The sequence below is a fragment of the Prionailurus viverrinus genome, chromosome A1 (genome assembly GCF_022837055.1).
Source record: "Prionailurus viverrinus isolate Anna chromosome A1, UM_Priviv_1.0, whole genome shotgun sequence".
In the NCBI taxonomy this organism is placed as follows: domain Eukaryota; kingdom Metazoa; phylum Chordata; class Mammalia; order Carnivora; family Felidae; genus Prionailurus; species Prionailurus viverrinus.
This window is the reverse complement of record NC_062561.1, coordinates 236138938-236209945: the sequence shown is the minus strand read 5'-3', so window position 1 is coordinate 236209945 and position 71008 is coordinate 236138938. Positions and strand designations below refer to the sequence as shown.

General features: G+C 52.4%; 1 protein-coding gene across 1 annotated transcript; it reads left to right on the top strand.

The window, feature by feature from the left end:
• The first annotated feature begins 16570 nt into the window (after positions 1-16570).
• On the top strand, positions 16571-54101 carry UBE2QL1 (ubiquitin conjugating enzyme E2 Q family like 1). The gene is made up of 2 exons (XM_047865007.1): positions 16571-17494; positions 52779-54101. Exons 1-2 carry the CDS (start codon positions 16685-16687, stop codon positions 52908-52910), a joined length of 942 nt encoding a protein of 313 aa, XP_047720963.1. The 5' UTR covers positions 16571-16684; the 3' UTR covers positions 52911-54101.
• The last annotated feature ends 16907 nt before the right edge of the window (positions 54102-71008 follow it).

Genomic DNA, 71008 nt, shown 5'->3' with positions numbered 1-71008 from the left:
TGACATTTTAATATAGAAGTTTTTCCCCCGGGGGACATCTGGCAACATCCAGAGACCTTTCTCATTCTCACAACCAAGTCATGAGGATGCCACAAGCAGCTGGTGGGCAGAGGCCAGGGATGCCGCTCGACTCCCCAGAACGCACAGGATGGCCCCCTGACGAAGAGTGATTTGACCCAGAAAGTTAATTGTATCACAGTTGAAAAACCCTGGGTTGAATCAATGACGCCTGAGACACCCGAAATGAAAATAAAGCTAACGGGGAACATTACCAATGTCCTTCGGATCACTCTGGGAGGCCCACAGGTACTTACTGTGTGCCTGATACGTGCCAGCCGTTTGGGAAAATTTGTTACATCTAATACCCATGGCAGTCACTGGGGGGCAGGGAGCTGCCCTGATTCTATTGAAGAGGAAAGTTAAGTTTCACAGAAGTTAAATAATGTGCCCTAAATTATGATGGTGCCCATAGATCCAACCCAACAGATGACCCACCAAAACACTTCTGCTTATCAAACCAAAAGGCCTTCCCAAAGCATGAAAGATGCAAGTTTAAGGCCGAAAGGAGGGATGGCCTCACACGGTCAGAAGTAAATATACAGAATTCAATACTCACAAAATTTAGTACGAGCTAAGAGTAAATATAGCTCCAGAAGATGCTATACAAATGCATTCATAACAAACATTATTAATGGCATTCTTTTTGTTAATATAATTTATTGTCAAATAAGCTTATATAACACCCAGTGCTCACCCCAACAAGTGCCCTCATGGGAAAGCAGGCTGTTGGTGGTTTCTGAAACTGACATTAGAAAGGACAGTCCTGGGGCACCTGGGTGGCTTAGTCAGTTAAACTTCTGACTTTGGCCCAGGTCATGATCTCACAGTTTGTGGGTTCGAGCCCCGCGTCGGGCTCTGGGCTGACAGCTCAGAGCCTAGAGCCTGCTTCGGATTCTGTGTCTCCCTCTTTCTCTGCCCCTCTCCTGCTGTGCTCTGTCTCTTTCTCTCTCAAAGATAAATAAGCATTAAAAAAATTATTTTAAAAAGAAAGGAGAGTACTATCTTTCTAGAAACAACCTTAAGACTAGGCCTAATCCTGTGTCTCTTGCTCAATAATCGCTCAATAATCACTTGTCAAATTAATCTGAAATCCTTGTTGCTCTGGTCAAAGACAAAATTCAACCGAATGGGTCAAAATTACAATTTGTAAATTTAGACGTTCTTAGCTAAGAGAAAGAAAGAGAGGAAGGAGGGAGGAAGGGAGGCAAGAGAGGGTAGGGGCAAGGGGGGGAGATAGGAGGGGGTGGGGGAAGGAGGGGGGAAGGAAGGAAGGAGAGGGAGAAGGAGAGGGGGAGGGAGAAGGAGAGAGGGGGGAGGGGGATGGATTCAACCCATAGTAGATGAAGCCAGCTCAGGAAGGGACAGGACTTTGGGTGGTTACATTAAGAACACATCAACACACCTATTAAAAAAAAATGGGGCGCCTGAGTGGCTCAGTCGGTTGAGTGTCCGACTTCGGCTCAGGTCAGGATCTCAGTTTGTGAGTTCGAGCCCCACGTCGGGCTCTGTGCTTACAGCCTGGAGCCTGGAGCCTGTTTCGGATTCTGTGTCTCCTTCTCTCTCTGCCCGCCCCCCCCCCCACTTGTGCTCTGTCTCTCTCTACCAAAAATAAATAGAATATAAAAAAAAAAATTTAAGAACACATCAACACACCTCAACCACCAGTTCAGGGAAATCTCCTTGAAGATGGGATAATGTATTCAGGCATAGTTTCCAGATTTCTCCACTCCTGTATTTCTATTTTAACACAAATTTCAAATCTGGATATATTAATACTAGTTCCAAATCTGAATATTTTTAAATTTTGCTCTTTTACAAAATTCGGCAGATCTTCGACCTTTAAATAAGTAGCTTTCACGCGTCTTCCTGACCTCAGACTTTGTGACGTCCGCGTATCGTCAGGAGACGGGTCACATTTTCCGCTTTGCACGCGGACTAGTTCTATGTCACAGGCACAGCTTTTGTGTATTACTTTTAAAAATAGCCCCCTCTGGTCGCGTGCCAGCGCTGGCTCCTCGTTTCCTTCTGCATTGGCTTGGAGAGGTTCCCAGGCTGGAGGGTCTGCGGAGATGTGTGGAAGCCGGGGCGGGAACGGCCGGGCGGGGGGACGGCCGGGGGGGGGGGGGGCGCAGCTAACCAGAGGCCCACCGGATGGCTTTTGTTCCCACCTCCAAAGCCTTTCCAAGAGGCCTTGCCATTTAAGAGGCTGTCTCTGAAATCGGGGGTTGGACTAGATGTGTCTCCGGTGCTCATCCAGCAAGGAGCCCCATACATGCCAGCCTGTCCACCCAGACAGGTGCCCACGGGCTCAGCTGGGCCACGTCCTCCCCACTTCCTTCCCTGACAGAGCCCTCGGGGCCTGGCCCTTGCACCTCTCAACAGCAGTGTGAAGGGACAAGGGAGAAACAAAAATTCTTTTATCTCACTGGATGCACTGCCTGTATTCGGGAGAGAAGGGAGGGAGGGCAAAGGAGGGGCGTGGAGGGAAGGGCAGGGAAGGGAGGGGAAGGAAGGTCTCTGCCCCTCACACTTTCCACTAAGGACACAGCCTCTCCCAGCACAATCCCGAGGTCCTTCGTGAGCCGCTATGGTTCCGGGTGCTCTGCTAGGTGTTGAGGGCTATAGAAGAGGTGGGGTCCCCGCTCCCGGGCCGTTCTTAACCCAGTTGGAAAAAAGAATAAGCAAATCCACCTATTAAAATGATGTGCTTTCTTTTTTTAAAAAAATTTTTTTTTCAACGTTTATTTATTTTTGGGACAGAGACAGAGCATGAACGGGGGAGGGGCAGAGAGAGAGAGGGAGACACAGAATCGGAAACAGGCTCCAGGCTCTGAGCCATCAGCCCAGAGCCCGACGCGGGGCTCGAACTCCCGGACCGCGAGATCGTGACCTGGCTGAAGTCGGACGCTTCACCGACTGCGCCACCCAGGCGCCCCTAAAATGATGTGCTTTCAAACAGAGCGATGAAGGACTCGGCTCCCCTCTCCTGCCCCTTCTGTCCCAGGTCCCACCTGGGGTCTCACCCAGAACTCCAGCACCACGTCCTGGGTGGGACAAGCGAGGGGAAGTTACCCGTGGTACCAGCAGAACAAACAGCAAGCGAGCCCTCTGGGGGTCGAGGCTAAGGGCGTGCGTGCATGCGTGCGAGCGTGTGTCTGCCTGAGGGATCCTGAGATGAAGCGCAGAATGAGTGGCCAGGAAATCACTCCATATGCACACGTCTCAAAGGCCGCTGGGCACCTACTCGCTGTGCGTGATCGTGTTTTAAGGACAGCTCCAGTCTGTGCTCTAGCCGACTGAAAAGCAAGCCTTGACGACACAGCGCTTCCCAAACTGGCCGGAGACGAAGGTGGAAAGTTGAAGGCAGAGCCATGCAGACCAGACAAGGGACCCGTACGCAGCGATGCCTCCCCGTGCACCACACAGACGCGGGCTCATCCGGGTGGGCTCCTTCAGCAGGCCGTGCTGGTTCACTAGACCTGCCCTAACAAAGTGCCATCTTCTCACAGTTCCGGAGGATAGAAGTCCAAGATGGAGATGTCAGCAGGGTTGATTTCTTCTGAGGCTTCTCTCTTCGGCTTGTAGACGGCTGTCGTCTTCTCTTTTGTCTTCCCGGGGTCTTCCCTCAGTGGGTGGGGTCCGAGTCCTAATCTCCTCTTCTGGTAGGGGCACCGTTGTGCCGGATGAGGACCCACCCGAATGACCTCAGTTTACCTTAATTCCCTCTATAAAGGCCCCGGCTCCAAACACAGTCACCTTCTGAGGCCCTGGGGGTTCGTTAGCGCTTCAACCTGTGAATTTGGGAGGGGAGGACACGGTTTATTTATCCAAGTACAGGGGAGATCTGTGAACGTGTGTCTCGGGGTGAGGAGGGACATGGCCTTCGCTCTCCTCCGACCCACACTCACGTACACGTGGCTGAATAATTCAAATAACTAGCACTCCTGCGGGGCCACAGGTAACTGAGGAAGGGGAGCTAAGGGCATCTCAGGGAGGAGTGAGCCTCTCGGGGAGAAGGGGAGATCATTTTCCGGCATAGAGAACATAAGTGGGCGGTGGGGGGTGAGTTAGAGAGGAGCAGGGGGTGATGGGGAGACGGACAAAGGCGAGTACGTAGAGGAATTCTGCAGGAGGGCGGGGGCGCTGGGGGCCACAGGTGGACACCAGGGCTGGCCCCCGCCTGCCTCTCCGTTAGCCCAGGACCGGCCCCGTGGTCGTCGGACGAGGCAGGTAGTTCACTACGTACATCTGATGTGAATAAAATGATACCCGTGGAACAGGGTCCACACCTCAGCTTGAGCGCTTCCTCAGAAAATACAAGTCTATTCACAGAAATGCCCTGCCCTTCAAGACAACATTCTACATTCTTCTGTCCCCAAACCACAATGTTGTTTACATAATGAGTTTGAAAACAAAAGGGAAATATTAGACGGCGTCCTTCATGAATTCTGATAAGGGTATTATTCTGTTCAGAGGCATCCTAATTATAAAGCAACACAATAAGCCTCCATTCCAACAGAGTTATTCTTCTCTATCAGGCAGATGATAATTGCTTTTTAAAATAATACATATATATGTGTACAACTCGTGGCTTATCTGTTTAAGTTATCTGTTTGGGGGAAGTAATATCTATCTTCTTAAATTGCCTAATTTTTTATTCTGCAGAGGCTAACTCTGACTAAAATCTCTTTCCGAGAAACATATTAGCGCTTAATGAAAAAGCAGGGCTAGGAGAAAAGGATATAGTCTCAGAAATGATGAGATTGCAGAGCGATGGCTTCGGAGGGAGGGGGTATAGGTCTCTGCCCGCCGCCACCTGTGAACGCAGAGGGCAGCAGTGATTGTTTCGGCTCTTCTGCCCACAGGCACGCCAGGCAGGTTGGGAAGGAGGTGGCCTCCAGGCTCGGCCTCGTCCCAGGAGGAGGCAGGGAGGCAGGGGAGACTTCCAGCCATCTTCGGGATAGCCAAGTATTGGTTACGCCCAAGGACTTCCAGGGTCATTCCCTTTCTTTAAAAGATGGCTTCACATCGAGGGCCCCAGCCATAGCCCAGAATAATGCTTTCCTGCCAATGAAACGTTCCGTGGAGACAAATATTGTGGTGGAGAGTGGGGGTTGCCTTTCGTTAGCGGAGGATGATGTAGGGCAGAATTTTAACGCTGTAGGTCAAAGCTGATTAGATAGAAGTGAAGTCAATTTCGCATTTGCTGAAAAATGCAAAGGAGAGACTAGGTTAGACCAGATGCACGTAGGGCTTGCACCGGGGGCAAGCGCTGTTTGGTAAGCCTTTAACGCTTCCAGAGTTAAATGCCAATTCCATCTGGGTGTACCCTCACCGGTCACCCACCCTCTGGACAGCTAACCCTGTCCCGGAGCCATCCAGGCCCAAACCAAAGGCGTTGGAAAGCATGGAAGGCCACTTAGACGCGGCGCCCACACTCACGCGGAAAAGCCCGGCTACCTGGGCTTGCTCACTCGCCTGTCCCCAGAACACTGTGCGGGCTGGTCTTGCCTTGTCTGTTGACTCAGGAGCTGGTTTAGTCTGAGGCGAAGAGAACAGGGTCGTCCCAAGATCATCATGCGCTAAAATCCACCACCCTCCTTCCAAACACGAACATGGGACATTGTAGACATTTCTTAACAGGGTCCACTTGCTTCTAACGGATTCCTATAGATTTGTCTGTCAGTGTGCCCGGCTACGTTACAGCCCACCCACGTATCCCCTGTGTCCAAAACACATGCATTTCCTGCAGAAATGTTTATAATTAAAATTTCCATTTTTAACAAGATGAAGGACAAAAGGAAATCCAAACACGGGTTTAGCTGCGTAGAGGCAGCTCAGAGTCAGCAGCAGAAATCCAAAATTATCATTTGCTCCCGAAATAAATGTACGAAGTCTCGAACCACCAGCACCATCCCCCCGGATGTCTTGCTTTCATCCGGCTAAAAACACTCTTGCACTTTGGGATACTATGGGATCGTAGTGGGATCAGGATTCTAGAATCACGCTGGGACAGCATTCGCCATATGCCTTAGTCACAGCCTCTTGTCTTCCACCAAAGCCGCCCTGACGCTGGATGCTGGCTTTTCCCGTCTCTTTGTCCCTCCTTCACACTTGGTCTGAATTAAGTTAGAACCTAGTGTGTTACTCTCCACCCTCAGCCCTTTCCCCGAGGTGGAAAGACTTCCCTGCCAGGGCCGCCAGTCAGCTGATGTGTCTGTCACCGGCTCTTGTCACACACTACAGATACAACCATTCCCCTAAACCTGCCAGGGATTCCGGGAGCAGATCTGAGCCCGGTGATCCCGTGGTCTTGCCTTGGTCTTGGCTGTTCAACAGCAATCGCGACAATGCATTCCAGCAACAACGCGTTCCAGTGTGGTGGATCAGGTGACAGTTTGTGAAGTCACACCCCTCCAAGCAAGGTGAGGGCTCTCAGAAGCTGGCCGCCCATGGAACCCCATTGAGAATCAATCCCCTTGCTTTTAAAAAGCAAATACAACGGACAGTGGGGGGGGGGCATGTATCATTATGACAACAACCATTAAATGGCATCTCAAGGGGGACCCTCACCCCTCCCTGCCCCTAGGGCCTGGGTTTCTATACAAGGAAAGCTGCAAAAATACGTTTCCGGTGAGGCAGCATCACCTGTGGGGATTGCTGTGATCCGGACACAGGCTTTTCTCTTTAAATACTCATTCCTGGATTAATTTGCCCGCACACATACCAGTCATTGAGCAAGAGTGCATTCAGAAAGCCTACCCACTGAAAGAGAGCACACTAAATTTTATCTCACACTGCTTTTGAGGATATTCGTTGCATATATTAAAATCTCCGGGTTTGCTCTTTGAGCATTGTTTCAGATGTCCGTTCTTTGTTTAGGGTTGCTTTCTCTCAAACCTTTGGTGGTGTTCTATTCACTGTGAATCTGCGTCTGCTCAGGAATTCCTGCCCAAGTCCTGGGGGAGGCTGATCCTGCATTTCTTGTCTGCCATGACTGAGGGTGAGGAGTAACCTCCAGAAGGAGTGAACTGGTCCTGGTCGTCCAGGTGAGCAGTTTCCCACCAGTCGTGGGGTCTCTAGCTATGTCCACACTTTGTCCTACGTTTTGCACACATCTTCCAACGTCGCCTGCTGGTGACACAGCCAGGATCAGCTTGGTGACTACCAGAACCCGCTTCCTGTCCTGTGTCTCCGCTTACTCAGAAACAGCTCCGGCCTTGGTGGAAGGGTTTCTGTGCTGTGGATTCTCTGCTCTATTTTCTCCCACAATCTGCTCCAATCCGCTATCATCTTTCAAGGGCTCCCCCAAATGTCACGTCCACAGATGAGCCTCTTTCTTGTTTTCTGGCAGTTACACAGGCGGGAGTGTTAAGTGGTACAGTCATCTTGGGAAAACATTCAGAGGATTCTTGTGAAGTTAAACACATGCCTAGCCTTTGACGCGGCCATTCCATTCTTGTCATAGTCCGGGAAGAAGTGAAAATACGTGCCCCAAAAGACATGTACGTGAGTGTTCTTGGAAGCTATAGGCACCATACTCAAACCTGGAAACAACCGAAATGTCCTTCCGCAGGAAGACAGACAGACAGACTGTGGTATATTCACACAATGAGTATCTTTTTTTTTTTAACATTTTTTTTTTAATTTTAACGTTTTATTTATTTTTGAGACAGAGAGAGACAGAGCATGAACGGGGGAGGGGCAGAGAGAGAGGGAGACGCAGAATCGGAAGCAGGCTCCAGGCTCCGAGCCATCAGCCCAGAGCCCGACGCGGGGCTTGAACTCACAGACCGCGAGATCGTGACCTGAGCTGAAGTCGGATGCTTAACCGACTGAGCCACCCAGGCGCCCCTCACACAATGAGTATCAATAAAACAAACTATCACTACCCACCAATAAAAAGAGACTACCAACCCCAGCAATGGCACTACTAGGTATTTATCCAAGGGATACAAGTGTGCTGTTTCGAAGGGGCACATGCACCCCCATGTTTATAGCAGCACCATCAACAATACCAAATTATGGAAAGAGCCCAGATGTTCATCGATGGATGAATGGATAAAGAAGACATGGAATATATATACAATGGAGTATTACTCAGCAATCAAAAAGAATGAGATCTTGCCATTTGTAACCCCGTGGATGCAACCAGAGGGTATTATGCTAAGTGAAATTAGTCAGAGAAAGACAAATATCGTATGACTTCACTCACATGAGTTCTGTAAGACACAGAACAGATGAACACAAGGGAAGGGAAGCAGAAATAATATAAAAACAGGGAGGGGGACAGAACATAAGAGACTCTTCAATATGGAAAGCAAACAGAGGGTTCCTGGAGGGGTTGTGGGAGGGGGGATGGGCTAAAAGGGGAAGGGGCATTAAGGAATCTACTCCTGAAATCATTGTGGCACTAGATGCTACCTAACTTGGATGTAAATTAAAAAAAAAAAAAGAATCTGGGGAAAAAAAAAAACCAACAGACTACCAACACACACACACCACATGGATGAATCTCACCATGAGATCATATATTGATTTTACGTTGATTGACAGAAGCCAGATATAAAGGGTGCATACTGTATAATTCCATTTACGTGAAGTTCAAAAGCAAGTAAAACTGCTTTATGGTGATTAAAAAAAAAAAAAAACAAGCACAAGAGAGGGTGCCTCTGGTGGAGGGGTGGAGTGGACTTGACCAGAAAGGAACTTTCCGGAGGGACGGAATGATTCCATGTCTTCACTGGCGTGTAAGTTACACAGGTGCATACGTTTTTCAAAACCTGCCGAGTTGTGCGGTTAAGATCCGTGCCCTTCACTGTATGTAAATCAATCTTCCATTTAAAATAATTTTCAGGGGCGCCTGGGTGTCTCAGTTGGTTAATCGTCTGACTTTGGCTCAGGTCATGATCTCACGGTCCGTGAGTTCGAGCCCCGCATCAGGCTCTGTGCTGACAGCTCGGGGCCCGGAACCTCCTTCGGATTCTGTGTCTCCCTCTCTCTCTGTTCCTCCCCGGCTCATGCTCTGTCTCTCTCTCTCCTTCAAAAATAAATAAAAACATTTAGAAAAAATAAAAAATAAAATAAAATAATTTTCAAAATAAGAGGCTATTTTCGAGCCTGAAACATGCAAGGTTTATTTTTAATCGTATTTTTTAAAGCTGACAGGAGGCAAGAAGACATTTACTTGCTGTCTCACACCGCCGGTAAGATAAACAGTAAAGAGGTTCAAAAGATCCCATTACATCCTATTGCTTCGAAAACGCATAAGATAAATATAATACATGTTCTCCGTTTCAGCTAATTATAATATTTCACTCCCCACCCCTAAGCTGTGCCAGGAAACGGCACTGACTTTCCTTTCTGAGAATACTAGATTCGGACCTATATTTAGACCTAATATTTAAGGTAACATTGAATAGAGACGCCACCTTGACACGCAACACCAGCTGCCATCTCACGCGTGCACACAGCCAGAAAGTAACTGCCTTTGCCTCGAGCGAAGATGAAAAGGACGGGAGAAATGAGATTATTATCTCTGGAAATCTCTTCACCACGAAGCCGCGTCCTCTTCAGAAAAGAGTGCATGGCTCATGTCACCACTCAAGCATTCCTTCAAGGGCCAGGGAGAGGAATCTACATTTGGTAATTACAAACCCTCCCTCGGACCCTCCCTCCCCTGCCCAGGAAGCCGAGCACAGCCCAGGAGGAGCCCTGCAGAGATTGGATTGGCACGGTGATGGCACTGACGGGTGCTCCAGGGGATGCGCCCACTGACCGCCTTTGGGCCAGACCCCCTGATGTTGGGAGATCCCGAATTAACCCAGGGGTTGGGGTGTTGCGCTAGCCCCCCCACCCCTCTGCAGTGACAGCAGAGGCCAAGCAGCTGTGGACTGAGAGCCCTGATTGGGGGCAAGGTGGTGGGGGGAGCGCCTCTGCACCAGCAGAGGCTTCACTCGGGGCCCCTGCGTTCCTCCTCCAGGAGGCGAGTGGCTGACACCTTAGGGTAATCCCCCTGTCTCTTTTGGCTCCTTCGGCACCCCCTTTCTTCTTTTGTTTCCCAAACACTTCAGCACCCCTGTCACTGGTTGTCTAGATTGACCCTCTTGCATGGAAACACACAGTGTGGCTCTGTGTTCCTGATCAAAGCCCAATTAGTACACGGCTGAGGACCAGAAGCAGGTTCGAAGACTGGGCAGACCATCAGCGGCTTTGGGCTTGAGCACACGGACGGGCTCGACCCCGTGGAAATTGGCAAACTGGTCGCTATGCAGAGAGGCGGATCACAGTTCTGTAATCGCACCCGGCGTGGCCTGGGACGAAGGGCACACTGAGAAGGAAGCCAGCAAGCTGGTGTGCGCTTGGCCATCGGGGCAGGAACGCAGACGCGGTGGGGGCGCGGGACGGCTGTGCCTGACTGCCTGGGAAAGATCCTACAAGGAAAACAGCAAGCTCGGGGATCGGAACTCTGAGGTCGAGAAGAGTCAGAGCGGGCAGGACACTCCACGATGGCCCTCGAGGGCTACCGGAAGTCTCACGGCCGCAAGACTGGTACCAAAAACCAATCCCCAAATTTCTTCGGGGAGTTGCAGAATTACCTAGTACTTTGAACCCACAGCCTTGCCAGTCCTCTGATGTGAGAGTTAGGGCATCGACTGGGGGGTGATGAGCACCCCGAGCACTGAAATGTGCCCATTGGGTTGACTCGGAAAGCTTCGAGAAGCTCCAGGTCTTGAGGACGCCTTGCCAGTCGTGGTGTCTCCTCACCTGGTTGAGAACATCAGCTTCCCTTGGCCCAAAGACCCATTATAGTCTTGCCCCAGGAAGTTGCCTTATGAGAGAGTTTGTCCTCAACACTCACCCCCCACTTCCTGCTGCTACCAAACCGAGCCCGGCTCACGCCAAGGGGACAGATACCATGTCGGATCCAAGAGGGTTGCAGGCACGTGTGATCCGAAATCTCCATTCTAGTTTCACTCTCCAAAAACTGAGCTGTTAAAAATCCAACTAGGAAGGTGCCTGTGGTTCAAGACTTCGAAGTGGCTCCCAGAGTTCAGACCTCCCCGTCTCCTTCCAGTGGGTGGAAGTCAGGTGGAAGGTGGGCTACGCGTGAAGGCGGTGTATCTAACCTCCAGGACCTTTAATGACAGTCACTTCCAGAGCCAGGAAAAGGCAGCAACTGAAGCTACCAAGGAAGCCACTTCCCATTGCATGCAACAGAAATAAGCTTCTTATTTGAGCCTCTGGATTACTTTTTGTCACAGCAACTTCAACCAGTGTTCTAATGCAAGACATATTCCTTTAAAATATAAATACTCTTAGGGAACTATACGTGACTTAACATTTCACATGAATTCGTTTAACCAAGGTGTTTTCTTCCAGAGCCCTTGTAGTTGAGTCTGACAGCCTGGTACTTGGAATGCCGCCCGCCCAGCACTTAACGGCAGACGACCTTTATTGATGACCGTGCTCTCTGAGCCCAACTCGAGTCCTCACCACAGCACTGCTGGCAGCTTCTACCAACTGATCCAAGTTGGCAAGGACATAAAACCCACTTGCCGTCCTGACTTAGGTTTGGATGGGAAACAGCAGACTGGGTTGGTCATTGAAGAGAGGCCCCATGAGTCTAGGACAGCAAATCGTAAAGAATGCTCACGGAACATGTGCTCTGTGGGGACACACCCCCAAGTAAGGGCGGTCACCATCGGATACAAGCGCGCAAGTCAGAGTTCTTGCTTAGCAACAGGAGAGTTGATCAACCAGAAAGGAATGTGCAGATGTCACACGAAGAGTCTCCAGGATGGTCAGGAATTTGTTTTGGAGGCTACAGAGCCTGAGTGACCCCCAACTTAAATCACTGAACCATCCCAAGGGGGACCCTTCTGCTCCAGCCAACGTACAACCATGAAAATGGAGCCATCGATTCTGAGCTCCGAAGCCCCCCAGGAGTGGCTGCTGCCCTCTCTGAAGGTTGGACGGCTCCCCACCCCTCCCCGGGATGAACCCTCCTTGGTCTCCACCTTCTAACCCCCAGTTCTGCTGTTACGTCAGATGGGCTGACATCTTCATTCGTCTATGCCTCAGCTTACTCATCTATAGTGAAGATAATTGTAGCACCTACTTAGGAGGTACCAACTTAATGAAAATTAAGTGAATGTATATAGTGCTTGGGTGGCACCTGAGATGTGGCAAGTGCCATCAAAGTGTTAGCTTTGACGCTCAATAAATGAACGGCATAACTTGTCATGTGACGTGGTGACATCAGAGGTCCCCGCTATGCCGACTTAGAGTGAATTCGTCTGGCAGGAAATTGTTTTGAATTTTGATACTAATCTTAACAGCTTCACTCGAGAGAATGAATAACATGTATGAGTTGGGGGCAGGTACTTTGAGGTGGTCTGGTTGAAACCTTGGTGACTGCAAGATTGGAGCTCCTGAAGAAATTGGACCAACTAGAAAAACTGGGATGTAGTCATCTGAGGCAGAGGATAAATGAGCAAACCCCACTTCCGCATCTTTATAAAATCTGTGACTGGAGACCGCTGGCCTCTAGGACCGTTGATTCCAATGCTCATGGGAGAGTCGATGGCAGGTCGAGTGCAGTTCCCAGACAATCGAGGAGTATGATAACCAGCTTCCCTTCCTCCCTCCCCTTCCTTTCAGGGCAGATTGGCAAGGCTCTCTCTGCAGACATTCCCTAACCAGCCGCCTCCCCACCCCATCACTACTTGAGGACAGAGGAGCAAGACACCCCGTTTTCCTTAGTTTTTTTTTTTTTAATTCTTAGAGAAAAAGAGAGAGAGCAGGGATGAAGTACAGAGGGAGGGAGAGAGAGAAACTTATGCAGGCTCCACGCGCAGTGTGGAGCCTGATGTGGGGCTCGATCCCATGACACTGGGATCGTGACCTGAGCCGAAATCAAGAGTCAGACGCTCAACAGACTGAGCCACCTGGGCGCTTCTATCCTTAGAGATTATTTTATTTCACCAAATGCTCTCAGTGCAACTGTCCCAATGTAAACTTAATCTTCAATCAGCTAATTTTTAAATTTGCTGACCATTTATTTTCACTATAGCTGCAATAGAGTCCTTTTCAGAATATTTGAAAATCAAATTTAAAAAAAGAAAAACTATATCAATGAAAGGTAACCTCTCTATATTGCTGGGCTCGGAAGGTATCCATTTGTTTCTCCGGGGACGTAGAACTTTCTAGAATCTTCTGGGATGAAAGAATGAGGGAGGTTTACAGACCATACGGGTCTTTCCTCTCACTTCTGCCCCTACCTTCCTGTTGCTGACGTGAATGTTTGGATCCATGGACTGGAGGACCCAGGATACAAGAAGTTGAGAATACCTACCTCTGCTAACGTCATAATTGTTACCATTAAAATTATTTTTCTCCATCGTGTCTTTTTTCCTACGCATAGTTTTACGTAGTTGTAGCTACAGCGTGGATATAATTTTGGATTCTGCTTTCTCGCTTACAACTATTATGTAGATCACAAGTATTTTCATTTTGCTATATAATCCTCATAGCAAGTGTTATCGCTGCCCAATACACCCTCAAGTGGATTAGGTATAACTTACTTACCACGTCCCCTCTTATTGTAAATCTAAGTTGTTTCCATTTTGTCACCAACATTTGACTTCAGCGCTTTCAAGAGTGGATCAGAGACGTGGTAAGTCTGTGGGAGAGGTCATAAGTAAGATGACTTCCACCTTGCGTGTCTCTGGGTTCTTCACCGGCCCTCTTGTCCCAGCAACACACTCTCAAAAAGTATCTGCATCCAGACAATAAGTCATGTGACCACCCCAGTAATCATTCCACCTGAAAATAGTTTTACAATAGGTACTGGGATTTCAGCTACATCATTCCCAAATCACACTGCATGACCTCCTTGCTTCAGGGAGAACTGGTCACTATTGCTGCCACCGATATTTCTCTGAGGCCACACCCAAGGCCAGGTGGCTGTGGCACTGACGGTCTCACCCCTCCTGGTGGGGGTTGGGGCCGATACCGAACCCAGAGTCCTGACAGTGCACTGTGCTGTCAGGGGCAGCTGGTCAACCCACAGCTTGGGGCTGGGAGGCACAGGACCAGCGGGTAGGTCAGAGCACAGGACTGAGCCTCTTTGAAAGTCCGTTTCTTCACCAGCACCAGGGGTCAGGTAAAACCTGAGAGGGCTCAGAAGCCACAAAACAATAAAACCTGTAATGCCTGCCCATCCCCACCAACGTTACCATCCAGCGTGTACCCCTCGAGTGTAGATGAAGTGAACACACGGTACTTTACAAACAGGCATTGTCATCCTGCTTTTCGGCCTATCCTTACAAAACACAGCTGGACAAAACGAGGTCAGCAGAAAAGCCCATGAAACCCGGACCAACGGACCCTCCGGCTCTGGCTGACATTTGGTCACCATCACTGGTCTCCCCTGGGCCACACTGCACTGTCCTCAGTTCCACCCACCTGAACACAGCCTCCCGGAAATGCACTTTCGTATCGTCACCTCTCCGGGGTGGGGGTCTGTGCCCCAGGGAGCAGGTGTCCACTGCTCACTGCCACAAACTGGTGAGGACTACGCTAACACCTCCCTTTCCCTGGAGACGACCCCAGAAAGCCCAACCCCACACCCATTCAGTCTCAACTAGTCTCCGCAGGTGGCCTGAGGCCTGAAGAGTTCTTTCATGCCATGAAAACCTTTAATGATTTGGAAATGAAAAAATGAAATGAAAACGATAAAGATGCTTTAAAAAACAAAACAATACTGTGGCACCAGAATGAACGCGCCCTGCTGATGAACTTAGAGACGCCCCAAGTTGAAAGTCACGTCGGGAAAAGAGGTGAGGTTTAGAGTTCTTGGTCACTGATTGAGGTTTAGTGGGTAATTTCTCCCCCATTTCAAGGAGATGGGCGCGCCTCTCACCACTGCGCAGTCCGGCCGCACACACTGGAACGCGAGCGGCAGCGCGCTCCCTGCAAATCTCCCGGCTTCCCGGGCTCTCGGGCTCTTCCAGCTTCTGGAGCACCGAACAAGCTTTTTGCTTGAAATTTCACCCGATAAAAATTATAAGTTTCAGTGGGTGAACGGCAGAAAGGGCAAAGAGGGATGGAGGTGTCCAGATTGAAGGAGGATCCCCTTCCCTTCCGCGGGCGGACCTCAGGTCCGCGTTGGCTACCAGGGACTCCGGGGCGGCGGAGCGGAGAGGGTCCGCCGTGCGTCTCCAGCACCCGCGGGCGCGGCGCTGGATGCCTCCCCCACCCCCGCCCAGTTTGGGGGACGACTCGAAAGGCAGTGGTCGGCAGTCCCCTCCTCCTCCTTTCTGAACTCAGAACCCTCTGGAGTGGCGGACAGGAGGGAGGCCAGGCCGGCCGGTGGGGGTGACTCTGCGTAACGTTCACCCTTTAAAGTCGTGACTCGGGGCGCGGGGGGGGGGGCTAGTCTTTAGGGGGGTTGCGGCAGGCACGCTTCCCGCATCGTCCCCGCCAGGCCCCGATCCTTCATTCGGTCAGTCTTCATGAAAGCGTTCCCGCCGCCTGTCCCCCAGTCTCCGCCTCCGCCGGCCGGGGACTGCTGTGTGGGACACTGGGCTCCATCTGGTCCGAGGCGACCAAGAAAACAGGTTGCTTTCTACCCTTCCCCGACACCCCTTCCCCTCCGGATTGCGCTAACGAGGTTAAGCGAGGTCGGAGGCTCGCGCCCCGGGGGGGCGGCGGCGAGCCCGCATCCCGGGCCGAAGGCCCCTGAGCCCCCGCCCCCGCCCCCACCCCCCCCCCCCGCGACCCCCGCGGGCGCGCGCGCGCCCCCTCTCCCGCCGCTGTCCGCCGTCGCCCGGCTTCCGCGCGCCGCTCGGCCCCGCGCCGCTGCCCCGCCGCCCGGCGCCCGGCCAGCCCGCCGCGCGCCGCTGTCTCCCCCCAGCGGCCGTGGCGTGTCGCCGCGGGAGCCGGGCGGCGGGCGGGCGGCGGGGGCGGCTCGGCGCAGGCAAGCCCGCGGCTCCGCCCCGCGCGCCCCCCCCCCCCCGGCCGGCAGGGCCGCCCCCTCCGCGCCGCGATCGGCTCAGACGGAGCAGCCGCCTCTGCAATGTCAGCAGCCGCAGCGGCGGCGGCGACGCGAGCGGCAGCGGCCGGGGCCCCGCGGTAGCCGCCAGCGCGGCACGGTCCGGCGGGCGCGCACGGCGCGAGCCCGCGGCCACCTAGCTGCCTCCGGGGCGCTGCGGACGGCTCTGCGCGCCCCGGCGCGGCGCTCGGACTCCAGGCCGGTCCGGCCGCGGCCGCGCACAAAGGACCGCGGACGCCGGGCTCCCGGGGGCTGCGCCCAGGGACCGGCCGGGGAAGGGGGCGGGGGGGACGACCAGCCGCTGCCGCGTCCCCTCCACGCCTCCCCTCGCCTGGCGGCCGGAGCCCGAGCCGGAGCGGGCCCCGTCATATGACAGCGGCGACACCGCGGCCGGCGAGCGCGCGTGCTGCCCACTCGGCTGCGCCACGGCCGCCGGCGCCGGGGGTGGCCCGCGCCGCGCCCCGCTGAGCGCTCGTCCGTCGCCGCCGCCCCGCGCCCCCCGCGCCCCGACTCTCGGGCCCCGGGGGCAGGAGCCGAGGGGAGCCCCCCGCCGGCGCCGAGCCTAAAATGGCCACGCTGCTCCGCAAAATCGGGCTCATCCGCCTGCACAACCGGGACACCGAGGACCCCAAGCACCACCACAACCACCGCGGCGGCGGCGGCGGCCAGCAGAGCGCGTCGCTGCGCGGCAAGGGCGGCGCCAAGAGCGGCGGCCACAAGCAGCAGCAGCAGCAGCAGCAGCAGCAGCAGCAGCAGCAGCAGCCCGGGGGCGCGGGCGACGCGAGCCCCGGGCCCGGCAAGGGCAAGGGCAAGCGCGCGGCGGAGCCGGCCCCGCGCGACAAGCCGCCGCAGCCGGCCGCGGGGGCGGCGGGGGCGGCGGGCGCCGGGGGCCCCCGGGAGCGGGCGGCGGGCGCCAGGGCGGGGCCGGGCCCGGCGGCGGCGGCGGCGGCGGCGACGGCGGGCGGCAGCCTGGTGCCCGCGGCGCGCCAGCAGCACTGCACGCAGGTGCGCAGCCGGCGGCTCATGAAGGAGCTGCAGGACATCGCGCGCCTCAGCGACCGCTTCATCTCGGTGGAGCTGGTGGACGAGAGCCTCTTCGACTGGAACGTGAAGCTGCACCAGGTGGACAAGGACTCGGTGCTGTGGCAGGACATGAAGGAGACCAACACCGAGTTCATCCTGCTCAACCTCACCTTCCCCGACAACTTCCCCTTCTCGCCGCCCTTCATGCGGGTGCTCAGCCCGCGCCTGGAGAACGGCTACGTGCTGGACGGCGGCGCCATCTGCATGGAGCTGCTCACGCCGCGCGGCTGGTCCAGCGCCTACACCGTGGAGGCCGTCATGCGCCAGTTCGCCGCCAGCCTGGTCAAGGGCCAGGTAAGGCGGGCGGGCCGGCGGGGAGGGCGGGGGCGCGGGGCGCCGGGCGGCCGCTTCCAGACCCGCCTCCGACGGGGCGACGCTGCGGGGGCCCCAGCGCCCTCCCTCCGGGTCTCCGGTCTCCGTGCGCGCTCGCTCGCTCGCTCTGCGCCTCTCGCCACCACCGTTCGTCCTGCGTCCCGCTTCCCCACCCCCGCCCCCGTGCCCGGGGCTCGGCTCCCTTTCTTCCTCCACCCCCCACCCCGTTCCTGCTGCGCCTCACCCCTCCCCGTCTCCCCTCGCGCCCCACCCCTTCACCCCCTGCCCTTGGTGGCCTTCTCCACTCCGCACATCCACCTCTCTCCTGCCCCCTTTGCCCCGGTGCATAGGCCGCATCTCCTACTCCTTCTCCCCCTTTCCTCCTTCCCAGCCCCCCTCCATCTCCCTGACCCCTCTCATTCCCTCCCCCCCATCTGTTTCTCCCCTTCTCGGAAACCCCATAATCTCCTGAAGGTGGAACTTTAGGGGTACCTCACAACCCGAACGCCCTGCTCTGCCCCCAACACACACACACACACACACACACACACACACACGGATCTTCTCAGCAACATCTCAGGTGGGTGCCCTGCGGACGGCTGGCCTGCTGGTGAACCTATAGCCCTGCTCTGCCGCCTCCTTCTGACAGGCATCTAGAGCAGAGGTGAAAATACTGCTCTTGAGAAATTTCACTGGAGCAGCCGAGGTGTGGTTTGAGTGGTTCCTTAAGTGTCAAGGCCAGACGCTGTCAAGGAAATGCCTGGAGCCTACCTGCCCCCTTCCGGAACCATCACCTCTGGGGCAGGTGTTCAAGGTCCGGGTCTCTCCGAGACCTGTTTCTTCCCTGGGTTGCCTCGTGCCTCTGCAAGTTAAATCCTTTCTCAGGGCTAAAGATTTTTAACTAAGTAGTGAACTCCCCCAGGGGGTAGGGGCGGGCAGCTCCACGCCTGAGGACCCCAGAGCAAAGAATGAATGCGTCTTCCCTGAGCTGTGTTCCCACCTGGCTCCAGACAGGGGCATGATGGTTTTATCTTGCCACACTGCATGCTCTTGATGATGCTCGAGTTGATTGATATTTTCCCGAATCAATATGAAGCAGTTGATAAGACCCTATTTTTGTATGGGCAGTTGTAGATTATGGAGAATCGTTGTTTCGTTTAGAAGACCCCGAATGACCCCGATTTGCTCATTCTACAGCCAGCATATCAGAAACCATCAGTCCTTTGTCACCTGCCTCTGTCCCTTTCACGGCAGGATCTTTTCACACTAATCAAACAATGCTTGTTCACTGCCAAGTTCACCAGAGGTAGAGCCCCTGGGATTCTACTCAAATAGCATCCTGACTCCAGTGGAGGAGCACTTCCTGCTTGCCCCTAGTCTGTTGTTACCAAGTAACCATCCTGCCGGTCTGTCTTTTCTGGGATTCATTCGGTTCCACTTATTTCTTGAGTTAGGAAAAGGATGCATATGACAGCTCTGGAGAGACATCTTTAACTGAGAGAGGTGTAATGCTTTTGTGTCAGAGGTTCATGCTGACTCCTTTCTGTTCAGCGCTGTCTCTGATGTAAGGTGCCTGAGATTTAAATACAAGCCACAGGAGTGGGGCGGGTGGGGGGAGGGGTCACCTTAGTTTATTTTTCCAACAGGATTTGTACAAATGATGCAGAAGAATATTCTGCAAAAAAAAAAAAAGGCCTTTGTTATCTGTTTCTTAAATCATTGTGAATCAGAACTTTCTGGAAGTCTTTACTTTCATTCTCCACGGTGAGATGACTTTGGGGATCAGGGGAAGAGGAATGTCATCTTATAGAGCCACAGAATCATGACATTTTAGGTTTGGAAGAGATCCTAGAGGTCCCTTGGACCACAGCCTGCATTTTGAAAGGTGCAGGAAAATAAAGATTTCAAATGGGAAGTGAGGACGTTTCTTGAAAAGAGATACATCTTTGTAAATTAAGTGGTTTCCACGTTTAAATTAATGTTGTGCATAATAATTGCATCGATGCCCGTGCACTTCTCTTAAAGTTCCTTGGGTATACGTTCCTTCCCTTCATGACCAAATTGAGCCTTACACACAGTTTGCAAGTTGCAAGATTATTGCTTTCGTTGTTGAAAATAATTGTCAACATTTTTACTGATTAATTTCAAAGCTCACTTAATTGAACTCAGGGCCCTCCACCAAACCTGTTGTATTCCTATCCGTTCTAAATTCTAGTGTATAAAATACCTGAACTAAAGGCAAGAACAGGGCAACGTATCAAATCACCAGCTCAACACCTTTGCCTTGTCTGTGCTGGCTTCAACACCCGAAAAGACACCAAAGGGGGATTCACGTCAACTATTCAGAATGCAACATACAAATAGGAGAAATGAAGCCATGATGTTTCAAGATCCTGTGCGCAAAAGGATTCTAACGGTGTTTCAGGGACCTGAACATTAGTGTGCCTTTCCGTTTCGAGGTCCCTGCTTACAGACTGCTTGGTGCAAATACTCTTTTCGTGGTGAAAGGTAACAGGCTTTGGCAAAGCCATCAAAACACCTGATGAGGTATTCGAAGACAGCCAGGACGGCCGAACCAATAATTAGTTTAGAGGAAAGAACCGTTCTACTCTAGCTAAATTCCCCTCTCTGTTGCCATTCCTTTTTTTGGATTCGTGTGTCTTAAGAGACAAAGTTAAGAAAGGCTTTTTTCCCACTTGCATAACTGCTCAGCTTAACTTTCCAAATCGAGGGTGTACTAAGTTGACTTTGTTTCTGCACCTTCGGAGAAGCCGTAAGACACTTTTAAAGGTTCCATCGGGAGTGTGAAGAAAAGGTTTGCTGAACGGTTTCGTGCATAAAATAAAAAGCTCGGGGTTATCGCAGGATACGATAAATTCAGTCGTGTCACGAGATCTCTACCTAGTGGGCCCGCGTTATCCAATGTCTTGCGTGCTGCTTTATGGATTGTGGTGGTTTTAAGTGAAATCGATGTGCATTTCTTGTAGGATGTGTTCTTTGTAGACACAGTGAGACACATGCCCTGCTTGCTTATTGTCTATAACTAAGCCTTGTTCTGACCGAATGGAGACATTCTCAGTAATTCTTTTGGTTTTCTGCAATGAAGTGGAAAATTTCCAAACTTTTAAAGTGAACGGATGAAAATGTTGGATCATAATTTATATCCTTTATCATTTACCGAACCAAAAGAGATGCTCCCTGGCTCCAGGGTAGGATTTGCGACCTTCAGAAGCTGTAAGACGGTCCGGAAGTTCATTGCAGCGTGAGACCTAGCAGGTGGCCTCACACACAAGACTCCCCTTGCCAAGCTTTCCGAGTACAGACTCTGGAGACCTAGGCTCACTAGCACCCGCGTTGGAGGGCCCTGGTGGGGAAGCGACTCGGAGTTCCCTGGCTCACACACCAGGTTTGGAGCCTGGGATCACTGAATGATCGATAGAGACCCTCTCCTGGCAGTCCTTGGAGCAGAAGGGTCCCCAAAAGCCGTTTGAGGAGGCTCCAACTCAGCTTTCTGCTTGCACATCACTTTGCCTCCCGAGTGTCCCCTCTTCCAATCACTTAGACATTGCCAGGGGCAGGGAACCAGATGGCACTTGAAAGACTGTTCCTTACTCCTCCTCTGTTTTCCCAGAGCCAACCACACAGCTCAGCCCAACGTGCAGGCGATGCTCAGCATAATAGCAGCAGCTAACCTCACGGGGTGCTCTGTGCTAAGCCCCAGGCCAGCTCACACTTAGGCTGCGTCACCTCAGTTGGCACTAGTGTTTCCATGGTCCCCGTACAGGTGAGGAGACCGTGGCTCGGCACAGTCGGGGGAAGTCGATACCTCCTGTTCCAATTCTCGCGATGACTGGCAAAGCTCTGGAAACCGAGGATCCTCGGTAGTGAAGGCTGTCACGACTGGCAGAGTCCGAACGGGGGCCGTCTAAGCACCTGGCCGTCTCCTCCAGGCAGCGGTCTGCTGGGTGTGACCCGCGTGATAATCGTTTGTGGCCGCAGAGAACAGAATACCCAGGCAGGCGTCCGCAGAAGAATGAGAACAGCGGGACTGACACGGCCTCAGATCTTCGTGTTTGAACCACAAGCTGGGAAGCGATTCCAGGACAGTGATGTTTTGCCTAACAGAGTTAGTTTCTGGGCTCTTTGAACAAAGGAAGCTGGCAGGTGTCTCCACTTGTCGGAACGTGGTGGAAAAAGTAAAGCGCCCTGCAATTCAGCGGTTTGATGATCCAGGGCATCTCTGAGCTCGACCTTAGGACTTAAAGCTCTCTGCATCGTGCCACTGCGAATTGTGTGTGCGCACGCACACACGCGCACAAATACAGCCTTCTTCAGAACTTCTTCTGAAGTGCGAAGTCTTGGAATAGCATTTGACGTATGGCCGCAAAATCTCCAGGTCTTCTCAGAAAGAGCGATGAAGATCAACCACCGTTTCTTTGGGTCCTAAAGTGCTGTGGTTTCTAAGCTGGTGTAATCAACACACAGGGTTTGAAGCCCTATGCTGTTGGCCAGGCAGCTGTCAGGAAGCACCGTGGACTGCGGGGGGCGGGGGGGGGGGCAGGGTGGTGCTGAACAACAGACATTGGCCGTTCTGGAAGGCAGATGTCTGAAATCAGGTGTCAGCAGGGTGGGGTTCTCCTGGGGCTGCGTGGGAGAATTTCCAGGCCGCTCTCCGTGGCTCTCAGACTTCTCCCTATGTCTTCACGTGCTCCTCCCACCGTGCACATCTGTGTCCTCGTTTCGTAAGGACAGCGATCACATTGGCTGAGAGCCCCCACCCTAACGACATCAGATGGACTTGATTGCCTCCAAACACAGTCACATTCCGAGGTGCCGGGGATTAGGATTCAGTATGGGGATTGTGTAGGGTCATGGTAGCAAACCAGAACAAGCTCAAATGGGGATTTTATAACCAGTTCAACCTTGTGTCTCTAGAGGCTTTTACTGGTTTGCAGAGTAATGTAGGTGAGGCCGATTCCTGTGAACGCAAGGCCACACTGAGGAGGGCCCGGGAGGGCCAGTAGCCCTTATAGGGGGAAGTAGTGGGGGCTGGGGGGGGGATGTATGTAGAGTGTAAACAGTGATAACCAGGGGGCGGGTAAAGCCACGGGTTCACGAGCAGCATGGATTGGTGGGGAGTGCTAATGAGTCACTCTGTCTTTTTGTCCTGTGCCGAGTGTAGGTGACGGAGATAATTGCCCACCCAGGATGACTCTGCAGCTTGAGGTAGCCATGTGCTTGGCCGTTTGAAGAAAAAATAGCTTGTTCCGATATCAAGTAGGACGGGCAGGAGGACACAGACGGGACTCTGTATCCTAAAAATAGCGCTCTGCCAAGTTGGCGGGCTCCCATAGCTGGATCCCTGGCGAGGGCGCAGCGCCGTGGCTGATGGTGCAGTTAAGAATAGTAGTGACTCACTTTACCCGGAGTTGTGGACTTTTGAGAATCTGAATTTGCAGGAAGAGAATGTAAATGCGTTTCTGTGCACGCTTCTGACTTGTGGGAAGGGATGTGACAGGTCTGTGTTTCTCGTTAAGGGACAGGGTAATTTCGGGGGGTTTCGTTCGTTGATGGAAAATGCCAACAAGTAACAACAATTCAAAGTTTGTTTTGAAGCTGGAAGCCCACAACCCAGAGCTCTGCCCTTTTTCATCCCTAGGGACAGGCGTGTGAGAGTCCACGCTTAGAAGTAAGGCGGCCTCGGTAGCAGTACGTTGGGGACAGCTAACAAACCCTCTGAGATGGCTTCCATGTTTTGTCTGGTTTTTAAAGCAGCCACTGAGAGTGGGTCCTTTGAGCCACATTTCCGATCTCGTGAACCTGAGATCTTTGCCAGGTTGATAAGGTAATGGGGAGGCGAGAAGGAGGGAGGGGGGCAGGTGGGGCTTCATTCTTCTGTGCCAGTGGTTCTCAGCTCCCTCAGTAAATTGGATGCCCTGGGAGGCTTTCAAGGATTCTGGTGCCGGAGCCCTCCCCTCAGGATCAGGCCCTGGGGACGGCTTAGAAAAACTCCAAGGTGATTCTAATGTGTGGCCAGGATTGAAAAAGCCACCCTGGGCCACGAGTTGCTCACCTTGTCCACGTGCATTTCCCTACCAGTGGCCACAGCAGGAGTGTCCATGGCCGTGGAGGTTAACTGTCTTACCTTCTCCCCTCCTGCCTTGTTGGACTCACTGTCCTGTGTCCACCCTGGCTGAGCCCCCTGGGAGCCCTCCTCCTGTAGAGGAGGCCATCATAAAACCACGTCCTTCCTCCCTAAACCGAGGGGAGCATGGCCCCTGGAAAAGGAAGTGTGCTCGAGAGAGTTCACTGACCCATTAGACACAGCCGTGAGGGCTCAGGCACTCGGACTACCCAGAAGTAACTAGTAGGAATCAACCAGTTCCCATGACACAGGTATTGAGTGCCTACCATGTACTAGACAGTTACCGGGCATACAGTGGTGCCTAAGACACGCGTCGAGTGCCTGCCACGGAGAAGTACCCAGTGGGGACAATGACAGACCCGTTCACGTTGGCCTTTGGCGTGTCAGGCAGCCCCACAGTCATACCTTGGTTGCTGTTTGGATAAGCGCCCCTTTGTTGGGTATCCGTGGCCCTGACCTCTGGCAGTGGCCCATGTGTGCCCTGGGGATGTGGGAGAGGTGGGGTCCTGGGGTCAGTGGGATCTTCGAACCTTCTATGTGACGTTCTCAGAAGGAGCATTGTCCCCTACAGGTGGGTGGGACTCTAACACTCAGGCTCGCTGCTTTCCCGAATGCTGTTTCATTGCCCGTAAATGGGACAATCAGGCATTCCCAAAACACACAAAGGAGTCGTTGTAACGGCAGAAATGTTTCCAGTAACGTCTATGCTTCCCTACCCAGTAAGTCAGCAAACTAAAAGGATTGTTTGCTCATTTTTCATCATCATACTTCATTCATTTGTTCACTCAGCACCCACCTACTGAGGGTCTACCTTGACTTGGCCATGGCAGCTGTGTCACTCTTGGTGTCCCCAAGGCTTCCCTTCCCCATTCTTCCTCCTGGCCGGCCACTTCGGTGAGTCTCCGAAGTGTCCTCCTGGCGTCCTTCCTGGTGTCCTCCTCCTGGCCGGCCACTTCGGTGAGTCTAGGAGGGAGAAAGCAGTGTCGGGGGACCCAGGACCCCAGATTGAGAAAGTCGGGGGAAGAAGCAGATTTGGGACCTAACAGGTGGCAAAGGATGGGAAATGGAGAGCAGTTCCTGGCTGTGGGAGCCGAGAAGTCACCTGACGAGCCCCTTCCCCAGCCGGCAGGCTTGGGCGTGGGCAGGGAGCAGACAGCTGGGACGCTGCCTTTCGTGTTTTCCCGCCTGCCTTTTCTTCTCCGCCCTGCGCTCCTGCCTCATTAGATGCTTGTCATCTCCTGCTTGGACCCCTGCAATGCCCCGTCCAGCCTCTCTGTCCCCGTCCTTCCTCCCTGCTGCTGCCTCCCTGGCTCCCCCAAGACGTAGGCCTGGCTCCCGCACCCTTCATGACACCCCTTATGGAATACCCCTCAAACCCTCCTCACCTGCTGTGGCCTCCTAGAGGTCCGTCCTCCACCAGCCTCTCCCAGCCCCGGCTGCTGGTCCTATACATCCTTGCTTGGCTCCCGGGCCGCGCCCCCCACCCCCCGACATTCACCAGGTGAGGTCCAGCCGACCCCGATGCTCCAATTCCTCTGCAAAAAACCCTCTTCCGAAGCACTCACACTTTCTGGAAGGCACTCATTTCTGTTCTTGTCCTGCTAGACTGCGTTTACGTATTACTCCCATCGCACAATACCAGACACATCGTGCGCGCCAAATAAATCGTTCGTCACGCAACGTGCTTTCTCAGCAGACACCACAGTCCTTTCGCTTTGCCCCTGTTTGCAACACAACAGGAGGTGAACGTGTGTTGGCTGCTTACCATGGACAGGCTGCCGTGCAGATGCCTTATGTTGGCCGTTGGATTGAATCCTTGCAACAGCCTATGAGTCAGGTGCTATTTGTTCTTCCCATTTTATAGAGGAGGAGACTGAGGCTCGCTGAGGTTGAACCTGTGCCTAAGGCAGATGGCGAGTGAAGGGGAAAGCTGAGTTGGCATCAGGTAGTCCAGTGCCAGAACCGCCAGCTTTCAGTGAGCTGTTGAGTTGGCAAGTGGAAGCCATCCCGGCCAAGTGACATGTGCAGTTTGGTCGTCCCCCATGGGTCCCTGTGCACCTTTTAGAGACGCGTTTGCAATGATACCAAGCTTCGTTTTGCTACAACGCTCAGAATTGATCCACGAGGGAGGGATAACGTATCCAATCTACTGAATTACCAGCAAAGTTGGTCCAAATACGCTCACGGTACGAATTGTCTGAAATAGGAGAATGTTGTACATCTTTCAAAACTGTAGGAGAGAGACCATCATTGTTGCCTTCCTTCCACACAGAAAAAGGAAAGGCATTTTAAAATTTCTGAAAAACCTGAGAAAGAAATGCTTTTGGAACATAATTGCTACTCCGGTTTAAAAAATTACCACTTTGAAAATAACTTCTGGAAAATACCATTTCTCCATCACAATATTTGGCAAGCAGTCCCAAGATGTTTTTTTAATTAAAAGTTCTTTGATGAGAGAGGTAGAGAAATACTATCTTATAATGGATTCGACTGCACTTTGGATTGAAATGTGTTCAACTTACTTGGAAATCGAAGCAAACATTTCCAGAAAAATATCAAGGTGGCGCTTTCTGTCTTTTGATCTTGAAGATCATACATTTCCAGAAATCAGAATACGGAGTAACAGAATTGATTATTTGTGGGTTATAATAAAAAGCAGCCTTTACCATTTTACAAATTGGGACATTTTGCGCACGTAATTATTAAAACAATTATTTTTACCTTGTTGACACATATCAATTAGGGTGAATTTTGAGTGTCAGGCTGGGTGCCCATTTTGCTCCCCAGGAGACACCAGTCAGGAATTGGATGTAAATGTACAAAATAAATATTAGTTGCTGCAAGGAGTGATCTGGGTTGAGGTCTTTCACGATAATGACATCCACTAATTCACTCTATTTCCAGGCCAGGGAAAAGGAGAAATATTATGGAAGAAACTGGGAACTGAATCTTGTTACAAGCTTAAATTAATTGTAACTAGTGGAATAATATTACAAGCCTTTAAAATGTAAAACTTTTTAAAAAGTTATCAAACTACTAAATTAATCATTTCTTTAATCTCACTTTGTGCAAGGGGGCTGTTTCTCAGGGAAGCTTCTTCGCATGCAGAGAACACGTCCCTGGGCTGAGAGCCCCCTCCAGTCCTCCCGGGAGGAGGGGGTGGGGGGTGGGGGGTGGGAAGCATATCACACAGGTTAGGGTCCTGGGGAAGTGGCCTCCACCAGCCCAGAAGGAAGCCGCCCAGAGTGGCCGCAGAGATCCCCCGGCTCACAGATCTGCTCGTTTATTCTCTGATCACGTGTGCAGTGTATATTAGGAAACATCATAATCTGAGCTCTTCGAAAACAGTTTCTCCAACTGTAGGATCAACCAGTAAAATCATTTAAAGCTTAGAGGAAATTATTATAATTCATAAATCAAACTAATCTAAAAAAAACGTGAGTTTGAACTCTGCTGGATTGAATTAGGATGATTTTTTTTTAAGTTATTTTATTTAAAAGGGGATCCTGGCATCTGCCTTTCTGTGGTTAGGAGACATTGGTTATTCTCCCAGATCCATCGGAGAAGAACTGGAGCCTCCAGGAGCCCTTTCTGCCACCTCTGACCCTGACAAGGCCACCTTGAGGACTGCACGGTCCCTTGGCATCTGGGGAGGCCTGTGGACCCCTCCTCGGGTCAATTTTTTTAACGCACAAAAGAAAATTCCTAGGATTTCAAAGGAAATCAATTACATTTAAGTACAATTACCACATTTTTAAAAGTGATGGACTAAAATAGAAATGAAGAAGCACCTCTTTATGAACATGTTTAATATGGAAATCTAAAGACAGATCTGATGACTCCTCTAATTGGAGGTAGTAAGTAACGGCATTTCAAGATATCTATTCCAAAGGTAACGTGATTTTGTTTTTTTATCTCAATTTCTGTTCGTGACAGAGTCAAGGCTGTGGTTTGTTACCTCCCATCCTAATTAAATGATGTCCTGAATTGCAGTTAGGAGGTAGTGAAAATAAAGGCGTGTTTTCCATCCAAGCTTCTGTACCCTTGTACCCTCAGGGATACGTGGCCCCAGTTAAGAACTCCAGGTAGTTCGTGGCTGTCAATGTTGACGGCTGTCTTGGGAAAGCTCTACAAGCATATCATGCAGCTCGTGGCCAGAACCAACTGGGAATGAGGCTTAGAAGTCCCAACATATAGTCAGCTCTCCCATCGTCCTGTTGGGATAAAGCCGTGGACATCAAGGTGAGGGAAGGGCTCTGATACCATCCGTCTTCTGGAACCTCCTTCCCTGCTGGGCAGGTGGCCACCTCCTTGGGCCTCAGGGACCTCACCTGAAGATAGAAAGTGTAATCCCATTCCACAGGTGAATCGTGACGCCCAAAGGAAGTGATGTTCCAAGTGCCATGCACAGAGGGGGCCATCAATAGATGTTCCTTCTTTCGAAGAAGTAGAGTGGGCAGTGAAATAAACACACAAGGAAACTGTCACCAAAGACCCAGAACTGACTCACGTTTAAATCCATTACACGAAGGGATAAGCTTTCATAGCTGTTAGCATTTCAGGGCTATGTTGACATCCAGTTGGCTCGAATTTTTTCATATCTGACCACGATTTTACAAATACTCACAAAAGTCTCAGGGTAGCCTGTCTTTTTTCCCCTCTCGGAGCCGCTGCCTCTTACTGTGTCACTGCCTCTGTTGCCTTTGCATTGTCAAGTCCTTGTACTTTGCCAGGATCTGGTTTCTGACAGTAACCGTGACTCTGTATAGTCCAGCCACGGATCAGAGACTATTTTTCACCTTTACAACTTTGCTCTCTCAGGAATCCTATTTGTTAGCGTATCTTTACGTTAGCTTAATTTTCTTTGCTGCTGCTAAGTCAGAAAATTACGTGTGAGAATATTGTTACCGAATACGTTTACTTTTCTCCTATCTCTGCGCACACCAAATGGCTTTGTTAGCCATTAACTATGGCTGAGATGCTTTGATTCATTATGGAATATGATAACTGGGACACTTTGGGGTTACCATTTTCTTTTAAGATGAAGACCTGGCTTGGAAACCAAATAATCACCCGGATTGCCTCAGTCCGGTGTCAAGAGAATTTCACTGTGGTCGGGTATTGCCTTTCTAATACCTCCAGGAAAGCTCCAACCTGTAGGACTTCCTGCATTTTCTCAGGAACACCTGGGAGCTGACACGTGACGATGTGACAATTGGAGGTTAATCAGAGTGAACACCAGCGCCTGCCTGCCTCACATTCCATTAGGACCCTGAGCTCAGGCCCACGCCTAGGGCCGGTCCTCCTGCATTTGTTTGGAGAGTGCCTGGATGCCTCCAGGATCCGTGCAAATCCTAAGACTCGGGTGGGTAGGAGCAACATTCCCACGAGGAGAGGGGGTGGGCTAGAGTTCACTGATCCTCCGGGGTGTATAGGCTGAATGGTGATTTTCCCACAGTTGAGCCATACTGAAATCTGAAACTCAACCTCTGAGGTCACGAGAGGCTCAAGCATCCTCTGTCCTCGTGTTTCTCAGCCCGTTGGGCCCAGCAGCCTAGGGAGGGGTGTTCTCTTGTACGTGAAGTTGGAGTCTGTAACATCTAAATCGGTTGACGGGCCTCAGTGGCTGGGGCCATAGCTGCGTCTTCCGGTGGGCGATGTTTTCAGCATCATAGCCAGCAAATGGAAACAGTTCTGGGGCGTCTGGGTGGCTCAGTCGGTTGGGCGTCCGACTTCAGCTCAGGTCCTGATCTCACTGTTTGTGGGTTCGAGCTCTGCATGGGGCTCTGTGCTGACGGCTCAGAGCCTGGAGCCTGCTTCGGATTCTGTGTCTCCCTCTCTCTCTGCCCCTCCCTCACTCTCTGTCTCTCAAAAATATACAAAAATATTAGAAAAGAAACAGTCCTACTGACCGTTGCTCAGACTGAGTTTTCGCATTTGAGTCTCTTTTTCTCTCCTGCAGACTATCTAGCTGTCATCAGATCTTTTGGTTGACATCATTTCAGTCACCCTAGCCTAAGAAAAATATTAAAGGACTTCAGTCTGCACCTTGACCCTGACCGCACAGCCCTGAGTCTCTGGGGCTTGCTGGTCCCCTGTTCAGATAAGCCTTGGGCTCTGCAGGCTTCGCTGGGAAGGTCGAGCCCAGCGGGCTGTGCACCTGCTGTCAGGCAGCCCTTGACGTCATCGCCCTCGACGAGGCCATAAACGGCACAAGGGCAGGCCACACTGTTGAACTTTTAAGGCCCGTGGACGAAGGGATCCATGGTGCCACCTCAGAAGTGGGTGTGCGTCAGCACCCAATCGGGAGAGACCCTCGAACCCGGACGCGGGAGGAGGTACACGAAGGGTGCAGCCGTCTCTAAGAGGCACGAGTGCAGGAGGAGGGCGGGAGGGCACCAGCAGGTGCCGGCCGATGCAGGGTGGGCCGGTGGGGGCCAGGCGCCCCCAGCCCAGAGCGTGGTTTGCACGTGGCTTTGCCACGTCAGAGCACATTCACGTGCGTGCTTTTCGGAGGTCCGAGACAGGCAGGGCTTCGGGCGTGAGGAGCACAGTGGGCTCGGCTGGCAGCCAGCAGGGGCGAGGCGGGTGTCTGTTTTCTGGGGCGCCTGTCCGTGACGGGATTGAACCAGACCGCTGCTTCTCCAGCGGGAGCTAGGGACTTCGAATTCCGAGGTGCATCTTCTTCCCTCCGTGTGGTCTCATTTTGTAGCATCATCATGTAGGACTTGTCAAAGATCCGGGTGTGAGAGGCCACTAACTAGAGAGAAGACGGTCCGGCACAAAGCAGTGGCTGTAGGACTTGAGGGACAAAGGACTGTGCCCTCACTCAGCACGCACTCAGGACACAATGGGCCTCCTCCCGGTGGGCCCGGCCCCGTAGATTCAGTGGAAACTTCCATACTGGACTATTAAATTAAGTTGCCCAAAGGGTTGAGGAACATTCGGGCTCCTACATCTACCCCGAAAGGCTATTATTTTCTAATGCGTTTGGTCTTAAGAAAAATAATTCAGTAATGCTACCTGGTCTGATAAGGCAGGTATAGTTTGAGTGAGTGATAAGAAGGGAGAATTTTTCTTCTTTAAAATTTTTTTAAAGTTATGTATTTATTTATTTTGAGAGACAGAGAGCATGCGCAGGGGTGGGGCAGAGAGAGAGAGAGATCGAGAGAGAGGGAATCCCAAGCAGGCTCCACACTGTCATTGCAGAGCCCGCCGACGTGGGGCTCGAACTCACAAACCATGAGATCACGACCAGAGCTGAAATCAACGGACACTTAACTGACTGAGCCACCCAGGTGCCCCGAAGGGATAATTTTTCATAAGCGATCTTTGCTTTCAGACATAGGATTCTCTGAATCATCCGGATTTTTCATAAGCGATCTTTGCTTTCAGACATAGGATTCTCTGAATCATCCGGTCGGTCGTCGGCCAGTGAGTATCTTCCTTTCCTGTTCCCCGTTATGTTGTCCCCATGAATATCGCTACTTTGTGTCCCATCTTCTTCTCTCCCATCTCCTGCCAGACCACCTGCATCTCGCTAGTTTCTGCGGTTCTTCGAAGCCAGTAAGTCACAACACTTGCGAGTAGGTGGCATCGTAGAAAATACTTCAGAATATTCTAGAAAGGCATCGCTGAGGTTGGAGGAGTAAAACCTTTTAAAACCCATTTCTTGCAAACCTGACGCACGCGCCATATGTTAAGTTTATCACACGGCAATGTGAAGAAAGTCTGGGCAAAGAATGCGGGTTTGGGAATGACTGCAGAGAAAAGGAAGAGCCACTTGGATGAAGAGGAGAGTGGGGTTTGCTCGGCGCGGGGCCCCGTCCCTATCTCCTTGCTGGTGCACGTTGTAAAGCTTGTGGGCTTGTGATGTGGCCACTACCCCCTCCCACAGTCCGTGGGCTTCAGGCCTTAGGCCACACGGGGCCAGGAGCTGGGCCTTGACCCACAGGTTTCCCAAAGCCCAGGCTTACGCATAGCATTTGTGCTGTGATCTTACACTGACTCTCTTTCCAGAATAGTCTAAGGTATTTGTTTTTTTAATTCGTTGAATCACATAATTAAGCAGGGTTGAGAAAAGTAGACGTAGTGAATGAGCCCACCGAGATGTCAGTGACGTTTCTTGAGCTTTGATAACATTGGCATTTCTTTGCCATTTAAAGCAAATTCTCTTCGCATGTATTATGGTTTTAAATTCCTCGGTGGGAACAACAAAGCTACAGGAGATTGAAAATCCTGCACCAGACAAAATTCCAAAAGTCCAAGGTCAGAGGCGTGAGTTGTTTTCCCGTCAATGGAAAAAGATGAGAAATAGCTTCCAGCCCATTCCCATAGAACTTTCCAGCACACGTACTCGCTGTCTGTCTGTCTGTTCGTAGAGTCCTCGTTGGAAGCACCCGATTTCACTGTTGCATCCGCGAACGTGCGGTTCTCGCCACTGCTGGCCGCCCTTCTCGGGTAGAGCTGGGCCAGGGCCACTGTGCGCAGGTCCCCGGGAAAGAGGCAGGCTCAGCCTGCCCGCGCTCGCCCGCCGAGCTCAGAGCGGGCACCCTCCTGGCAGCCGCGGGTCCGGAAAGGCCGCCTTCGGCCCGGGCTCTCTGGCGGGCTGCACAGCACTGCACCAGGTGCACACAGAGGCGTCAGGTGTCCCCCCCCCCCCCTTCAGATGTCAAGTGCCTCAATGACATTTGGGACGTTGATGATTTGGACTGGAGGGCGGCTGTTGCCTGTGCTGGATATTTTTACGTGGTGCAGCTGGAAGCATTCGGAGCTCTGAGGGCCACCTGTGCTGGTGTCCTGAGGAGAAGCCACCCCTCCGAGGGATCAATGACATCATCCTCACGCAGGACCCATGAGGGGCAGTGCCAGAATCCGGCACTCAGTAAACGTGACCGCCTTCTTAGTTTCCTTCGACTCGTAACAAAGACGCTGAAATTTCAGAGCAAAGTGGAGTAGAAGACAGTACTTAGGTTCTGTCTAAGTAAGAGTCGATATTTTAACGTCATAGCAGAAAACCGGGAAATTAGCAAGATATGACTCACCAAATTGCTGTCCCGTGATCGGGTGTCAGCCTTGGCCGCCACTGTCCAGGAGGAGAAGGCGCTAGGGAAGCCCATGGGAGACCCTGCACCCCCTACAGTCCCGCTCTGTGGGGCGCTCTGTGATGCTGCTCCGTGCCCACCCCCCGCCCTGCTCAAGGACCCAGGACCCAGCGGCTCAGAGTCAGGTCAGAGTCAGAGGCGGGGCGGGGGCGGGGGGGGGGGGTGCACAGCCGGAGGACAGGAGCCAGCTCACTTCCTGCTTGGGGGTCAGCGTGGGGCGCCAAGACCCGGTCTCCCAACACCAGCTCCCAGCGCACCATGGGCCACCTACACATGCTTCCAGAGTTAGCCCGACCCGGCGTCAGAGGAAACGGGGTCTCCACTCATCATTTCCGTTTTCGAACTCTCTTGTTTCTCCCGTGCGGAACATTTATCTAGCGCGCCTTTTGTGTTACCACCTCCCCACTCACTACCGCTGGCCTCCCTCTGCAGTTCAGGCCCTAGCGTAGCCCTCCCTCCACTCCCCTGTCCTCCCCACCACCCCCCGCCCTCCCCTCCGCTCCCCCGTCTTCCCTCTGCTCCCCACCTGCTCAGGCCCCGGGACAGCAGGGAGGCCGGAGGGCGGTGAGCACCTGACTCCAGGGAGACTGGGCTCAGTGTCTCAGCAGCGGGTCTGTGGGTCCCTTCAGCCCCCCGCCCCCTCCTCACTCGCTGGAACAGGAGTCCATTCGGCATCCCTGGGAGGACTCAGCGAGCCGCCCCGGGAGGAGCTGCCTTGCCCCTTAGCACCCCAAGGCCAAGTGCCCCATGGGAATCCCAGCATCCATGCAGGCCCCTCTCCGCCTCACCTCCTCCTTGCAGCCTCTGCTCTCCCCCTGCCCCACACTCTGGCTGAGCAGCTCCCTTCCCTGTGCAAGCCCAGAGGTTCCTGCTCCCAGCTCATGGGGCACATGCTTCCTCACGGGTCCCTGCTGTCTCCCAGCCTGGAGAACCATGTGATCCCCACAGGGGGAGCACCTCCCCATAAAGGGAGCGCCTCCCCACAGGGGGACCATCTCCCACTAAAGGGAGCACCTCCCCTCAGGGGGACCATCTCCCCATAAAGGGAGCGCCTCCCCTCAGGGGGAGCATCTCCCACTAAAGGGAGTGCCTCCCCTCAGGGGGACCATCTCCCCATAAAGGGAGCGCCTCCCCTCAGGGGGACCATCTCCCCATAAAGGGAGCGCCTCCCCACAAGGAGAGCATCTCCCCACGGGGGGAGCACCTCCCCGCAGGGGGAGCACCTCCCCACCGGAGGAGCACTTTGGTGGGGCTCCGTGGGGGCACGTGGGGCCCACGAAGTTAGCCCTGCCCTCGCAGCTGGCTGTCAGCCCGCAACTGTGGCAGAATAACTGAGGCGGTGACCTTCGGGTACTGCAGGATCCTGAATCATCAAGGAGACTACAGGTGTCGAGCGCTCTGTAAATGTCGGGACAGTGGACGTTTTTAGCAACAAAACGACACTCGATCAAAAAGGCGATTGCCGGTTGACAGTAAGCACCCAAATAATTTCACCCCCAGCACCGTGGGGATCCCACATGACTCGTGTTGTCTTTTTTTGTCTAAACACGAAATCTACCGGTCACGGTGTTTTAGCAAACGCGAACTAGATTTATTGTTTCTGTTTTTCATCACGTGCCCTTGAAATGTCACCCTCCTACTTGCCAGAAAGCACGAGGCGGACGCCTGACGGAGGCCGAATCTGGGCTCCAAGAGACGGTGAGGGAGGGACCCTGTTCCACGTCCCCAGCCGACTGATGGTGTCCCGGTTTGGGGTTCGGTTTTTACAGTTTTAGTGTGAAGGGTGTGATTTGAATAGTTGTCCGCAAACACCTTTTCCTTCATTACTTCGTGGCCATGTCCCTGGTGGAAGTTTCTGAGCCACTGTAAATTCACTCCCTCTCCCTCCCTCTCTCTCCTCTCCCCACTCCCTTCCATTCAGCTGTGACTTTTCTGGTTGGAGCTGTATTCGGCTATATTATTATTCATGGCCTCTCCTCTTGTGCAGCTACGGTCCGCCCTTAACCCCTCCTGCCTTGTCTTCCCAGAAGTGTAGACTCTGGAGCAAACAGCCTGGCTGGGTCACCAGCACTGACAGAGGGTGGCAGTGTGGTCCGAGCCTTCCCTGCGGCTCCCCGGTCATGGGCACCTTATGTCCGTGCGTCCAGACTCTAAGCTGGCACTGGCTTTCGGCATCTTGCCTACGCCCGACCACAGATGCCCACCTACCCCGGAGGTCCCGTGATGAGAGGGCTTTTCCGTAAACTTCACAAACATCAGGGCCCCCCAAAATACCAAAAGACTAGGTGCTTTATTATATGTATTCCAAGGGTTTTTATAAAATAAAAAGGCATATTCAAAGTGTTTATATACTTTTCTAATTCACACACTGTACCCTTAGATGTTCACGTTTTAATTTCGGGAGGCTATCTCTGATTCTCACGGTATTGTAATTAAAATGGTCTGTAGGGTTTTTTCTTCCACTACGTGCATTTGATGGGGAAAAAAAAGCAATTAAATGAAAAAGAAACTGATTTTCTCTGTGTCTGTCGACTTTGATCTGCCTTCTCGATTATAATGATTTTTTAGGGAAGTAGATTGCTCTAATGCGGTTCAATTAAGCAGCATTTATTGAGTAGGAGTCAAATGCCCTTCGGCAGTGAAAGTGAACACGAGAGACGTCGCACGTGGACGTTTCAGTGAGCCCTGCATTGGTCAGTGGCCATCGTAGGACAGTAGCACCAGTGAGGAGCGAGCTGTCCTGGTTGGGGACTGAGTTATAGGTCTGCTTCTGTGCACCAGCACTGCTTGGGTGGCCAAAGCAGGCACCACAGCCCGGGCGGCTTCAACAATGTATTTTCTGGGGCGCCTGGGTGGCTCAGTCGGTCAAGTGTCTGACTTTGGCTCAGGTCACGATCTCGCAGCTCGTGAGTTCGAGCCCCACATCGGGCTCTGTGCTGACAGCTCGGAGCCTGGAGCCCGCTTCGGATTCTGTGTCTCCCTCTCTCTGGCCCTCCCCTGCTCACATTCTGTCTCTCTCAAAAATAAATAAACATTAAAAAAATTATTTAAAAAAAAAACAATGTATTTTCTCACAGCTCTGGAGTCTGTTCCTCTTCCTAGAAGGACGTGAGTCGTCCCGCCTTGGGGACCCACCCTAGTGACCTCGTTAAAGCTTCCTCGCCTCCTTGCAGACCCCGTCTCCAAATACAATCACAGCAGAGACGGAGACTTCAACGTACGGATTGGAGGGGAATGAAATTCAGTTCGTAACACATCTTTCACGTGATCTTTTTCTTTGCCGTTTGAATTTTTTACTCTGTCCTTTGCTCATTTGTACTTTGATTGCAATCTGCCTTATTTTCCTTAGGAACTTGGCCGTCAAACTGAGTCCTAGCAATCTTTGTCAGGGGTCTATTGCTACCTAACAAATCAACCCAAGATTTGGTGGCCTGAGACAACAAGCTTGTGCTCGTCTCACTGTTTCTGTGGTCGGGCGCGTCTGGCTCTGGTCTCCCCTCGAGCGGCTGCCGAAAGGTGGCGGAGCTCAGCTTCCAAGGTCTTTCGTGTGGTGCTGCCGGGGTTGGGTTCCTTGATGGCAGTTGACCGGAGGCCTCTTCCTGGGGCAGCTCGCAATATGGCGGCTCATGAGAGAAGGAGAGGGGCCCAGACAGAATCCCAGCACTTCATTCTACACTGTTCCTTAGACGTAAGTCACAGGTCCCGTCCACACTCGAGGGAAAGGACGTGGACGCCAGGGATGGGGACCGTGGTGGCATTGGTAGAGGCAGCCCGCCCCAAGGTCAAGGAGTATTTGCTGATAGTGTCAACGGGCCTTGCTTTCCTCACGTTTTCTAACCTGTTACTACCGATAGATGGGAAAACGATCAAACTCTTGTACGTACGTATATATTCACATAGGTACGTGAACTCCTACCTCATCTGTATTGACTTTCCTTTTGTCTCAGATGCAGAGAGGTGGGTTCGCCACAGCCCCCCAATCTGTGGAAACCCCTCGGCTTTTAGTAGATGTTCTTTAAGGTGCTTGGATCCTTGTAAAGTGTGTAACGTTCTGGGCATATATGTGTTTTCGGTGGTTTAGTGAGCCGTCAGTGTAACCCTTTATATTTTTCCTCATTGCTCTCACGCCTGTATTTGCTGCTGCGCACATTGTGTGCACAGTGTGATCGACCGCTTTTACTCATCCCCTCTCAGGGGAAGACCCCAACCTTCTCTGGCTCTTATCCTCACATAAATGCTGCAGTTCACCTCCTCAGACTGGCCGTCTTAGGAATGCGTGTTCAGATTCTCCTGGGAGCTGTGCCCGGGTGTGTCTTGTTGGCATAAAACCTAAGCATTCTGACTTTTTCTGGGTAATGCCAGAATCTTCCAGAATGGCTTCCCTGACCAGTCCATGCACCTCCTCAAACACCCTCAGCAATATCCTCCATCCTGAGTTTTGGGTGGTTTCTTATCTCTGTTTTAAAGTACAGTTCTTGGGGCGCCTGGGCGGCTCAGTCCGTTAAACATCCAACTTCAGCTCAGGTCATGATCTCGCAGTTCCACGTCGGGCTCTGTGCCGACAGCTCGGAGCCTGGAGCCTGCTTTGGATTCTGTGTCTCCTTCTCTCTCTGCCCCTCCCCTGTTCACACTCTGTCTCTCTCTCTCTCAAAAATAAACATTAAAAAAAAATAACGATAAAGTACAGTTCTCACTAACTAATACATTTGGACATTGCCTCCTGAACTCGTCAGCCGTTCAGATTTTTTCTTCGAATAACCTCTTCATATTTTTTCCCTACCCTTCTCTGGGCTTTCCGGTTACCTGGCTTTTTCTTGTCAACTTACAGGAATTCTCTCTGTTTTCCGTAGAAGTCCACCTTCGTTCCCCTCCGCGTCATGAACATGTTTCCTTGGCCCCGTCTACTGACCCACCTGGCCCTCTTCTGCTGCCTTTTATTATTCCTTTTATCCTGCAACAGGTCCCCATGTAAATATGACTCACTTATCTTCCTGCTCCTGTGTAGGTACTATCGTATCTTTACGAACCGCCTCCTACTCTAATATCAGAGAGGACAAGACCTCTTCGTTACTCGTCTTTGCTCTTGGTGAATGATTAACGTCCCATGTAAGTTTTTTCAATGATGTGTCAAGAGTTTTTGTCATCGTGGTGATTTACTTTCTGCAACAGAGCATCCCCTGAAATCTCACCATGACCCAGTGAACGCGCATTTCCTGCACACGGTCTCGGGTGGCTTGGCCCCCCCTTTCTTGTAGTGTGTCCGTCTAGAGCATGTGGCCCCAGAGGTCACGGGGACAGGGGGCGAGTATGGGCCAGCACATCAGCTCCTAACTGCCCCCACCTGGAAGGACACGCTTTACCGCTCCTCCCGGTCCACTGGCCGGCACTGGCCACACGGCCGCGGGCTGGTGGTGGGAGCTGGGAAGCACACTTGTGCTTGTAAAGCACTGACCTGTCTACCACATCAGGTTCATCAAAAACAGCCGCATCCGAAACCCACCAAGTTGTGCATGTTAAATACGTATGGCTTTTTGTATGTCAATCATACATCAATAAAGTGGTTTAAAAAAACAGCTAAGCCTTTAGGATTTTCTATGTAGGCTGTTGTATCATCTACAAATAAGGAGGTCAGCAGAACAGTGCATTCTGGTGGCACAGAAAAACTTAACAATATCGTGAGAGCAGACAGACAAAACCAGAAGAAAACTATTATTTTTACCACCTCAAATATGAAGATGCGATAAGCTTGATATTTGTATATTTAGATCTTAACACCAGCCAATGTAAATCCCAAATAACAAATCCGGGAAAATTCAGTTGAAAAAATTGTCCTTCTGCCATTTGAAACATCACTGCGAACATGCCTGGGGTCAACGTTGTGTCGCGGGGAAAGGGTGCATCGGTGGTTTGCTCCGAACTCCCCTGACATCTAGTTAGCGTGCTCCGTGACAGGCCCCCACGAAAGTTTTGACCGCAAACAGGACAACGTGTTGCAAGGGGTGTTTTCAGTGAACATGAGAGATTTTACCTTGAGATTCCAGTTTTCTGAACACATTCACCTTATTAAAGACACTTACTGGACAGCTGTGATGGAAGTTGAGTGCTCCCTGACGTTTCTAGCCACCACCCACTGCCACAGTCTGTGACTTCGTGAAGGTCACCTGTCCAGCACAGAGCACTGGTTCTTGGGCTGTTCTTAATGACTAGTGTGGGAGAGGGGTGGTGTGGTGGGAATGGGGTATCCCCGTCAGGTAAGGTTGGCATGTCCTGGCTTACGCGGAGTTATTACAATCCTTGGAGCCGACCAGATGCTGGTATGTCTTGGGAATATCCAGTCATAGTTAACAGAGCACACCATTTCCCAAAATTTCGCACCATGGGGTTCTAACTCTAATTCCAGAAATAGGCTGGCCTTGTTGGGGGACCCTGTCATTTAGTGCAGCTACTGCCACGGGGAAGTCCTTTGCCCCTTCGTTCTCCACCCGATCGCTTGCAAAGTTGGAACAAGGGCACCTCCTGGGTGAGGCGGAGATGAGCTAACGTGTATAAAATACTGAGTGGGACACGTTTTGGGGAAATGGCGACACGTGTGTGCTACCTTTGCTTTGGAATTCTAGCTGGGACACAAAGCAGCCTTGAGGTCGATGTCGGTAATTTCGCATGCTTGGTCGTTCGCTCCTCTGGAAGCGTGCGTGAGCACCCACGGGGTGCTGGGTGCATAGCGGCGCGACCCTGTGGATGAGGACGCAGGCACCCGACATGACGGGGGAGGTGCCACAGCCTCAGGTCTTCGTCATGACCCGTAGCGTCTGGGAAGCTGCTGCTTCACGTGTTGGATGATGCGGAAGGGGTGTGTAGGAGCCATCGTGTCCCGGCACTTGTGGGGTGGGGTGACCATGCTCCCCGCCCCCGCCCCAGCCAGCATGTCTCCGCTCCTGTGTCAGGGAAGGCGACACAGGAAGGCTTACTCTGCCTGCCTCACCACGGGGCCAGATGCAGAGGAGAAGAAAGGTCATTTGAAAATGACGTAGAGACTGTTGCAGGCTTTGCAGGGACGGCCCTCGGGCTGTAAGCAGAATTGCCTCGCCTGGCACTGTAGGGTAGAAGCAACCGCGGGTGCTGCCCGGGTGAGCCTGGCGATTCCGCCTCCGTTGCAACCCCTGCCGCTGGTGCTTCAAGGTGCTCGTTCTGCAGCAAGGATGCGTTGCGTCCTCTGTGGCTGCTGGTCTCAGCATTCCCGTGGGTTTTGATTAAAGACAAGACCTACCAACCCCCACGCGGTGAGTTCACGTCATCACGGAAGGGTCTGTCTCTTTCTTCCCCAACGCTCAGTGCCCTGGTACAGAGGAAGAAAATTTGTTTGGGGAAAAGAGGAAATGAGGCACACGTAATCCCAACTGGGTGGGGCATGGGGTGGATCTAAGAAAGGACTTGATAGTCCGGTGTAGATAAATAACGTGACTTTGTTTTTCCAAAAGGGAAAAATGGATATATTGCCTAAAAATCTATTTAGTATTTAAATACGATTATGAAATGCTCAGCTGCACCAATATCGTGCAAACCTACGCACGATCTGGGCACGTTTGGGGTGTGGGCTGCTTCAGGGGGCACCCCGTATTTATATTTCTGTCACCTATTGTTGCTGTCTTTGGCAGAGCGGCTAGGAGCATGGACACTGGGGACCAACCTTGGGAGTTCAAGTTCCTGTTTCACCACCTACCTGCTGTGTGCCCTTGGCAGTTGAACTCTGCCTCGGTTTCCCCACCATAAATAAGGGAAGCCCTCGCAGTCCCCCTCTAGCGAGGACTGAGTGAGTTTATACACGTAAAGCCCTCAGAACAGTGGCTGGCACAAACTTTACCTATATTGTAGTACAAAGTACGTAGGGGCACCCAGGCGGCTTGGTCGGGTAAGCGTCTGACTCTTGGTTTACGCCGAGGTCGTGATCTAGCGGTTCATGGGTTCAAGTCCCGCGTTGGGCTCTCTGCTCTCAGCACAGAGCCCGCTTCAGATCCTCTATCTCCCTCTCTCTGCCCCTCCTCCGCCATGTGCACACTCTCTCTCTTTCTCTTCCTCTCTCTCCCAAAATAAACATTAAAAAAATAATAAAGTATGTACTGTTTGAAGATCCCCAGTGATGTACGGTATGTAAAAATCACCGATTGAATTCTTTACTCATTGTAACTTTTACTTTATCAGAAAGAGAAGATCCTGTGGCAACACCACTATACAAATAAAAGTGGAAATCAGAACATCCCCAAAGTAATGACCTAAAAGTAATAATAGCCATCCCAGTTGCTTATAGAGCATCACTTTTTAATTTTTATTAGGTCAACCAAAATCAGTCCCTCGGTTTTCTACGCGGTTGAGTCAGAGCCTAGAAATTGGAATTTAGGACCAACTTCCGTTCTTGATTGCAGGCTTGAGACTATTTTATGATAACGGAACACTGCATTTTCCAGAAAGATCCCTACTCCTTGCTTTCTCAACGCTAAGGTATTTTATGCCATATCTTTGCCCTGTGTTTTCTTGCAAACAGAAAACGTGTGTGCTGGGTCTCATCTACACTGGGGCCATCACCTGCATAACACCGGCAAGTCAGGGAAGGTGGGACAATGGTGTGCAGGCCTGGAATGGTTGGAATCCTTCTATCCAGTTCTGCATCGCACCCTGCCAGTGGACTCTGAATGCTGAGCGCGCTGAACTGAACGAGAGACCAGTGTTTGGTGGAAGGTGGGGGGTAGGGAGACAGGGTCAGGTAATGAGGGGTGGGAGCCGGCGGGGAGCCTCAGGAGGCCAGGGGTGGGGGAGAGACTGGAATACAGGGAACAGTAGAGTCCAGCCGTGGGGACAGAGTGCTGACGTGTGCCGGGTTTGTGTTCCATGGCGTGGGAAATGCACAGGCTTTCTGGAGCCTTGCCTCTGGTCTGGGTGCTGGATTTCACCAAGCCCCTCCAAAAAGTGTGGTTGATGAAAATACTCTTCGTTTTTGAAGTAAGTGCATGAGGACTGCTTGAGTTAGGGGTGAGTTCATCACCCGCCATCGATTGGCAGTGGTCGGAACACCCCAGGGGCCTGGAGTCAGGCTGCTCAGGTGGTGGCTGAGCGTCTGGAGATCTCAGGGGGGCCGGTCTCCCTCACCCTCCTCTTCTTTCCAGCAGCAGGTCGTCTAATAATGGCGGTGGGAAGGGAGCACCTCATTAGCGCCTCATTAACAACCGGCGCACAAAACAATCAAAACTGTGTGCTCAGGGCAAATGTAGCAAGTCTGGTTCAAGCCTACTCTAAGGTGTGTGGATGTTAAAAGTCCTCCAGCACTTTGGGACGTCTGGGTGGCTCCGTGGGTTGCACATCTGACTTCGCCTCAGGTCATGATCTCGAGGTTCATGAGTTCGAGCCCCGCGTCGGACGCACTGCTGTCAGCCTGTCGGCGCAGAGCCCGCTTCGGATCCTCTGTCCCCTTCTCCCTGCCTCTGCCCTGCCTGCGCTCTCCCAAAGATAACTGAGTATTTTTAAAAGAAGGTCTTCAGCCCTTGGAGGGCCGACATTCCCACAGGGGAAAGCAGCCCATTTTAAGACGACATCGGGGATCCTTCTGGGTCTCCGAGATGCCCAGCGGGCATTGCTGTCGTAGGGCCCCCTGCATGCGGGGCCTCGATGCGCTGGGTCGTCATGGTGGTCCCATGAGACAGGGACTCTGGGGGGCGGGCAGCCTGAGTCACGGAGGCCAAACCCGCTCCCACATCAGCAATACCTATGTGCCAGCTCTTTCCCCGGCAGGAAAACGTACTTTGGATTGTAAAGGCAAACCACAGCTGTCTTCACTGCCTGCTGGTCGCCCCCGGTGAGGACGTGCCGTTCGCAGGGCAGGAGTGGCCCCCCGCTAGGGACAGGTAGCAAGTCCCTTCCCCCGGAGTCCAGTGACCCCAGCTCCGGGGACTCGGAAATGCCCGCCGCCCCCGCCCGTCCTCACGGACAGTTTAGAGAATTGGAGCCCAAGTCATGGCATTTGCACACTTTAAGTTTTCCAGAAACTATATCTCAAGATTCCCAATGATTTCAAAGTCTCGTTGGCTTTATTTAGTCCACGTGGCAGAATTTCCTTCCGAGCTGGGAAGGTCCCGAGGCGCCTGTGTTATGGGGCAGGAGCGGTCTCTGCCCTTACAAGTTACGCTGCCTTGGGGGTGTGGTGAGGCTGTGACGTGCCACCATAAACCGCAGACACACGCGTGCCTCCTGAAGCCGGAGACCGTCTCCCGAGTCAAAGCGTAAGTTACCTTGGTTGCCTGTGACAGCCTTGGGTTACTTCTTGACGTCATTTGTCCAGAAGAGCCCAGTTTGGATGGTTTTGTGAGACTCACGGAGCCCCTGCCAGCAGGTGCAGAGAGCGGAGCACAGCCGCCCCCTGTTTTGACAGGTTAATCCCCAGTGACAGTCCCTGTCACGTTTTTCCAGTGGCGTTCTCGGGCTCCTCCGTGTCTTTGGAGTCCCCGTCGGTGGCATCGCCGTTGTTATCGTCCGTGCTAAGACAGAATTCTTCACGCGACCCTGATCGATGGGGGCGGGTGGGGGGTGGAGCTGGTTACGGAGGGTCATAACATCAGGCAGACCCCTGGCCAGAGGTGGGTGAGTGACCCCTGCCAGCAGACCTGCCTTCTGCGGGGCAAAGGGCACAAGGCGGGCAGATGGGGCACCTCGCCACGCTGGCAGCCGTCGGCTGGTTCCCGAATGCCCACGGGCCCCGCCTCCCTGGAGAAGAGGATGACCCGGCCTCTCCCACCAAGCGCCCCCCACCCCCACGTACAGCAGCAGAGAAGCTCCGAGTGCCCAGCACGCGGTCCTTAAATCAGGGCCGTGGGACAGACAGAAGCAGCTTCGGGCATCGGGGCGCGTGCACAGGGTGGGTGGCCCCAAGTCGGAGTGAGTGGAGTCCCAGCCCCGGAACAGAGGGCTGCAGCGAGGATCGAGCCACCGGGAACAAGCAGATAGACGAAAGCACCGGTGGGCACTGTGGGCGAGAACCTCGACCCTCATCCTCTTTAAATGTGTCTCCAAGAAGAAGGGCAAATACGGTGCCCTAAGGAAGGCCCGGTGTGTAGGGATGGTGGGCGCCGGGATTCCGGCGCGAGAGGTCAAGTTGCGCAGGAAAATGCCACCTTTCCTGCCAGCCAGTCACCCAACACAGAACGGATGCGGCGCAAGAAGCTGGCCGAGGCTAATGGAGTTAACACGCACCTGTTCGTCCCAGTGGAGCCGGGTCCCAGGGAGGAAGGTTTCCGTGAACCGAGATAGGCCAGTGTGTGGAGATCCAGGGAGTCTGACCCTGATACCAGAGACAGAGATGTGCTGTGGGGCTGGCCCAGAGCCCCACACGTAGGCAGCTGGGTTTAGCTGGTAAGTAGAAGACGCCGACGGAGCGGCTGCAAACGGAACACGGGGTCCTCGGCTTGGCCTGTCCACGGGCTCCGTTTGCATTCTGTGTCCAGGAGCAGCGGACGCTATGGTGGCCAGTCGTCCTGAGGAACAGGAACTGTGAGTACGCAGGTGTCTCACGAAGGAAGACCTGCCTGCTCGGGTCGCACACAGACCGGAGTCGAGGAGGGCGCCAGGGTCCACAGCGCTGTGGCCGGAAGACCAGACGGGTCCAGGTCACTGGCCAGCTCAGGGCTTAAAAGTCTGATAGATGCGACATGGCAGATGTGGAGCCCCACGCGACAGAGAGGGTGCAGGGCGGTGGCGGGTGTTCAGTGACCTCGGCGCGTCCTGAGTCCCACGGGAGAAGGCCAGGCTGGGCGGCGTTTCGTGGAGTAGATGGTCAGTGTCGTGTTTCCTTTCTCCTGTATCTGCAACCCTCCTCCGTGTGCCTGCGGGCCGGCCTGGCCTTGGGCTTCAGAGCATGGCCTCCAGCACGGCCCTGGAATCTTCTGTGACTCTGACCGCATTACGTGACCTCGCCGTGTCTGCTTATTCATCTGTAAATCAGAGTTGATTATAGCGAAGCCTACCTGGTGGGCTTTCGGGGAGGGTTTGATGCGTGCATTCAGACCCCATCCCGAGAAGGATGCCGGGCACACGGTCGCCGTGACCGCCTTCAATAAGTATGTCGAGCTGTCACTTCCTGTGTTCCAGTGCCGCTAATGAAACCCACGGGGACCCGGCTGCTTAAGCAGAAGTATCAGCATTCGTGGAACTGCCAAAAGAAAAAATTTTTTTTGAAATGATTATCTGAAATAATTTAAATTTTTAGGAAAAAAAAATTATTTTTCTCTGCTTGCTTCTTCCAGGAAAATACCATCTGTCTCAAAAAAGAAAAAAGATTCAATAATTGCTAGAACTTTCTTTAAAGTGTAGAGGATGTAGAGATGCTTGTGTTTTGCAAGCTGTGCCTTCGGTGCTGCCAGTGGCTTGAGGATATTTTATGATAACGTTAAATAAGGTAGCTTCAGTTTCATTGCTACTGAATGTTACCCAAGTTTATATAAAAGCCGCCTGGCTTTGATATCCTGAGGTGTTCACAAATTTAAGAGAAGATATCTGAGGACATTTGTTACCTAGCCATTGGGAAAATAGTTTAGAAACTGTAATAGAGCATACGTTACCTGAGCTTTCTCAGTGGAAAATTCTAGAATGTTCCACGTAGTAAACAGTCCTTCTTGAGTGAAGTGGCTTGTATCCTGGGCGATGTTCTCAAACTTGGCCCCGGTGAGAGTCAATTCCGCAGGAAAGCTAGTCAGTGGTCCTGGCTGTGCCCTCCAGGCTCCTGGGTTAAGCCCCGCGCCTCTCGCTCACCTGGCCCCGCCTGGGATCTCCAGCAACCTGCACGAGATCTGTTGGTGGGGGGGTGGGGGGGGGCAGGCACTTAATAAATCTTTGGGAAACACAGGTTGCTTTCTTGGAACTTTTTTTTATAGCTGAGCTGTCCTTAACAACCAGGCTCGTTGGGTTTTCGTGTGCAGAGATTGCTAAAGCATGAGGCCAAAAGGAGTTTTTCAAGCTCCGATCTGATGACAAGTCAAGGAAGCATCTCACACACTGCGGGTGCTCTCCCGGCGCTCACCTGCCACCTGAGCGCCAGCCGTGGCTCCCCGATGCCCCCTTGCCTGACGCCCACCCCCTCCCCGCTCCCTTCCCAAGACGGTGCCACCGGCTCTGCTATCACCGTGCCCCAGTCGCCGTCAGACATCTTGCCACTGCACAAGGACCAGTTCCCCTTTATCCTTCCCCAAAGGCTCGCTCACCCCCGTGGCAGGTGTCCCTGTGCGTAGGACTCGGGTGTGGAGGCTGAGGCGCAGGGAGGGCAGTTCACTCAAGAGCCAGTGACTGTGTCCCCTCCCTCCTCTCTCCCCACTGTGGACTCTCCCCATGTCTGTGATTTGGAGCCCGCGATGTGAGAGCCCCACGCACTACATCCGACGGCCCCCTTCAGCCCTGCGTGGCTGCGTTTCTGGTGCGTGTTCCGAACCCGCCGACTCAGAGGACTCAGTGGCTGATCCCGGAAACCTGTTTCCTCCCGGGTCGGAAGCCTGAAATGCCCTGGGCCTCCTCCGCCACCATAGCCATCCTTCCCCAAGCCCTGCTGTCCTGTCCTTTGCTGGACTTAACCGCTCTCCCCCACCCACACTGCCTCCACCCCACACCGGACTCCCCTCCCTGCCTTGGCTGGCGCTGGGCAGACTCCCCGACAGGCGGGGGTCTCCCACTATAAACTGACCACCCTCCGGACTGGCTCAGGCGGCCTGGGGCTTCCCCAGCTCAGCCGGGAGGCTTCCCTCAGGGCTGCTGTCGGTCCCCTTGGTGGTCATTTCACTGCAGGGACCCACACATCCCTCCGTGCAGCTTGACCGCCACACACAGCCGCACACACAAATGCACACACGCTCAGGAGACGCCACATATGGGAGAACCTGTGCGCGTGCTCGTGCACACATACACACGTGCGCCCGTGCACACATGTGCACTCGGGCACGCGCACACGCACACACACTCTCAGACCCGTGGAAAGTGCTGCAGAACCACATCAGCGTGTCCCCGCGCCCAGCTGCTGTTTGCCGCCTCGCTGGACCGGATCCAGCTCAAGACCCCCCCCTCGCTGGTCAGCGGCTTGGCGTAACTGTTTCGATTTGAAAACGTGTCTTTGAAGCTGCCTCGTCTGTTGTAGGGTCCTATCTGCGCTCTGGAACTCTGTGAGTTGAACCGCTTTGCACGTTAGACCTCAAAGAGCGGCGGACTCGTGGCTGCCTTCCAGGGTGGACCTCCTTCCAAAGATCTGGGGAGCGTGTCTTCCCCCCACCCATGGGTTGGAAACCCACGCCGGAGGGGTTAGGGGTTGTGAGCGCTCTCAGACTAACAATTACACGTTCAAAGACTTTGAAAACAAGTGGCCACTCTGTAATTCAGCCCAGGAAATGAGTGAAAGAACCTCAAAACTTCACATGAGTCTGGAAACTCTATTTTTAAAAGAGCGGAAGCCTGTAATTCACGGGCAAATGAAACACAGGAATACCACGAAAGTAGGTTTGTGAAGAAAAATAAAGCGGTAAGAAGAAAAACCTAATCAAGGGAGAAATGCAGAATGAGTGTATTTATCTCATGCACTGTCATGAGACAACGAACGGTGTTAAACAGACAATGTTGAGAAAGCTGGGAAATCAGCCACATAAATGCGAAATACTAGATTTGCCTGCAGACATTCCGTGACAGAAGAAACCAAGTCGTGATGTCCATATGGAAGACAGAAATGTGTGTGTTCTTTTGTTTTTTAATTTTTTTTTTAAGTTTACTTAGAGAGCATGCACATGAGCAGGGGAGGGGCAGAGAGAGAGAGAGAATGAGAATGCCAAGCAGGCTCCACACTGTCAGCACAGAGCCCGATTGCAGGGCTCGAACTCACAAACTGTGAGATCATGACCTGAGTCCCAATCAAGGGGCCGGCGCTTAACCGACTGAGTCACCCAGGCGCCCCTGTGTGTGTCTTGTTTTTCCAAGAGGCCAGAAGGAAACTAATTGTCAAGGGGTAAGATCCTCTGCGATAGTTCCAAAAATCAAAAGCCCCGCTTGTTGTGGCCCCCTGTGCCTGGCACCGTGCCAAGCATTTCACGTGTTTCAACGTAGGAAACCCCTATAAAAATCCAATGTCCTGTAACACTATTCGTATGCTTATTTTACAGGTGAGGAAACTGAGATTCAGAGAGGTTAAGTAAGTCGCCCAGGGTTACACAGCCAGGAAGTGTTGGAGCAGGGATTTGAAGCCAGGTCTGTTGAATTGTGTACCCTCACGCCAGTGCACACACACACACACACACACACACACACAGACTCACTCACTCCATGCCCCAGACTCACCAAGTGTCTTTCCATGGTTCTCTGAATACAGCAGGCTGTTTCAGCTTCTGCCGTGGGACCCCTTATCCTCGCCACCATGGCCTGGAAGACACCTGCCACCCATATGTCAGCTCGAGTGTCGTCAGACACAGAAGTCTTTCTCGAGGCACAGACAAGCGGCACTACCCCCCTCTCCCCTCCGCCTCGTCCCCCGCCCCCACCTGGTCCCCTACGAAGACCAGAATCGTTTCTACCTCAGAAAGCTGTGCGATCCCAGTGACCAGCAGTTGCTGACCTGGGGAGGGCTTGTAGCAATCCTTGGCTAAACAGATAGAAAACGAACAGACTCCTTGGTCCGGGCCATCTTTATTCTGTACTCCAGCTGTGCTCAAAGGGTGTGATTCTACCTCTGAGGGGACATTTGGCAGTGACTGGAGACGATTCGCTTGTCATCTGCTTGGGGGCCACTGCTGCATCCAGCTGCAACGCAGCTAAACTAAACATCCTACAGTGCACAGGGCCACCCCCAGCAGAATGATCTGGCCCCTGATGCTGATGGTACTGAGGCTGGGAGCCCTGACATGTGCCTTCTGTCTCAGCAGCTACAGCACACCCCCGTTATCTGCCCATAATGGGCTCTAAGCCCCTACAGGCAGGGGCCGTACCACCTTGTCTTTTTAGGCCCTGCACCCAACATAATGAAGGAATAAACGCAGAAGTGACAGGGACGCCTGGGTGGCTCAGTTGGTTTGGGCATCCACTTCAGCTCAGGTCATGATCTCACGGTTCGGGCTCTGTGCCGACAGCTCAGAGCCTGGAGCCTTCTTTGGATTCTGTCTCTCCCTCTCTCTCTGTCTGCCCCTTTCCCTCTGTCTCTCTCTCTCTCTCTCAAAAACAAGCAAAAAAAAAAAATTTAAAAACCAAATCAAATTAACAAAATTAGAAAAAAGAAGCGAGAAAGCCACAGTGAAATTCAATGTGCTCATTGGGGTAATGGAAACCATGTAGGATCAGGGGATTGAACTGAGGACCCGAGTTTGGAGTTGCTTATTAGCTACATAGAAATGTGTAGCCGTATAGAATTTTTCACGTTGAATTATTGTGATTGTGATAGCCCAAAAGCTACGCGGCCAAAAAAAAAAAAAAAAAAAAGTCAAACCAAACTATCAATTCATAGTTTTGTTTGACACACCCAGTCCCAGAGAACTGTATACTCAGCACTGCTCGATATCCGTGTTATGGTGAGATTTTTAAGGCAGTTGGGGGGAAATCCTACGGTTGCTCATAACTGCATTTACCGTCTGTGGCTGAGGAGAGAGAGGGAGGTTACGTATCTAAGCTCTTAATGATGGCGCAAAGCTATCACACTGGGTTGCGTAAACTCCCGTCCAGGTGTTTTCGCGCTAAACACACGTCGAGGTATTTTAGGAGAAACAACAATTATTCAGGGAAACTCTCCAGAAGGGACTCTTTGGTCATCAGGCAAATGGAAACAGACAAGGGAGAAATGTGAATGTTGTAACAATAAGAAAAACAGCTCTTAAGTAATGGTAAGACACAATTTACATTTTTCTGAAGTGCTTCCGAATGCAGTATCTTCTCTGACATTCATAATGATGCTGTGTGGCGAATATTGTTCCCACTTTATCGAGGAAAATACAGAGGGTCAGAGCGGTTGAGCTGAAGGTTTTCCCACAGTCCACCCTCTAGGAGATGGTACCTGGGGTGGGGGGAGTGGAAAATGGAAGGCGGGTCCACATCAGAATGTCGGGGGCCCAGGCATGTGGAATGTCCCCCCTTCTTTTTTTTTTTTTTTAGTGTTTTATTCTTTTTTTTTTTTTAATTTTTTTTTCAACGTTTATTTATTTTGGGGACAGAGAGAGACAGAGCATGAACGGGGGAGGGGCAGAGAGAGAGGGAGACACAGAATCGGAAACAGGCTCCAGGCTCTGAGCCATCAGCCCAGAGCCTGACTCGGGGCTCGAACTCACGGACCGCGAGATCGTGACCTGGCTGAAGTCGGACGCTTAACCGACTGCGCCACCCAGGTGCCCCAATGTCCCCCCTTCTTGATCCAGGGGGCATCGCAGAGGCATCTCAGCAAAACAGCTCAGCCACCCTGGCAGGGCCAGGCAACGTAAGTGGTGTTTCTCAAGCTTGGTATCTCGCTGGGTGGTATGTAAACAGCCAATCAGAAGGGGACAGGCCATCTATGAGAAGAGATCTGTTAACTGTAAACTAAGATGTGAGAAACAGCGGACCAGGGGAGAGGTCTCTGTTGAGGGCAGCGAAGGTCCAGAAACCTCCGGCTGGCCGACAACAGACTCTGTTTCCTGGTTGCTGAATTGACTGAGTGCTGGGGCTCTATGTTCATAATATTTCCTGGGAAGAAAAGGAAACAAAGAGCGGTCTGTTCATTTGGGGTTTTGTCTGTTGTTTTTTGTAACAGTTGGGACTTTTCACAGGGAATAGACAAAGTCTATGTTCGTGCCAAGAGTGACAGAATATTCCAAGATATTCGAGAGCTTGTATTTGGCTGCTTTGGGTTCAGAATTCTCAAACCTGGCCATGGGCTTCTGGTGTTATAGACAAGAATGATAGGAGATGGCTAGAATCTGCATGTTGTGCAAAAGAATACAGCCTGATGTTTGCTCCCACTCCATGTAGAAATTGATGCTGACATTCCTGCAAAGGTGCATTTGCTTGTGTTTAATGAAACAACCTTGGACTTTGATCTCAACCCATCATGATGATGATTATAAATGTATTAGCTTTTCACAGTCCCTTTTTATCAGCTATAACTATGCCACATAAGAAAAGTGGGAAGTTCCAAATTAAAACCAGGAGCCACATCCCGGAGAGGCATGGGGAACTTTCAGGAAGTCAGTCAGTGGCAATTTCCTGCCTTCTTCTCCTCCTGTCTTCCTCTGCCCTTTCAGCAGCTTGTGTGATGGGAACCAAGCAGCAGATTGGATGAGGTGGCCTTGCCCTTGGTGGGCATACAGACAAGTTCTGCCAGAGAGGTGTCCAGAGGGGGCAGAGCCCAGCTGTACCCGGATTTCTGGCTCCTTCCCTGGGCTTTGGTTTCCATCTCCACCGTTGGAAAGACAGATGTTGAACCGTATGCTCTGAATTTAAGTGCACAGAACAGTCTTCCATTCCCAGCGGCTGGTGATTGGGTGCCATTTTCCCTGTGAATTACGAGGCCGGTGCAGCCGTCTTCCCACCAGAATGATTAGTGGTTTAAGACAGTTAAGATTGGGTGGACCTGACCTGACTGTGGCCACACGGGCCAGGGTGGCTGCCGCCCTGGATGCCTCGTCCGAGGGTCCACTCAGAGGGGCTTGTTAGTAAAGGTTTATAAACATCAGGAGATTGCTGGAAATAGTGTGCATGCTCTCGTTGGTGGGTAAAACTCAACCAGGTCTTTCCGAGGTATCTCTTCCACCCCACCTGCAAAATGTGTGCACGCAACGCTTAGGAAGACACGTAGATCTTCCAGGAGAGGCTCAGGGGGTTTCCTGCTGGCCATGAGGCGTAAAGGGGGACAGCATAGCTGGACAAGAGCCCCGACAGGCCTTGCTGACCGACGCTCCGTTGCCCAGGCTCCTCTTTCCCTTCAGTATTCCCCGTGATGCCAGGCACACCTCACTCCCAGGGCTCTCTGGAAAGGAGGGGACCACCTGAGAGGTGGTCACATCAGCAGTGCCTTTGGGTTCCTTCTGCCTCATGATCCAGAGCCTTCTGTGCCCATTCTAAGGTAGATTAGACCTTCTTGTCCACTGCAAATGCCAACGCCCCACCTTTCCGGCCAGAACACACCTGGTCCCCGTGAGCGGTCGGGCCTCTCCCTGGGATTGTGTAAAGGGGCACCTACCTCTCATCGTTCCTCCTCTCGGGGCTCAAGGACAGCCTTCCTCTTCCTGGAAAATGGCTCCGCCGTCCTGTCCTGAAATGGCTCCCAAGAGACATGAATTACAAGAAATTCACTCGTTCCTGGGCTTGACTTTTAAGAGTCAGAGTTTTTTTTTTAATTTATTTTATTTTATTTTTTAAATTTTTTCTAATGTTTATTTATTTTTGAGAGAGAGAGACAGAGTGCAAGTGGGGGAGAGGCAGGAGAGAGAGAGAGAGAGAGAGAGAGAGAGAGAGAGACACAGAATCCGAAGCAGGTTCCAGTCTCTGAGCTGTCAGCACAGAGCCCGACACAGGGCTTGAATTCACAATCCGCAATATCATGACCTGAGCCAAAGTCAGATGCTTAATTGACTGAGCCACCCAGGTGCCCCTTAAAGTCAGAGTTTTAAAATGTGTGTGTGAATACGTACACATCCAAATATGAGTCTGTTACAGGAGAGGCTAGAAGTCACAGGGAACATGTCCTCGGTGGGAGGCAGAGGCCATGGGAGCTGCCTTTCGCCCGAGGGACAAGCCAAGGCTTCTGCAGATGCTCATCTGGTGCAGGCCGGGGCCTCCCGGGCCACGGGGAGCCGGGCAGAGAGGAGCCAGCAGGTGCTTTCTGGGCCTGGAAATGAGGCATCAGGGGGAGCTGGGCGGCACCCCCCCTTCCCTGCAAGCCCGGCACCCCGCTTGCTTGGCACCCGTCTGGGGGTCCCACAGATGAAGGCAGCAGAAGTTAACCCCTGTGGGATCAGAGCAGGGGTTCTAACCTGGTTTCCCTTTCCCTCTCCTGCAGGGACGGATCTGTAGAAAGGCCGGCAAATCAAAAAAGTCCTTCAGCCGCAAGGAAGCCGAAGCTACCTTTAAAAGTTTGGTGAAGACGCATGAAAAGTACGGCTGGGTCACCCCACCCGTGTCCGACGGCTGATGTCCCCGGCGACGTGCGGTAGACTCTTCAGCCACCTGTCCACACACACACACGAATTCCCGACATCTCCTCCTCAACGCCGAGCATCCCCCATCCTTTTCTACTCTGCAGCCGGAACTGAATCCTGAATGCCAAGGAGACGTTTAAGTTATTTATGAACAGATGTGTTTACAGGGAGAACGAGGGAGCGAACGCTGTTCGGGATTAGGTTTCGATTGTAAATGAGTGGCCATCTCGAAGTCACTTTAGAACACATGTTGAGATGGTGCCATCCCCCAGCCCGCCTGCCCCTGTGCCTGCCCCTCGCACTGCCCTTAGCTTCTTCCCAGACAGTGGCCCCGAAGAGCAGGCAGGAGAGCCAGTGCCTGCTGCTCGCCCACTTCCATGTACGTGGTACCGTTCTTGTTTCCTAGGAACGCCCCGCATCGCTGTGCTCTGTGTCTGTTTCTCTCCCCGGCAGGTCAGCATAACTTGGAGACGTGTCTTTCTGTGGCCCCGTGTGACGACATGTAGACCTCATTTGTGCTATGACCTTCGGCTCCTGAAAACACGAACTTAATATCGCCAAGTTCTAGAGATGGAAAATGACAGACGCCCCCCGGGGAGAATGTGCTTTCTCTGCCTCCGCGGTGGTGGGCACCTGTCCACAGATAACCAGCACCCCGAGACGAGAGGCAGGGGTGCTGTGGCCACCGTGGGCGCACAATGGTTCAGATGCCGGGTGCACGCTCCCCGGGGCTCCGATGTTGGGACAGCCTCTTCAGTATTCTGGAACGTTCCTCCGACGCTGCATCGTGCTCCTATCTTCTCTCAGCTCGTCAACCCACCACCAAAAGCAAAAGACAATTTCCCATTCACTGAAGTCATCTGACTCATTTTATTATCTGTGCTAGTGACAGGGAATCCGAGAACCGCCAAGGGTACCAAGTGACCATACGAGGACTTGCATGACCGGGTCTGTTTCCTCACCTTCAAGTCACTTGTGTGTCCCGGGGAGGGGAGGGGGGGGCCGGGCTGCGTGATGCGCGAGCACCCTCGCTGTGATATCAACTTCCTGTTATTTAATCTCCCACAGTTCATTTTTCTCTTCTGTTAAGTTCCTTAGAACTTTCTAAGAAGTTCCATGAAATGAGGAAATACTGTTTATAACAATACGTGGGAAGAGGTTAAAATGTTCATTCCAGGTGGAAAAATCTTATTGGACACATTTTAAATAAAATCATGCATACCTGATGCCCTGCCTCAAGAATCCAATCATTGGGGGCTGTCCTTCCACTTAAAATATTTGATCTGTTTTTAAAATTTAATATTTGAAATGCCACGATGGCATTCTACGGTGAGGTTAAAAAAAAAAAAATGAGTCTTAGGGACCCATGGTCTTTGCAAAAGGAGAAGCAGTTAGAAGCTAACAGGAAGCATTAAGGGTTGATTTGACCAAACTCGAGTGTTGGCCAGTGTGAAGGACAAGAAATCTTTGCCGATTAGGTTAAGATTCTGTGGGCAGTTTTGGCTAACCCGGAGACCTGTTCACTTGTCCAGGGTTGTCAGGGGTCTGAAAGACCTGGCCTCAGAGGACGGGGGTCAGCTTCCGGCACGACTGGCCGTTCACCAAATCCGCCCCCTTTTTGCTGCTTTTAGTTTTGTTTAAGCCACTTCCTCCTATGCCCGTATTTCACATGTGGCACCCTCTGTCCGGCCAAGATGGTACTGTGTTGAGCATGCGTGGCTGCCCGCTCATGTTCCCTCTGAGTAGTAATAGTCACAAAACGTGATGGCAAAGATCCGAAGCTGTTCTTCCGTCGGATCGTCTCCAGGGAATTCTCCGTCCTGGAAACCTGACATTTAGCGCACAGCCTTGAGCCTTTGGGCTCCTGTGTAATGGGATTACCCTGTGGATACCACAGATGCGGGACAGAAGCGGCTTGCCAGGGAAAGCGCCCGCACTTTCTTTCCAGATGTTTTCCTCTTCTGATGTAACATGGACGGTAACTTTCTTTTAAGACCTTGTATATATATATTTGGATATACATAGAGTATAATGTGTATATACTACACACAGTATATGTAATGTGTGTCTATGCAGTATGTAACCTATATCTAGAGCCTGTCACTTCCGTGCTGTTTGCTAACTGACTGAAGAACGGGTCCACAGCGTTTCAGGGTATATACCGCAGCCGAGTGCGGTCAGGAGGCTGGTTCCCACCCGAGGGTGGCCTCAGTCACTGCCAATAGCGACCGGGGCCAGGGGGCGGTGGGGGGTGGAGACACTTGGCCCAACATCTATCCCTCCGCACACCCTGAATTTTATTTCCTTTGCATGTTATTTCCTTTGGGTGTGTTAGAAACTGGAAGCTATGGAAGAAATACTCTTTAGTGAAAGAAATGCCATTTTTCACTTAAACTGGTAAGACTTTGTGGTTTGAAAGCAGTGGAGAGTCACTGAAAACATGACTATTGCTTTCACTCTTCGTTGGAAGAACTCCCTTTGCAGTGGCTGGGGCATCGTAGGCAGACAAGGCAGCGTTGGCCAGACGGGGGAGCCTGGCCGTGCCCTGCTGACCCCGCATGAGGGTCCTGCCTGCCACCACCAGGCTGCCTCCCCCCTCTGAGCTTGATGCCTGTCTCCAGGTCCCAGGTGGGAGGAAGGCTGTCTCGAGACTCAGCGAGCGGCTGGCTGGGGTCACCCTTCCGCATAGGCCAAGAAATCCCTCTTCAGACAGACAGCAGGGAGATGATTGGACAGATGTCCCCCGGAGGCCACAGAGCCAGAGAAAGAAAAAGTGTGAGCTCACACGTACGTCTCCTCCCGCCCAGCCAGCGGTTTTCCTGGGCTGACTGCCGTTCGCCTTGGGGGTCCCCTGCACCACAGGCCACGGGCTGTGGATTAGACCTGCACACGGTTTACTGGCTGTTTGCAAGATCAAGAATTACTTATGCCTCAGGAAGTTCCATGTGAGCAGCAAGGTCATTGCCCTGGTTCCGCACACACACACACACACACACACACACACACACAGAGACGCACGTACACACATACCCCAGAAGACTCAGTCTCTAAAATCCATTGCTCAGGGAAAAAATGGTTTAGATCCCAATTTTTAGCTCAAGTTCACTCTGTCTACCAAAATTCAACCTTATTTTTTGAGAGGGAAATCTAAGGACTATGAGAAACACCTGGAACAGAAAGGCAGAGGCCCCCGTGTCAGTGTGACTGATGCTGGCAGATAATTCCACCCGCTGGAGCCTCAGTTTCCTGGGCTGTAAACTCCGATGGGGGTCACTGTGAGGACTGACCTAAGCCATGAGGGAAGGTGTTTGGAAAAACCAGAAACTGTCACCTGAACTTTGTGTATCACTTCGATAGTATGAGGAAATTGGTGTTAAACAACTGGGTTTAATTAGAACATACTTGGATAAAAGCTCAGATTGAACAATTACAATGATTCAAATAGAATTCACTTGTAACTATATCTGGTTTTCTGTCCCCAATCTCCTACTGGAAGTCAATCAACCAAAATTACTGGCCATCTCTCCACTCACTCAGATGTAGTAGGCAAGGGACAGGTTTTAGACGTGTCTCCTTCCCTAGAGGAACTCATAAGACAAGAAAAACATGCAGAAGTCACCAACAAATGAGTAGAGACCAGACACAGCTACACGCTACACTGCCTTGCAGAAGTTGTAGATGGGCCCAGAAGTTTCCAGGGAAGACTCCACAGAGAAGTCAGGGCTGAGTGATGGCTGGGCAAGAGGGAAGAAGGACAGGTGTAAGAGTGGGGGAGGGCTGAACATGTCCTTGTAGAGGACATGATGTTCTTCCACACTGGCCCTGGAGGGGTCCTCTCTATAGATCTGATTTCAAGAAGCAAGATGTAGACTAAACTTATAGCCTAACATGGCATGGGGGGCTGGCCCCTTCCCTAAGAATTGTATTTCGGTGAGTTTTAAATTTAGTTTTAGTTTTTTAATTTATTTGAGGAGAGAGAGAGAGAAGCGCAGGAGGGGAAGAGAGAAAGGGAGAGAGAATCCCAAGCAAGCATTGCACAGTCAGTACAGAGCCCAACGCAGGGCTTGAACTCGTGAACCGTGAGGTCATGACCTGAGCTGAAGCCAAGACTCAGACACTTAACCAACTGAGCCACCCAGGCGCCCCATACATTAATTCAATGTTTTATCTGAACATTTCTAACCCCGTGCAAAATATTAATGGAATTCGTTTCTAGAGGGACACTACTTGCTTCCCAGCTGCAATGAGGATTCAGCCATTGAATCCGGGATGCCACCTAGTCTATCTTAGGACTCTCTGCAGTGGAGGAAACAGGCCCAGAGAGGTTGTGTGGCTCTTCCAAAGTCAGCTGGAGGACTGAAGCCAAGGCCGCCGTATTTCTGGTGCTTTCTGATTCTCCATGATGCCTCCCGTGGACCACGAGGCAATTCGCATGGCCCACATTCAAGCCACACTTTTTAGCTTGCTGTTGGCTCAGCAGAGCCACAGGCCTTCCAGGTTGGCTGGGGAAACACCCAGAATGATCCATTACACGATGAAAGCAAGTTGGTGAGAAGGCAGTTTGCCCTCGTGAGTGCTCTGGGGAACTCTGGCTTGGCACTCAGCCGGTGTGATCATTATCAATACTTTTTCTCTCCAGAGACATTAGTGTAATATACAGCTCCACTCCTTAGCTTTATGTCAAGTTCCACCTTATCTTTCTGATTTTTACAGCCTCTAGTTTACATACTATTGAGGATTACTCAACCCCAGGGCCCATCTGACCTACAGGATGTGGCCGACAAGCTGGAAAAGTCAATCAAACATTGTTGACATCCAGGAAGGCAATAAGCAATGGTACCTTGGTTCCAGAGAAAACACAGGAGCAAAGTGTGCTGCCCAAAGAGACAAAATCAAGGCAGAGTACTTGAATAGAGTGTAGATATGAAGGGAAGGAAGGTTTGATTTCAAGGCAGAATTCACTGGGAAGAGTCAGGTTCCAAGGTCATCCTCTTGGGTCAGTAAGGCAGTTATGTGTTAAGAGAATAAATGCACTGCTTCCCACTGCATACTAAGCCTGTTTCTCCTACAGAGTTAAAAAAAAAAAATACTACTACTACTAACAATAACAACAGTAAAGGAGAGTGCTTCCTCATTTCTCCTACTGGAGGTAAGTTAAGTGGCTGTCTGGTTTGTAGACATATAATCACTTTGTATCTCTAGATCTTGGGCGATCGCTGGTGATGTCAGTAAATGAGCAAAAATAGAACCACTGTAGCTGGATGTGCTTGGTTTACTCCTACTTGCCCGTCCCACCAAACTGACTTTGTTTCCTGCACATTGTCTCCGTTTTGACCATGGTAGGATTCTGATCTACACATCTCGGGCTCCCGCAAACTTTCAGACTGTCCTCACGCTTCACACGGAGCCATTGGTGAATACTCTTTCTAAAAAAGTTGTCCAATTCTGTGGTCCTCAAAAGGAGGGGGAGGAAACAGGAAGTAGGAAAGAAATGTTGGCTTTTGGAAAAGGGTGAAGATATGAGTCAAATAATCTAGAGGCCCTGTTCTAATGGGAAAAACAATGACTCAGGAAAGCAAGACCCTAAAACCAATAAATGTCTTTGCATGGAATGTTGGCTGAGTCCTTGCGTGGTCTACCTATGTTCAGTATTTCTTGCGGTTTCTCTGGGATTCCGTATGCATTGTCCAATGTGGCCCATTGCAGATGGCTTCCTGTCATGGGGTGGCCTCTGATCTTTTGTGCTTTGCTAAATCAAAACTCTGAAACATGTCACGAGCATTTTCTATAAAAATCAATGAAATGTAACTGAACCAAATCTAAGTAAGCCTCACTGTGGTTTAAATTTCTCCTTCAGCTTCCATTTGCATTATGAAGATTGTTGAACATGTTTGCCAAAGAGTCCCATTAAAGTTGAAATTGTGTACTTAGCACAACACTGTGGCCTAAACTAATACTGAATTGCAGAGCTACGTCTCTGGAAAACTGTTATAGAGTAGCAATTCTAGAAAGTGACGATTTTCACACACCCTAAGTTCAATCTATTTAAAAGGGACTATAGCTAATGTTTCACACTAGTATGTAAATTGGCTTTCGGTTTTTATTTTAAGCTATTTATCAGAGGAATTTCCCAGGACTTGTGTCAATATTTGAAATCATTTTTCAACCAAGAGCACATATTTCTATTAAAACCTGAAAATGTTATCGTTTTAGTGTTGGGTAGGTAGTAGGCGAGGGCTGTGGAATCAGACAGCCCTGAATCCTCCCCATGTTCTTGCGTACAGATGAGCATCGTAGCCTCCTGGACACTCAGTCTCCGCTTTCTTTCTTTTTTTTATTTATATTTATTTATTTTTGAGAGACAGAGTGAGACAAAGTGAGAGTGGGGGAGGGGCAGAGAGAGAGGGAGACACAGGGTTGGAAACAGGCTCCAGGCTCTGAGCTGTCAGCACAGAGCCCGACGCGGGGCTTGAACCCACAGACTGTGAGATCATGACCTGAGCCGAAGTCGGACGCTCAACCGACTGAGCCACCCAGGCGCCCCTCAGTCTCCACTTTCTTAACTAAGCCTGGGACGTTACTGTGTCCCGTTGAGGGTGGCTATGACAAGGCAGGTGATAACATGGGAAGCATGAAGTCCATGGCTGGCCTGGAAGTTTCATCCTTTTGGGCGAAGGCGTGGAAGATCCATCCTCCACAGGGCGATGGCTCTGAATATCTCCGGGGCAAGGGAGGTGAGTGTCGGACAGATTACACACTGTCCCTGCACCGTACTCGGGTCCAGCTGGGTAGGAGAGTTGACTGCAGCAGATTGGGTGGTCTGTGTTCCGGGACATAGTTTTCTTAAGGCACAAGTTGAAGACCTGACAGGATTGCACCTGGACCTTGACGCTAAGAATTTAAGGTGTGGTCTCTGAGTCAGTAGGTAGGGGCGTGGCCAAAAGGCACAAGATGCGTGCACTGGACCTCGGCTTTGTTCGTCTGTTGTTTGTCTTAAAGACCTCTGTTCCTGCCAAAATGAACCTGAAACAAGTTATTTTGCCTTAGACACAGGGACATGAAGGAGACCATGAGGTGGATGTACACACAGTCTGTTTGTCAAACGGCTGGAGCTTGGTCTGTTCAGCCTACAGGTGTGGGGACAGCCATGCAGGCACTGGTCAGTGGAGAGGCAACGGGGTCAGGATACAGTGCATTTTGAAGCTACATTTTTTTTTTTTTGGTTTAAATGTATCCCAGAGCATTTTTTAAAATGTTTATTCATTTTTGAGAGAGAGAGAGAGAGAGAGAAAGTGCAAGTAGGGGAGGGGCAGGGAGAGAGGGAGACACAGAATCCAAAGCAGGCTCCAGGCTCTGAGCCATCAGCACAGAGCCCGATGAGGGGCTTGAACCCATGAACTGTGAGATCGTGACCTGAGCTGAAGTCAGACACTTAACTGACTGAGCCACCCAGGCACCCCTATCCCAGAGCAATTTTTAAAGATTTTGGGGAGGGTCATGAAAGGTTTTCTAATAAATAATTTTGAAGCTTAAATCCAATTAAATAATTCTAAATAATAATAAACTTCTCCGTAGGAAACTATTCCTTTTTTTTTTCTGTCTACATTTGCAAAGCTTTTAATTTCTCAAAGACCTTTTAGAACTATGTTCTCACGTCCTCTCCATAGGGAACGCTGTGAGATAGATTTAACAGCCTTTCTGTGCCAGGCTTGGAGACAGGAAACAGGCGTGAAAAGTGTAATTGATTTTTCTAATCTGATTTCACTTAAACATGGTCAATTAGTTTCCTGTGTCACTAAAACATTACATGAAGTCAATCCTAAACCAACTTTTAGATCTCTACCTCCAGGGAATATTTCTAGCTACAACTTTCCAAAGTTTACCCCTTTTAACACTCTTAACTAGACAGTCGTTCTTAGCTACTACCAAATTCACGTGCATGCATACACACACGCACACACACACACACACACGCCTGATTCATGCAGCCTTATTCTCATTGTTTCGAGGGTTTTCTTTCCACTTTACTGTAGTTTCTACATTTTATGCTATTACTTTCCCATAAAACATATTAACTTCCGAAACAAGATACAGTTCCAGGCAAAGCTGCCTCCCTCCCTCTTCCGTGAATAGAGTCTCCCTGGGGGTTCCTACTGTCACCTACTGAGCTTGTGTCCTTGGTCCCTGGTCCCCAGACCCCTGGACTCCACGGCATCCAGGGTCAGACCTTCCCACCACGTTCAAACGGTGGGAATAAAGGCTGTTTCTAGTAAATGACAGCTTGGAGTTGGCTAAGTTGACTGGAGAAAGTGTTGGCAATAAAACCAAAGGCCCCACTCCCAATTTTCATGCCAAAGGTTTATTTAATAAATGAACTGGAAAGGGCCTCCCTGGAAAGAACTCTGTCATTTACTTTGGTTGCGTCTGTCCCAGGCTGGGTCCTCAGCTCAGAGCCTGTTCAAACATTTCCCAGCACACAGACGGTTTCAAACGAGGTGACTCAGAAGACTTCAAATGGTGAAAGGATTCTTTATAACCCAGAGATCTCCTTTTTCAGGAGGTGTTTTAAAGCTCAGGAAGTTACATCCAGACTCCAGGGTCCTCATCCAGTATCTTGTAAATCTGGGACCAGAAATGGGGGCCTTGTTACTTCTAGTCATGTTGCCTTATGAGTATAAAATATATCTACATATGCACATGGCACGTAATGCAACCAATAACTAGGACCATCTTAGAATGTGAAGGAAAAAATTATACATATATATATATATATATATATAGTAGTGGGTTGAATAGTGGTCCCCCCCAAAATCTGTCCAAGTCCTAAGCCCAGAACTTGTGAACTCGACCTTATTTGAAAAACAAAAGTCTTTGCAGATGTAATTTAGACCAGGATGCCAAGATGAGATCGTCCTGGATTTAGGCTGGTCCCCAAATCCAATGACAGGTATCCTTACAGGACAAAGGCACAGGGAGATTGAAACACAGAGATACAGGGAAGGTGATGTGAATAGGGAGGCAGAGATTGGAGGGATGAGTCTACGCCAGGGAGCACCAAGGATAGATAGAAACACCAGAGCCTGGGAGGGAGGCATATGATGGATTGTCCCTCAGAGCCTCCAGACGGAAGTTTGCCTGATCTGGGACTTGTGAGTTGGCAGGTGATTCGATGCTCTCCCACCAGAGGCTCTCCCTTTGAACTTCTCTCTTTGAATCTCCAAAAATGTTTGAGTACCAAGATTTTAGTGACATTTGGTAGTTTCTATTTTTTGAGGTTTATTTATTTATTTTGAGAGAGACAGTGCGAGTCGGGGAGGGGCAGAGAGTGAGGAGAGAGAGAGAATCCCAAGCAGTCTCCTCACTGCCCAGTGCAGGGCTTGAACCCACGAAACTGTGAGATCCTGACCTCATAGAGTCAGACATTAACCGACACTTACTAAGAGCACCCAGGCACCCCTACTTTTTTAAGTAGACTTCACACCCAGTGCGGAGCCCAACACGGGGCCTGAACTCGCAACCCTGAGATCAAGGCCTGAGCGGAGATCAAGAGCCAGATGCTTAACTAACTGAGCCACCCAGACGCCCTGACATTGGTACTTTCTTAAGTAAGGAGCAAAGGTCACAACAGTGTGATAGTGGACTCCAGGAGCAGAAGGAAGAGAACTTGAAAAAGTTGAAGGCTTACAGAGAGCAGCCCCAAGAATAAAGATGCCCCAGGGGAGTCAGCCACACCTGAAAGTGACCCTCGAATGAGTCACACTCTCGTACGATCCTCTTTCCATCATGGGGGCAGGCCAATGGAATATGGAAGGATGATGGGATATGACCTCTGATGATGTCATGTTGAAGGACAAGAGGGAGATGAGTCTAGACCTGCCCTGAAAAGAGATATTCTCCTGTTGGCCTTAAAGAACTAAGCTGCCAAGTCACGGGGGCCACTCGGGTTGGCACAAGGGTCTCTGGGAGCCTAGAGAGGCCCCCAGCCAACACCAATAAGGAACAGGCCAGTCCTACGGGTGCAAGGGACTAAATTCTGCCAATAACTTCCTGAGCCTGGAGGACGACCCCAGCCTCCAGAAAGGCAGGCAGACCAGCTGGCATGTTGATAACAAACTGGTGAGACCCTGAGCAGGGGACCCCACTGCCCCGAGCCTGGACTCCTGACCCACGGGAGTTGAGAGACAACACGTGTGTTGCTATTTTAACTGCTGAAAGTCACACAGCAATAAAAAATGAATATGCCAGTCAGATGCTTTGCCCCCACCCGGAGACGTGGAACTCTGTGGTGAAGAGAAGGTTCCGGTAGAGGAGGGTGGGCCTTGCCCTGATGTGGAGTTGTGGGTCCTTTTGGGCACTTGGCCATTGCATTTGTTTCCTGGGGCTGCCCCAAAGGATCACCACAAACTGGGTGGACTAAAACCGCAGAAATTTAACCCTTCGTGTTCTCGAGGCTGCAAGTCCGAGGTCATGATGCTGCCAGGGCCACGCTCCCTCTGAGGGCCCTAGGGGAGATCTCTCTTGCCTCTTCCAGCTTCCAGGAGCTCCTGGCGTGCCTTGGCTTGTAGCTGCGACCTCGAATCCCTGCCTCCTTCTGTGTCAAGTCTTCCCCTGCCTTTCCTTAGACCGCTGGGCATTGCACGTAGGGCTCACCTTGATAATCCAAGATGAGGTCCTCATCCCAAGACTCTTAATCACGTTTGCAAACTACGCTTCCACATAAGGTCACGTTCCCAGGTATGAGGGGTAGGCCATGCACATGTCTTTTTGGGGGGCCACCATTCAACCCACTCCAGATGTCACTGTCAACGTGGAAATTTGCACTCACGCCGATATGCTGGCTCTGCTGGCCTTTGGCTCTGGGGCCAAGTCCGCCCCACTCTGTGACCTGCAGATCACCTTCCCCAGAGACTGCTGTCCATGCCTTGTCCCCATATGCATCACGCCTCCGCAGTGGAAGGTCAGGCTCGTGTCCACCTCAGGGCATCCGGGCGCTGCTGGGAGCTGAGGAGCAGACCTGGCCGTGACCTACCCCGTTTAGCACGTCAGTTCACCCACGGCCCTGCCATAGGAAGGACACGTGGGCCCGCAGCTCCTGGAATGGAGACTCTGGGGAGAAAGGAGGAGGAAAGACCAACGTGGTTCCGCTTGCTCTAAGCATCCGCCGAAGGCGATTCGAGGTCAGCTCATCTCACTAGAAATCCCCACATTGACTCCTTCGGGGGAGTGAATCACCAGCTGTCTCAGTGTGCCTTTCCTTTAACTGGCTTTTCCTCCACCAAATCAAAGTGCTCTGAGTCATGCAGACCCGTAGGGAGGTGTTCACTGAGTCACCAGCCTATGGCACCCGTTCCGCCGTGCGGTCCTGCGGATGCCTCCCCACGGTCCCGGCCGGTCGCCTCCGCTGCTCACCACCCACCTGGCTGTGAACAGACGACAACGTGGGGACATTACAGCATCGGGAGAAAGAGAAACGGGAGATTCATTTTGCTATAAAAAGGTAAATCTCCTCCAGGAAGAAAAACGGCCGACTCTATAAATTCATCACCAACACCTGCTGGGAAACGCTGCTGCGCTCTGAGAAGCAAATTTGCCCGAAAGCCCCTTGAGCTCCCTGCAAGCCCACCCACCGCTCGGGCCTCAACGCACTGGGACCCCCAAAGGCGGCACTGCCTGAAGCCCAGAGAGAAAGTCCCCTCCTTTCCCTCACATTCTCCTGGTCACCTCCTCTCCGCCAGCAGAAAACTCTCACTTGTCCCAGGATGAACCCACACGGATGTGCCCCAGCACTGAATAGCCTCATGTTCATTATCCTGATGGCCGTCATCCGGCGTCCCCTGCCTGCCTTGTGCACGGTCGGGGCTGTGAGGCTTGGCGAAGGGTTAATGAGAGAGAACATTTTCTAATTAGAGGGAGGTCAGGAATAGAGACTAGGGGAAGAGAGAGGCTCAGAAACCCCCTCCCCTGTGGCTGGCAGTTTCTGAACGGCATGTGTGAACGTGTGGGTGGTTCTAGGCGATGTTAATTACTTGTCTTCCCAAAGCTGATCCAGCCGGGGCTTAAATGAAACACTGAGACTGTGGTCGGATCACATTCTCTCACTGAGATAAGGAGGGAACAACAGCGCCTCCCAAGTTAGAGGCAGGTTCTGACAGGTTCCCCTGGAGCCAGTGTTCTCAGGGGTCATGCCCTTGTCTCAGGGTCTCAGGGGCCATGGTCTCAGGGGCCATGCCCCTCGGTGGGGGGGGGGGGGGGGCCGGGGCAGGGGTGCACTTGGCACAAAGGCCTCGTGACCCAGTGGTGTCTGCTGGGGACACCGGCCCACGGGAGGCCACCGCCTCTCGACTGCAAGCCTGACGCAGAAGGCTGGCATTTCCCGACCACAGACTGGACACGAAGCAGCCACGGAAGCAGGACCCGTGCGGAAATAGCCGTCCAGAGTCCACCCTGTAATTCCTTGCTCTCTCATGTGGAGAACTGTATTTTCTTTCTCTCGAAAGCTTCCTTTCCTTCCCCGTGACTCTAAGTGCTGGACAGAAGCAGGAGGTGCACCGGGAAAAGCTTCCCGCCCTTGCTGGGGGTGCCTGGCACTGGTCCAGAGGGGCCGTCGGAACACGGGCCCTGGCGGGGAGCGAGGCTGCGTGGGCCTGGAAGCCGTAGGTTCCTGCGGGACGGGCCCCCACTGCCCACCTGAGTTTCCGAATGTTCTATTCGTGTGGGTTCTTTTTATTTTTTTCCCCCCATTTCAGTAGGGGGAAAAGCCATAGATTTCCTGTAATTTTTCACTAAAGGCAAAAAAAAAAAAAAAAAAAAAATGGTGAGAAAGGAGACACAGGAAACTATGTGGCCAGGACACCATGAGGGCGTTTGGGTGAGCAAGGAGAGTAAGGAAGACCTTCCGTGTATTTAAGGCGCTGTGGCTGAACCACGCAAATAAAGGGGAACAAGGTTGGGAGACCCCCGGCCCCCCGACTCATCCAGGAGAGCCCCTTCCTCACACAGGTGTGGGGTTAGCCACCTGAAGGCCCAGGCCAGCCATGTATCAGCTGGCCCAAGAGACGCATCCTAAGCGATGAGGAAGCGTGTAAGGAGACGGCTTACAGCCTGTGGTCAGCGCTGGGACAGGGTGGGGGGTGGGGCCACACCCATACTATGGGGCCGTCCTAACCCCTCAAATCTGTTACCCCGAGAATTTTCATGGCGAAAGCAACTTTTCAGGTGTGATCCAGTGAAGATAGATTATCCCGGATTATCCGGGTGGATCCAGTGTGATCAAAGTGTGGTTTTATGAGAGGGGGCGGGAGTGTCACAGAGGAGATGTGATGACAGGGTCGTAAGCAGGAGTGACACAGGAAAGGGCCACGGGTGGAGAAAGGCAGGTGACCTTCAGAACCCGGGAAAGGCAAGAAGTGGGCTCCCCCTAGAGCCTCTGGAAGTAACAGTCCTGCCACGGCCAGACTTCAGGACTGCTGATTCCCAGAACAAGGGGGTGTTGTTTGTATCCTCTCTGGTTGTGGTATTGTTTCAGCAGAAAACCACACGCTGCGCCCCCCCCCCCCCCCCCCCGCCGGGTCCACCAGAGCGAGGGGGTAAGCGGCAGGTGCCCGCAGGTGTCCCGGGCTGTGTTGACAGCTCAAGGAAGGGCCCAGACGTTTGCAAGCCCGGCCCAGGCATGGAGTGGTCCCCAGGCCAGGCGTGTTGGGATAATCTTGTCCTCCAGCCGGGCTCCCAGGAAACAGGGACGTGCAGGGGAGACTGATCCCAGGAGAGATTCAGGGCAAGGGGTAGGAGAGCCCAAGGACAGTTCCGGGACCTGGGTCGAGGGACACCTGAGCTGTTAGTGCGCAGGCCCAAGCGTGGGGGAGCAGGTTGGATAGAGGGGTCACCATGGACGGCATGACCTCCTTGTGAGGTGCCCACGCCCCCAGGACACGCCCTGCAAAGCCTTGAATCAAACCTCATCTGCCCAGCGAGGCCCTCTCAGCCCTTGTCTGTAGCCACAACCCACCTCCACCCCAGCCTCACCCTGGCCCCCTCTCAGCTGCTGTGCTCCTCACCACATGCACTGGGGTTCTAGAATGGGGGTGTGCCCACAGTGCGCCCCGAGCACCCAGAGCAGAGCCCAGCGTGGAGGAATACCTCCCTAAGCTTCACCTCTTCTCTGTCTCTTTACCTGTGTGGGCTTCCTTCTGTCCCCAACATGGACTTCCTTCTGTCCCCAGTGTGGGTTTCCTTCTGTCCCTAATGTGGACTTCCTTCTGTCCCCAATGTCGGTTTCCTTCTGTCCCTAACGTGGGCTTCCTTCTGTCCCCAACATGGACTTCCTTCTGTCCCCAATGTGGGTTTCCTTCTGTCCCTAGTGAGGCCTTCCTTCTGTCCCTAACACAGGCTGTTCCTTCTGTCCCTAACATGGTCTTCCTTCTGTCCCCAACATGGACTTCCTTCTGTCCCCAATGTGGGTTTCCTCCTGTCCCTAATGTGGACTTCCTTCTGTCCCCATTGTGGGTTTCCTTTTGTCCCCAATGTCGGTTTCCTTCTGTCCCTAGCACAGGCTTCCTTCTGTCCCTAGTGAGGCCTTCCTTCTGTCCCTAACACCTTCCAGGTGTCCGGCTGGTCCTGCCCTTCTTTCCCTTGTCGTCCCCACGCCCAGACTCTCCTGCCCCAGCCTATCCGGCACCTGTCCCCCCCCCCCCCCATCGGACCTGACCTGGAGGCCACCGTGTCCACCCTGGCAGGGACTGTGGGGGTTCCCACCTGCCAACGCACAGCAGGTGTTCAATCAGTGTCTGTTCTGAGAGTGAACGGAGGCTGAGGAAGGGAATCCCCACAGGCTCTGATGGGGCCGCAGAGAGGGCTGGCCCTACGGAAGGTCGGAAGAGAAAAGGATCCCTGGATTACTGAACCACATCCCTTCCTACAGGGACACGTTTCCCAGCCCCGGAGTGTTGCAGATCTAGCAAATAAAAACACTGGAAGCCCAGTTAAAGTTTAATTTCAGATAGCAATGGACAATTTTTTAGTATAAGTGTGTCCCAATATTGCATAGGAAATACTGATACCGAGAACTTATTAAAATTGTGTTTAAATAGGCTTCGTGCCCAATGTGGGGCTTGAACTCACGACCCGGAGATCAAGAGTCCCATGCTCTAATGACCAGCCAGGTGCCCCCAAAACTTTTTTTAATGTGAAGTTTGAATTTACCTGAGTGGCCCGTGTTTTATCTGGCAGTTTGTTTCACCTGCCCCCCACAGGGCATCCTGGATGATGTGCAAAAACCAGATGCTCTCAGGAGGCGCTGTGACCATGTCGGTCTCCTGACAGTGGCTCAGCATGGGCCCCGGTGGGACAGGAGGCCTGGCTCTGCCCCCATCCCCTGCTCAGGCCTCTACCGGGCCGACAGTGGAGCCCTGGCTCCCTAGCACCGCAGGAAGGAGGGGGCTCCCCTGCCTGGGAAAGGTCCCAGTGCTCGGTCTGAGGGAGCCCCCAGGCCGGCGGCCCCTTCTCCCCACCTCCAGGCCTGGGGCCGGGCCGCAATCCCACTCCCTGTGCAGGAATGGGGGCTGGAAGCCAACACAAGTGCCCCCAGCAGGTGATTGGGGTGACTCAGGGAGGCAGGTGACCCCTGAGGAAGCTAGGAGCACAGCGCCCAGCAGAGCGAGCCAGAGTCAGCACAAGCCCTGCTTTCTGGTCACCTCGGTGCTCCCCACGCAGAGGATCTGGAGACCCGGCCCTGGAAGTTGGCGGGAGACGGGACCCCAACTCCTCTGGCACGTCCGAGAGCAGAGCAGCGGAGTCAGGAGACTGAGGCTGGGTCCCTTCCTGCTCAGGGACAGCATGGTGGCCCTACAGTCCCTGAGCTCGGGCACCCCACCACGGGCCTCCCCTGCCCAGTGCAGCCCCCCATACATGGGCGTCTACGCCCATGTCCACACCTGTGGACGTCTACACCTGTGTCCCTCTGTCCTGCAGACCTCTCAACGGGACCCATTTCACAAGGACGGTGATGGAGTAAAGCCCTCCTAAAGAACCTATGTGTCTGCTCAGAGTCATGCTGGGAAATTTCCAGAATCAGGAGCCGTGGGAGAGGATATCTGGGAACATCAGAAGTAAGTAAATACTGACTCACTTTCCATGGGGAACTGGCGCCCTGGAATCCCAGAGCACAGCTCTGGACCCCAGGCTGGCCTGTGACCGTTTCTAATGATTTACCAAAGGCCCACGTGGTCATTCAGCCACCCGTCAGCACAACGTGCCCTCCATGCCTCTCTCTGGCGATGTTTCTAGAGGTAGTCTGAGCCGGCATGGCACGTCTCGTCCCGCGGCATACTTCCTGAGTCTCTCACGATGTCCCCGCGAGGGTCGATTACTGGTTGGATGTCAGCCCGAAGCGTCCTCGGGGGTCCCCGAGTGCTCCCTAGCCATTCACCGTGTTTCTTCCTCCGGAAGTGGCGGGGGGTGGGGAATCGCGCTCTGAGTGTGGCCGCCCCAAACGCGTTGGCTCGTGGCTGCCGTGAACTACATGTGGAATGCGAGGGGTTTGCAGGTGTTTGGACAGAGAGCTGGCTCCACAAAAGGCAGAGGGAAGGCAGGGCACAGATTCTCAGGGCACAGCAAGCTCGGACAGCGGGGCCCAGCAGACGCCAGTGGAGCTCCTGCATTAGGAGGACAAGGACCCGGGTGACAGGCCTCCTCTGTGACCCCCTGAGAAAAAAGACCACATCCAGCGGGAAGATCGCCTCGCTGCCGTGGGCCGACACAGACAGCTGTCGTGCAGATGGGTCCACATGTGTCCAGGAGGGGCTGTCACCACGTCTGCGTGGCCACGACCACACAAAGCGACTTGATTGTAATTCCAGACCCCACGCTTCTCTGATCGCACCGTCCGGGAGAGGTCAGACCCTGAAAACTGTCCCGCTCCAATGCACCTAAAAAGCCGTGTTTGTAATACGTGTTTGTTTGCATGTTTTTCAGTGCATGTTTGCGCTCAGAAGACAATGAGGAAGATCTCAGAAGAAACGAATAAGGCTGGACCCCAAGTCCAGAGAAGTCAGGACGCTCGGAGCCAGAACACCCAGTGGTTCCCATCCGCAGAGGTGTCCGTTTGTCTGGACACAAGCCCTTGATGAGCCTCGTCGCACACAGCCGGGACGCCCGGGGACTCACCCGCACGAAAGGTGAAGCAGGGAAATCTGTCTACTGGACACGGTGAGAGGCACGTGGGGGCACACGGGGTAGACAAGGAGGACAGACGGCAGGCTCCTGCAGGACGGGGCCACAGGAGGACACTGGGGAATGGCGGCGGGGCCGCCAGCAGAGGAGGCCGGGAAGCCCGGGGCCACCGCAGGGAGGGATCCCGGGATTGCAAGATGCGAGGGCTCTGTCAGCCACGGGCAGGGAAGCAGGCTGTCGGTGGGGCCGGGGCTCACCAGCACAGCAGGGCGTAGGGACGCGGGAGGACAGAGGTGATGGCCGAGTACGATGACACCTCCTTCCGAGAGACGGTGGGGCTCGCCACGCGCCCGGTGCTCAGGCAGGAGGCCCAGGTGGCACGTGAGCAGACCCCGGTGGGCGTTTGGAGCAGGAGCTAAGTCTCAGGACACAGCTGACGCAGGACATGGGGCGTGGGGGTGGGGTGTACGGACGCCTGCATGGTCCCAGTGGGACCCAGAAACACAGCCAAGAGCGTCACGTGACTGTCTGGAACCCAGGAGGGAGCCTGAGGTCTTAGACACGGCGCGTGCTTCACCCCAGACCGGCCCAGGGCTGGGAGCGAGCTTCCAGCCAGAAGACGCTGTGTTGGGACAGCTGTCTTCGGAGGCCTCGCTGGCCGCCGCAACAGATGACCACAGACCAGGCGGCTTAAAGAGCACTTTCATTTTCTCACTGGAGGCCGGACGTCCAGCCTCTTTCTTTGGCCCGCAACTGACCGTCTTCTCCCTGTGTCCTCACCTGGCCTTTCCCCTGCACACGTCCCTGCCGACTCTTCCTCTTCTTACGAGGACACGGGATTAGGGGCCCGGGATTAGGGCCCCGGCCTCAGAGCCCACTTTAGCCTTATTACCTCCTACCAGGCCCCACATCCAATTACAGGCCC

Excerpts from the sequence above, each read along its gene's own strand:
- UBE2QL1 (XM_047865007.1), top strand. The coding sequence starts at position 16,685 with ATGGCCACGCTGCTCCGCAAAATCGGGCTCATCCGCCTGCACAACCGG. Across the intron at positions 17,495-52,778 it reads CCAGCCTGGTCAAGGGCCAG|GGACGGATCTGTAGAAAGGC; the intron begins GTAAGGCGGGCG and ends CCTCTCCTGCAG.